The 72089-nt window shown below is 37.8% G+C and overlaps 4 protein-coding genes and 1 pseudogene across 4 annotated transcripts; 4 read left to right on the top strand and 1 right to left on the bottom strand.

Moving 5' to 3' along the window:
* Nucleotides 1-20716: 20716 nt before the first annotated feature.
* Nucleotides 20717-21421, bottom strand: LOC141686142 (uncharacterized). Its single transcript, XM_074491196.1, has one exon. It carries the CDS (start codon nt 21419-21421, stop codon nt 20717-20719), a length of 705 nt encoding a protein of 234 aa, XP_074347297.1.
* A 17842-nt stretch (nt 21422-39263) lies between these two features.
* On the top strand, nt 39264-41144 carry LOC141686141 (uncharacterized; annotated as a pseudogene).
* Nucleotides 41145-62424: 21280 nt separating this feature from the next.
* Nucleotides 62425-63378, top strand: LOC141686140 (uncharacterized). The gene has a single exon (XM_074491195.1). It carries the CDS (start codon nt 62425-62427, stop codon nt 63376-63378), a length of 954 nt encoding a protein of 317 aa, XP_074347296.1.
* A 796-nt stretch (nt 63379-64174) lies between these two features.
* LOC141686139 (uncharacterized) lies at nt 64175-64735 on the top strand. The gene has a single exon (XM_074491193.1). The coding sequence runs from the start codon at nt 64175-64177 to the stop codon at nt 64733-64735; it is 561 nt and encodes a 186-aa protein (XP_074347294.1).
* A 3652-nt stretch (nt 64736-68387) lies between these two features.
* LOC141686138 (uncharacterized) lies at nt 68388-69490 on the top strand. Its single transcript, XM_074491192.1, has 3 exons — nt 68388-68630; nt 68718-68725; nt 68830-69490. The coding sequence occupies exons 1-3, from the start codon at nt 68388-68390 to the stop codon at nt 69488-69490; spliced, it is 912 nt and encodes a 303-aa protein (XP_074347293.1).
* The last annotated feature ends 2599 nt before the right edge of the window (nt 69491-72089 follow it).

Here is a 72089-nt window from a genome sequence, read left to right as displayed (position 1 = left end):
ACCAGCGTCCAAACCCCTTAAAGGCGAGCCCAAAAAACGAGCTGAAGCCCTTCTTAGAGTGGCTACTGACAGGTGAAACTTAAAAACCTTAGTCACTCGAACCAACTTGATGCGAGTAGGAATTCTTTCTGACCAAGTAGGAATGAAATGCAAATATGTAAAATTTAGGAAGGGTGCTCCTGTTTCTCGTGTTATTGACTTAGACAGTGAAGAAGAAGCTGAAGATGAAGAAGAAACAGAGGACGGTTCCTTATAAGGCCAAGATCCTTCAGGTTCATTAACTGTAGAATCTAAAGGCGCGCCCTTTAACTATTTGGCGCGTCCTACTTCTTTTTCGTTAACTTTTTATTGTCATACTGGATAAAAACTTCCGTTTATTTAATCTTTCCATGTCTTCAGGGCGCGCCCTTTTTACTCTAGGTTTAGCATTTTACACATGTTTATCAACGTTGTCTTTATCAATTGCTTTTATTTACTGCTCCGTTCAACATACTTAACTGTCATGCTTAACTAACATGTCTTATGTTTTGTGCAGAAATGGCTCCTCCAAGAATCCCCAAGTCTTTTGGGGCGCGCCCTGGTGACAAGCCTAGGCCCAAGGCAAAGAAGGATGCTCATGCAGCACAGGCGTCCGTTCCAACTTTCGCCCCCATTCCTCAAACAACACCTGCTCCAAAAAGGCCTATAATTGATCTTTCAGAAAAACAGGGCGCGCCGAAGAAGCCTAGAGGAGAAGGCACGCCTTCTATTTCTTCTGCTGCCCTGAACGCTCTTGGCCCTATGGGTTCCCTTCATGTTTCGGATGAAGAAGTGGAACAGTGGAAAGCCATAGATTTGGGAGAGGCTGCTCGTGCTTCTGTAAAGGCATCTTGCCAATTGTTCATCCACTCCACTCGAGTGGTAGACAAGCTATTTGAAGAGGGCGCGCGCCTAGAGAGGCTGCAGGGTGACAATAACATCCTGAGAAACACCCTCAAGGACAAGGACTTTTTGCATGCTAAGGACATCAAGGCCAAGGATTCTGAAATTTCTTTCCTCAATGACGAGGTGGCCAATCTCACTTCTCAGCTAGAGATTGCCAACAAAAAGGCTACCTCTCTCCATGCTGCTGAAATCAAGGCGAGGAGGATAGAACTTGGATTGGAGGAGGAAGAAGATGAGGGCACGCCACAAGAGGAAGTCTCCAAGGACGCGCCTGAAGTTGATCCCACTGTCCCTCTTCAATCTATTCCTCCAACAGACCAGTCTCAAGGCGCGTCTTGATTTATTTTAGCTTAAATTTTAAATACCTCTGAGGAGCCAGCCCTCTTTTGATGCTGTGCAAAGTTGCATGACTTATTTTTTCTGCTACTCTTTTACTCTTGCATGTATGACTCGTCGTTAATTTCATCTTTTCTTGTACTCATAAAAATTTGTTAAGGCACTTTGATTTTTCCCTTGGCTATTATATGTTTCCATGGAATATGTTGCTATAGGGCGCGCCCTTTAACATATTTTCTAGTGTAATTTCTTTTTATGTGATCTCAAAGTTGTCATTGTGTCATTTAGATCTATCGTCTCTTTCTTCGTAGTGTTTAAATATAAGGGCGCGCCATGTTACAAATAATATGTACTTTTCCTTACCAGTAGTACCTTTGCAATATTTTAATTTACTTATCAGTCCAAAGGCACGCCTTAATTTGGGGAGCTTTTGCCTTAGCTTATTTTGTTGGCCATGTGCATTTATTCCTTCCATCCTTGTCTATTTTGATTATGAAGCAGAAGTTATCAGATAGGGCGCGCCTCAACATAGGGCGCGGCATTGATGTTTTTCAATTGAGAATTTTTATGTCAAGTAATTTGGAGTAACTTTTCTCTTTTATTGATAATGCGCTCTAGTGTGTAAATTACACCAGTCCCATGACTACTATGCTCTATGGGGAAATTATTTGAAATTTTTTTCTTCCTTCTGCTAGTTCCAAGGTTCGCAGTCACATGTACTACCCCTTAGGCTAGGTGTAACACCCCCAAATCCGGGGTCGGGGATCCGGGTTGTCACGAGTTCCATTTCCCTTAATAACACCCAATCTTAATAAACAATCAACTACTATGTACTGTGACCCTACAATAAACACACACACCACAAGTTTTAGTCTCAGAGATGAATATCCAAAAATAACACGAGTCATTTTATTCCCCAATTATATGCCATTACACCTTAAAAGGGTTTCTGAATAAATTTACATTTCTTTGCCATTATTACAATTCATAAAGATACATAAGTTTGGTACATCAAGAGTTGAAAGCCTAGCCTATTGGTAGTTCCTACCTCAGCTACAGCGACATCAACGCCTATAGGAAACTGCGGAATGTTTCCTATCCGCTCGTGAATTGGGAGCTTGGTCCTGTTCATCTTGTCTATCTGATATTGTGTGATGAAAGAAGAAAGCAAGGGTGAGCAACAAGCCCACCAAAATAATATGTATAATAACTAATAATATATGAGCATTCTCATAGTACACATGAAAGTCTTGATCAAGAAGAAATGAACCAAGCTGATATCTTAACGCGACCAAGTCACAAAATATTCAGTATATAAATACTTTTCACAATCTTTGAAATCCTCTGACATGTATAATATACACAGAGTTCCCGTTTATAACTGTATAAAATATCGTTGCAAGGTGATCTCATATATCTAACCTTGTCTCAACGTTTTTCCGAAAATCTTTGACATGCACAAGATAATCATTTACTAGATATAAGTTTAAAAGATGAAGTTACAAGATACTCCAATATACTTATATCCGAATACTACTTGAACTACCACCGTTCAAGTTATAATCAGTTTCAAAAGTTCATCACCCAGATGAGACTACAAGATAAGACTTGAATAGATTCAATCCTTGAAATATCATTATAAATTATAAAGTTACGAGATACTTCATTAAGTCCCGATATATATATATACACCTATATATATATACATTTCATAAACTCCTTGAAAACCTCTGTTATGAAAATTATAAACAGAGTTGCAATATCTAATGAATTTGGAAAGGAGAAAACCTTGACATAAACCTGATATCTTGCTGATCAGGCAAAGATACCAATAAGTAACATTTTCTACTAGTAGATGGACGAATTCCCCACTGGTCATCACCCTGGCCGCAATAGGACCTTATGCAGGACTGCCACTCAGCCACTTACGCATTTGATGGACTCCCACTGAGCCACTTACACTTTCATGGACGCCCACTGAGTCCATGTTGCTTATGCCGACTCAATAGATGGACTTACTTCCCGAACGTTGGGTAAGTAATCAATTCATTTACCAATGCAGCAACCTCGTTGCGAATATAAAATACACCACAGAGCCGGATCCCTCAGGTTTTGAGCGAATATTTAAATTCCCTTTAAAAGGAAGATCTTAAATATAAAAATGAGTTTTGGGATCCGCTCTAACTTTTAAAAATCATTTTGAAGACTCGAAAACACTTTAAAGAGTGTTTGGAGTAATGCTGATTTAATGAAATAAATCAGTTCCGATATATTAGAAAATATCCGAATATTATTATTTAAATAATATTCCCATAAAGAATAATCTTTATAAAAATAATTAAAGTAGAAGTTGTAAAACTTATACTTGAAATGAATATTAAATAACCAGAGATATACTTATACGAAAGTAATATCTTTATTTGAATAATCAAAGTGAGTTTGATTATCGACACATTATTCTTTAATAAAATAAAGAATAATAATTAGTAAATAATCGGAGTCATAAATCCTCGAATGAATATTCAATTAATATTTATTAAATAATATAAACTGAGTCATAAGTCCTCGAATGAATATTGAATTAGTATTCATTAAATAATATAAACTGAGTCATAAGTCCTCAAATGAATATTAATTAATATTCATTAAATAATATAAACATAGTCATAAGTCCTCGAATGAATATTCAAAGTAATATTCATTAAATAAATAAGCGGAGTCATAAGTCCTCGAATGAATATTCAAGATAATATTCATTAAATAAAATAAAAGGAGTCTTAAGTCCTCAAATGAATATTCAAAGTAATATTCATTAAATAATATAAAGTTATCGAATAAACCTTATTCGATTAATAGTTTTGAAAACTATATCTATATATATATATATATTATATTCGGGAACATCGACTCCCGGTTTTAGAAAATGTTCCCCTTTGGGTCCCTATACTCAGGGTATACGCAACTACTGCTTATCTCTAGTATAGGTATTATGCAACTAGTAAGCATTTGATTCAACAGATATATATCAAGATTACGAAACAGACATGCATATATACCATATCACATGCTCCAATATATCGCAAGAATTTGCTAATTAACCATCATGCATCTATCACAAGATAATGCATATACATATGTACACATCACAACAACAGTATAACGGGTAGAAAACTTGCCTAAGTGTTCCGGGGTAGACTTAAGCTTAGAGTGGGTCCAATAACCTATGAACAACAACATAAGTCAGAATTAAACCCCAGTCGCTTAAGAAACTAGACTTTAACCAATTGAACCCTAACGTTCGCTTTTGCGCTTAACGATTCACTTAAGTCGCTCGAGTACCCTCGGCTCCACCATTTTTAATAAATTAACCATTAAGGGTTTTAAGGCGATTCTTTCGCGAGTGCCTTACCAACTGCATAATACACTTCACATAAATGTTTCATACTCCAATTAGTCCTTTAAGGTCTTTAACCTATGTTTAAAAGTAAGGCGAGGGGTAATGGTTCGTTCGCGAAATGCCGTTACTTAAAACGGTCGTTTATCCTAAACCGTATATCGGATTCAAACGAACCACATATAAAACGAAGCTCGTAACATGAACTATCTAATCATGGCAATGGTCAAAACCTAACAGTGAGTTCTCGGGTCCTGATGTTAAGAACAAAAACAGTCTAAAGTAAATCGGACATTACGACGGCTATGTTTACGCGATTACCAATTTTTATTCTACTCCAAACCAACCACCAATCAACCAAAATTCATTCATACAACCAAAATCCATCCATACCATACTACAACAGCCCCAACACCTCAAGTTCTCCAATTTATATTATTCTCAAACATGAATTAAAACTATACTTAAGTTCATTAATCAATAATCCAAGATTTACAACTCCAACTCATTACAAAACCAACCACACTCTAAGTCTACAAGAATCATGCTTCTCATGAATCATAACAACAAAACTAAACCTAATATTCAAAGTAAAGTTAGGGTTTGGAGGGGTTATACCTTCCTTGGAGAGCGGAGAATCAATTAACTAGCTTGGAATCACCCTTGAAAGTCCTTATCCAAGCTTAATCTAAACAAAAACTCAAGAACAAAAATTTAAGTTCTTGAAAAACACTATTCACCCTCTTTTTCCATGATTTTTAGGAAGAGATTGTGAATGAAATTGAAGCTTAGATTCATGGGATAGCTATATCTATGTATAAGGAACCTTGGATAATTACCTCATGATTTAACAATGCTTGGATCTTGGATTTTGATTTTTTTTCTCCTTAAAAATGAAGAAAAGCCGAGAGCTTCTTGTTGGATAATGAATTCAACTTTGTGTTTTGTGATTTGTGATTTGTTTTGCTTGGTTGTTTTGTTTTGTTTTGCTTAATTGCCTTTTAACCATGGTAACTTTTGCATGGCCAAGAATCAACCAACAACACACTTCCTTTTTGTCATGTTTATGTCACATTGTTATGTCATCCTCCCACACTTGTCCTCTTCTTATTGGTTTGATGATATCATCCTCACTAACCTCTTTGATTAGCTTCTAATTACTTGGCTAATGACCGCTGATCTGTTATGCGGTTCGCTTAACTTTCGTTTTTGTTTATCGTTTGAGGTATCATACCCGGGATCTTATTACTTAGGTTTCCTTAACCTTTTTCAATACATTATATTCCTTTTATGATCCTCTCTTATAATCCTTGAATTTAAATCCTTTTTATCCTGTTCCCTTATACTCAATTCTTTTGGTATATGGTGGATTTTCGGGAAAAATCAAAGTGTTCGAATTTGGATTTTGACGATCTTTACATACACTTATATCCCATATAAAGTACTAATAAGATCTCAGAATAAAAAAGAAGAACCCCTACATAGTGTGGCATGGGAAGTTTTCTTATTCAGCATAATCAGCAAAACACTATTCATAAGGGTTTCAAAAATTCCAAAAATTGGGGTTATTACAGTCTCCCCTCCTTAAAAGGATTCCGTCCCGGAATCAGGTAGAAAATGAATAGGGATACTCTCTTAGCATTGCACTTTCTAACTATCCAGTAAATTTTCCCACATTGTGGTTCTATCATCAAACTCTGACTAGTTTGATAACCCTTCTCCTAAGCACTTGTTCCCTTTTTTTTATCTATAACCTTTCCTGGTTGCTCCACGTGGGTTACGTCTGGTTGCATGTCTATGCACTCATATGCCCCTATTTGTTTGGCATCCGAATTACACTTCCTTGACATTGATATGTGGAACACGTTATGAACTTGCTACATGTTGGGGGGTAGGGCTAGCTCATATGCTAACTTCCCAATACGTCTTAATATATCCAAGGGTCCAACAAATTGTAGACTTAGCTTTCCTTTCTTTCCGAACCTCATCAATCCTTTCCAAGGGATACCTATAACATTACTAGGTCCCCTATTTCCTACTCTTTGTCCTTTCGAGTCAAATGAGCATACTTCTTATGTCCATCTTGGGTTACTACCAGCCGTCCTCTGATTAGATCTATTATATCCCTGGTCCTTTAGACTACTGCGGGTCCGAGCATCTTGCGCTCTACAACTTCATCCTAACATAAGGGAGATCGACATTGTCTTCCCTCAAAAATCTCATAAGACGACATCTCGATACCTGACATACGATCTATTATCGTGAGAAAACTCAATCCACATTAAGTGATCATTCTAAATTCTTTCAAGTCTATTGTACAGACTCTCATCATAGCTTCTAGCATTAGAGCTTTTGCTTCTCAATACCCATTCTTTTCCAGTTCGTAATTGCTACTACCTTCCGTTCCTAATATTAAACTGGTTATACTTTTGCCCGTTAGCGTTCTATAACCTTTTTAATAACCACGTCCACCTTAGTATCACGAATGTGTTTCCATTCCGAATACCACCATAACTTTACTACTCCTTTTTCAGCTGTTTCTATTTTCCAAAATTTGATCAATCGTATAGAACTAAAGGAATTTATTGAGAGATCATATGATCATGAACACTTGTTCTATTGCATAGTTAGTACAGAAGGTGGCCAGCCTTTAGTACTTGACAAGCAATTAAACAACATGTGGTATCCTACTAGGCTTCTATCACACAGATAGATAGTCATTCGGCAATACCTCCCCTTTTGGAAGGGTTGTTCTTCTCAGCTTACATGAAATGAAAAGAAGAGAAAAGAACGAGCTGAAGAGAATTGTATATACGTAAAAATTTATTGCCATAAAATATCTGGCTTGGAATCTACCTCTGAACTATAGAGGTTTGTCATAGGAGCACAAAACATATATGTATTTATATCAACATCAAGTATTATAGCATCGTATTTTACATGCCTAAATATTTTCGCTATTCCGTCCATCATTCTATGGACCCATGCTCCTCCTCGAGCTTATACACAATCACCTTTGAAACTCCCTCGATATCGAAAATTGAATCTGGGATCTCATTCTAGACATCATTTTTACTAGAATTCTATGCTTGCACCGCAACCTTACTCGTATAATAATACGACTCTCTATTGATAAGAAAGAATAAATATTCAATAGGTAAATAATCGACCTAGTTTTTTTTTATCAAAGATAACTTTTACGTCCATACGACCCGATTAGTGGTACTCAATCTCAACATCCATTCCAATACAACTCTCATGCTTATAATCAGCTCATTACTCGCCGAATCATTGCTGCATTACTATGGTCCACCACTGACCTACTGTCGTCATTCACTTTCCATGAAATCTTAATATCTAACCATACGGAGTCCATACATGTCGTATAGAATTCTTCTAAGGAGTTAACATAATCACCATTCATAATTCATGAAGAACACTCCAAATTCTGACGTACTTTCATGACATGAAGTAGATAAAATTGCAGAAGAGTTTCAATCAAAGCAACGATAGCAGGTTAATACCATTCTTAATCATATGCCTTAAATAGAAGACTTAACTCCAAGGTTCGTCTAGTCCCTTTTTTTTGAAACATGGTCCTGGCTTATCTCAAGATAGTACCTTCTGAGATAGATAGCCCGCTCATGGCGATTACACAAATTAAACCTTTACCAACTACTATTACGGTTGGGTATTGCACAGTCATCAGAAGGAATGTCAATCTTCCAAACCATAATACAACCTTCACAACTTTAACCATCATCACTATATTCCTTTGGCACAAGCGCCTATAATTATCCTCTTACCTTTAAAGTGTCGGCCACCTCTTTGGCCTTTCGTGATAGTAAAATTTCCTTACAGTCAATGTCATTTTAACCACCTCCAAATAAATTTTCTACCTCATTTCAATCACTGCTTATGTGAAGATGTTTTCCTTAAAATCTGATGAGTAAAAAAAAAATATCACCATTTTTCCATAAGTTATTGCCTCAGTCTTTAGAGGTTAATCATTGTCACGACTGACTCTCACTCATACTTAGAACATCTTTTATCTTAGGTCCTAATTGCCCTGAACAATTTCGACCTTTACTGGTTCGATCCATACTTTCTCGTGGTTTAACACGTGCCCCACTTGGCATCATTATAATTACGTCATATTTCCTTTATCAACATTTCTATTCTTGAGAATTTTGAATATTACCTTTCTCCTTGTAAAACCTCTAAGGTTATCCTTGAATCGTTCCTCCTGTAATAACCCCAATTTTTGGAAATTTTTGAAACCCTTATGAATAGTGTTTTTGCTGAATGAGAAAACTTTTCATGCCACACTATGTAGGGGTTCTGTTATGGATATTCTGAGATTTTATTAGTACTCTATATGGTATATAAGTGTATGTAAAGATCGTCAGAATCCAATTCCGAACACTTTGATTTTTCCCGGAAATCCATTAGATACGGAAAGAATTGAGTATAAGGTAACAGGATAAAAAGGATTTAAATTAAAGGATTATAAGAGAGGATCATAAAAGGAATATAATATATTGAGAAAGGTTAAGGGAACCTAAGTAATAAGATCCCGGGTATGATCCCTCAAACGATAAATGAAAACGAAAGTTAAGCGAACCGTATAACAGATCAGCGGTCATTAGGCAAACAATTAGGAAGTTAATCAAAGGGATTAGAGAGGATGATGTCACCCAACCAATGAGAAGAGGACAAGGAGGGGAAGATGACATCATAGCATGACATAAGCATGATATGGGAAGGAATGAGATGTGGTTGAAGTAGAACCACACAAAGTTAAGGCTAAAAAGGTAATTAACCAAAACAAAAACAAAATTACATCCACCAAGCCAAACAAATCATTTCATCAAAACAAAAGAAATCTATTTCTCTTCAACAAAAGCTTGCTCTCGGCTTTTTACAATTTCAAAGGAAAGAATTTTCAAAATCCAAGATCCAAGCATCCTAAATTGGTAAGATAATTCCCTAGTGTTCCTTATGCATAGATATGGCTATATTATGAGTTTAAGCATCCCATTCATTCTCTATCTTCTCCAATAAATCAATGAAGAAGATAATGAATAGTGATTTCAAGGTTTTTAACTTGATTTTTCTTGCTTTTTCCTTTAAGATCCAAGCTTTCCTAAGACTCCTCAAGGCTTCCTAAGGCTTCCTAGCTACTCACACCACTTCAAGGAAGGTATATCATCTCCAAACCCTAGCTTTAATTTGTATATTAGGTTGATTTTGGTTGTTAGGGTAAAGAGTAGTTTTAAACTTGTTTGTTTAAGAGTTTGGGTTGGAATGGTGGTGATTGAATTGTTGAAATCTTAAGATTTGGTTGAAGAATGTAGTATAGTGTAAATTCAAGTTTTAGGATTAAGTAAATTGATTATAATGAGTTGATTTGGGGCTGTTGTAATGTAGTTTGGATGGAGTTTTGATTGGGTTGTGAATTGGGGTTGAATTGTGGTTGTTTTGAATTGGTTTAAATTTGGGAAATCGCGTAAACATAGCCGTCGTAATGTCCGATTTACTTTAGACTACTTTTGTTCATAACATTAGGACCCGAGAACCCCCTGATAGATTTTTACGATTTCCATGTTTAGATAGTGCATGTTACGAGCTTCGTTTTGACATGTAGTTCGTTTGATTCCGATGCACGGTTTAGGAGAAATGACCGTTTTAAGTAACAGCGTTTCGCAAACGAAACTTTTCCCTCGCCTTACTTTGAAACCTAGGTTAAAGACCTTAAATGACTAATTGAAGTATGAAACAATTATGGTAAGTGTGTTAGGCAGTTGGTAAGACACTCGCGAAAGAATCGCCTTAAAACTCGTAATGGTTAATTTATTAAAAATGGTGGAGCCGAGGGTACTCGAGTGACTTAAGAGAATTAGTAAGCGCAAAGCGAGCGTTAGAGTCTAAGTTGGTTAATGTATAGAATTACAAGTGACTTTGGTTTAATTCCAACTTACTTGTTGTTTATAGTTTACTAGACTCGTCCCGAGCCATTTGTAACCCCCAGTCGCTTAGGCAAGTTTTCTACCCGTTATACTGTTGTTGTGATGTATACACTTGTATATGCATTATCTTGTAATAGATGCATGATGGTTATATTAGCAAATTCTTGCGATATATTGTAGCATGTGATATGGTACATATGCATGCCTGTTTCGTATTCTTTCCATATATATCTGTTGGTTCAGTTGATAATACCTATGCTAGAGAATAGCGGTAATTTGCATATACCCTTAGTATAGGGACCCAAAGGTGAAAACATTTTCTAAAACCGGGAGTCGAGGATCCCGAGTAGATTTTTTATATATATATATATATTTATATATATATGGTTATAGTTTTCAAAACTATTAATCGAATAAGGTTTATTCGATAACTTTATTTTATTAATGAATATTATCTTGAATATTCATTCGAGGACTTATGACTCCTTTATATTATTTATTGAATATTACTTGGATATTCATTTGAGGATGTATGACTCCTTTATTTTATTTAATGAATATTATTTATAATATTCATTTGAGGTATTATGACTCCGCTTATTATTTATTAATATTCTTTATTTTATTAAAGAATAATGTTCGATAATCAAACTTACTTTTGATATTCAAATAAAGATATTACTTTCGTATAAGTATATCTTTTATTATTTACTATTCATTTCAAGTATAAGTTTTACAACTTCTACTTCAATTATTTTTATAAAGATTATTCTTTATGGGAATATTATTTAAATAATAATATTAAGATATTTTCTAATATATTGGGACTGATTTATTTTACTAAATCAACATCACTCCGAACATTCTTAAAAATGTTTTGCGAGTCTTCAAAATGATTTTTAAAAGTTAGAGCGGATCCCAAAACTCATTTTTATATTTAAGATCCTCCTTTCGAAGGAGATTTAAATACTCGCTCAAAACCTGAGGGATCCGGCTCTGTGGTGTGTTTTATATTCGCAACAAGGTTGCTGTCTTGATAAAAGAGTTTTTGATTACTTACCCAACACTCGGGAAGTAAAATTCTTGGAACAAGTTAATCCATTAACAGGCATCGCCTGGGAAATATAGGTGAGTTTTCCTTTCCAACTAGATACGACTTCTTGGTGGAGCAGTATCAACAAGTTTCTACTTGGGGAAAGTGGGGACGAGCTTTACGTTTCAGAGTCATGGATTTCATCTGAACTAGGAGTGGCGTAAGTGGTCGAGTAGCGCCGGCCCAGCCTTATTATATTGGCCCAAATGGCCTGGAAGTTCCGCTAAGGCGGTCCATTCCTTAGGAGTTCAGTGTTCGGTTGACAAGTAAATCCGACAGGTTCTCCTCTACATGTAGAAAATGGTGGGGTTGCACTACTACGACTGATCATCGTAAGTTGTCTTCCTGGCACGGCAAACTCCCGTAATGAGTTCATCATCCAATTGGATATTTCTGCAACACTACCAAGAGCACTTCGATAGAAAGGCTACGGTTGGGCGATTGTTGAGTGTTGACAGGGTCAAGTTTTCAAAATGATGTTTGTATCAAATGAAGTATCTCGTAACTTCATTTTATTTTGATGATATTTTAAAAGATTTAATCTATTCAAATCTGGTCTTGTAGTCTCATCTATGTGATGAACTTTTGAAATTAATTATAACTTAAACGGTGGTAGTTCAAGTAGTATTTGGAAAAGATATAAGTATATTGCAGTATCTTGTAACTTCACCGTTTCAAACTTATATCTAGTTAATGGTTGTCTTATGAATGACAGAGACTTTCAGAAAAACGTTGAGACAAGGTTAGATATATGAGATCACCTTGCAACGATATTTTTTTATACAGTTATAAACTGGAACTTTGTGTATATTATGCATGGAAGAGGACTTCCAAGATTTTGAAAAGTAGATATGTATATATACTGAATATTTTGCGACTTCATCGCATTAAGATATCAAACTTGATTAATTTCTTTTGACCAAGACTTTCATGAGTACTATGAGAAGGCTCATATATTGTTAATCATATTATATATTATTTTGGTGGGCTTGTTGCTCACCCTTGCCTTCTTCTTTCATCACACAACATCAGATAGACAAGATGAACAGGACCAAGCTCCCGCTTCGCAAGCGGTTAGAAAACGTTCCGCAGCTTCCTATAGGCATTGATGTCGCTGTAGCTGAGGTAGGAACTACCAATAGGCCAGGCTTCAACTTTTGATGTATCAGATTTATGTATATTTATGAATTGTAATAATGGCAAAGAAAATGTAAATTTATTCAGAAAACCTTTTAAGGTGTATTGGCAGATAATTGTGGAATAAAATGACTTGTGATTATTTTTGGATGTTCATCTCCGAGACTATAACTTGTGGTGTGTGTGTTTATTGTGGGGTCACAGTACAGAGTAGTTGATTAATTATTAAGATTGGGTGTTATTAAGGGAAATGGATCTCGTGACAACCCGGATCCCCGACCCCAGATTTGGGGGTGTTACACCTCCTGTATTCCCTAGATACAGGGCATATCAAGATACCATTTATTAATACCAGAATCATTGTCTACATACTTCTGAAAAATTTCTCCACTGATTCTTAAAGGTTGTTATTACCTTAATCCTTTCCAATTCATATTGTCAAAACTCATACTATCCCTATTAAGGGTGAAATGCCAACCTTTATGCATTCCCTTAGGATTCATTTTAAGTTACCGATGTTCTATCCTTAATTCCACCTTTAAAAAGGTACATGCATCCTTCCATGGATAAATCAAGTCATAAATCCCTGATAAGGGTTTCTTATTCAATCATTCCCACCTCGATAGTATATCGTGTTCATCGTGAACTTCTTCTTAATAATTCCTTATTTACTTTTGTTGTTTATCTCAACAGTCATCTCAATGTTGGGATATCTTTCATACCTGGAGTCTCCCTTTCTGGGTATCAAGCCACCGGTCTTACACTTCATATTCTTGAAGGTCACTTCCTTCATCCAATTTTCCTAATTTCTTACTTTCTCGACTCTTCAGTCCATCCACTTTTCCTTATTAATCAATCGATCTATCTCAAAGTTTCATCGAATACTGTCAACTTCAAGGGAATTAACTATACGTATCGCTTACGCCTTCAACCCTTGAATTTATCTCATGATCAGTCACCATCGTGCTGATGATGACACACTTCTCTCTATTTATTGCAAGGGTTTCTTAGGGTTTCCCATACCTAACTCCCTTATCACTTCTCAACTCTATTTCCTTTATATCCCTTTATATTCCTACCCTTTTCAGTCTTTTATTTTTGTTTCCATTACAACCATTACATGAACCAACACAACATAAGCATTGATTTCAAACATCCCGTCATTCTAGATTCGTGTCCTCAGAACGAATCTTGACAACTTTTACAACTTAAATTCATAATTCATCATACTTGTCCACTTTTTTTCTGGCTTTAAAGTTTTTATACTACCTTCATAACCTTGGGAGTTACTTTCCCGAAAACAATTGACTGAAGGTTAATCAGTTTATTCTAACCTCTGGCTCCGTGCCTTTCTTGGTCTTTCACCAGCGGGTGGCCTCTCTCTTAGGAGGGTAAGTGACAAAATAGTCTTTTGTGATTCATTAATCATTTAGAATCTCAAATGATTCCTATATTTCCTTTAGCCAGGCTCTTGCCTCGACTGGGTTCGCTTGTTCCTTGGAACTCTGAGAGCTTAGTGACTTAAAGGTCCTGAAAGAATTTCCCACCGCACTGTCCCCTCAGGGTGGTGGTTGGGGATAATAGTCTAAGTTCTCTTTAGATAGGTCCATGAATTGCCGTATAAGAGTACCATCTCGGGTCTCCTTTCCTTACTCGACTTCTGTTTTCTCAGTATGAAATGTTTCATCCTTCTCCCATAATTGGGGTTATCTTATACGTTAAAATCCTTGTTTTCCACTTCATTATGTTCTGGGTTCCTTACATCTTGATTGCGACCTCCCTGATTATCACATTCAGGGTTTTCCCTTAATCTTATTCCTCGAACTATGACTTCCATCTAAGATCCCGTCCTTAAGCTCTTGAATGTTTGGAACCAAAATTCTGTAGGAATAACTCATTATTACCTTATCATCTTTCTCGGTATTAATCTCTTCTCCAGTCATTGGCTCTCTGCCTTCATTCATTACTTTTTCTTGGCACAATATAATTTTCTTTTCCCATAATTCGGGCTGCATTATAATCTCAAACAGCCTTTCAGTACCGGCTCCGGTTACCTTCACTTCTATTTCCATTTTCTCAAAATCTCTTATCAACTCTTCCGAAGACATTATCATCTTGAGTGTCTCCTTTTTACTAAGGGCATCAGCCACCGCATTGGTTTTCCCCGAATGATAAAGAATCTCCGAATCATAATTCTTGATTAGCTCTAACCGCCTCCTCTGGCGTATGCTGAGCTCTTTCTACGTAAAAATGTACTAGAGCTCCTATGGTTTGTGTAAATCTCGCACTTCACTCCATACAAGTAGTGCCTCCAATCTTTAGGGTAAAACTATTATCACGAGCCTAAGCTCATGGGCGGGGATATCGAACTTTATATTCCCTTAATTGTCTTGACGCGTACGCGATTACCTTATTGTGTTGTATAAGAAGCACCCTAATTCCTTATGCGAAGCGTCACTACACATCACAAAATCTCCTTTTCCATCTGGCAATGCCATCATAGGGGCCGTCACAAATCTTTGCTTTAGTTCTTGAAAGTTCTTCTCGTATTTCTCCGTCCATTCGAACTTCTCAGTCTTACGAGTAAGCCGCGTTAAAGGGGCTACTATCTTTACGAACTTGAACGAACCTCCGGTAGTAATCGACCAATCCTACCTCTGGTAGTTTCCCTAACCATAGTCATCAATTCCTCAGTGGTCCTTTATTCATTCTTGTCAGGATCCTCCACGGGATTCTTCTCAGCAACAATCCCTTCTAGGACAACATCCTCAACCGCTACATCCTCAATATGAACATCATCCGGTCCCTCGTTAGGACGCTCTATCGGATCCACAATCTGATCTCCAATATGTAATAAAACATCATCACATTGTTGCTCTTTAACCTCAGGGTTCGGAGTCCCGCTACCGTATACGATAACGAACTACGCTTCTATCACGATATTTATAAGGGTTCCCATAAGGGTTTTAACTGTCAGTACTACGTTAGGTAGTCCGACTATGAACTTGGCAAGAGTTCTTATTATCTTAGTGAACTTATTATTTTAACATCATATCATCTCTGAGGTTTATAACACTTGGCTCTGATACCATTTCTGTAACACCCAACTTATTATTTTAACGTCATATCATCTCTGAGGTTTATAACACTTGGCTCTGATACCATTTCTGTAACACCCCCAAATCCGGGGTCGGGGATCCGGGTTGTCACGAGTTCCATTTCCCTTAATAACACCCAATCTTAATAAACAATCAACTACTCTGTACTGTGACCCCACAATAAACACACACACCACAAGTTATAGTCTCAGAGATGAATATCCAAAAATAACACGAGTCATTTTATTCCCCAATTATATGCCATTACACCTTAAAAGGGTTTCTGAATAAATTTACATTTCTTTGCCATTATTAATATTCATAAAGATACATAAGTTTGGTATATCAAAAGTTGAAAGCCTAGTCTATTGGTAGCTCCTACCTCAGCTACAGCGACATCAACGCCTATAGAAAACTGCGGAACGTTTCCTATCCGCTCGTGAATTGGGAGCTTGGTCCTGTTCATCTTGTCTATCTGATGTTGTGTGATGAAAGAAGAAAGCAAGGGTGAGCAACAAGCCCACCAAAATAATATGTATAATAACTAACAATATATGAGCATTCTCATAGTACACATGAAAGTCTTGGTCAAGAAGAAATAAACCAAGCTGATATCTTAACGCGACCAAGTCGCAAAATATTCAGTATATATATATATATATAAATATATATACTTTTCACAATCTTTGAAATCCTCTGACATGTATAATATACACAGAGTTCCCGTTTATAACTGTATAAAATATCGTTGCAAGGTGATCTCATATATCTAACCTTGTCTCAAAGTTTTTCCGAAAATCTTTGACATGCACAAGATAATCATTTACTAGATATAAGTTTAAAAGATGAAGTTACAAGATACTCTAATATACTTATATCCGAATACTACTTGAACTACCACCATTCAAGTTATAATCAGTTTCAAAAGTTCATCACCCAGATGAGACTACAAGATAAGACTTGAATAGATTCAATCCTTGAAATATCATTATAAATAATGAAGTTACGAGATACTTCATTAAGTCCTGATATATATATACACCTATATATATATACATTTCATACACTCCTTGAAAACCTCTATTATGAAAATTATAAACAGAGTTGCAATATCCAATGAATTTGGAAAGGAGAAAACCTTGGCATAAACCTGATATCTTGCTGATCAGGCAAAGATACCAATAAGTAACCTTTTCTACTAGTAGATGGACGAATTCCCCACTGGTCATCACCCTGGCCGTAATAGGACCTTGTGCTGGACTGCCACTCAGCCACTTACGGATTTGATGGACTCCCACTGAGCCACTTACACTTTCATGGACGCCCACTGAGTCCATGTTGCTTATGCCGACTCAATAGATGGACTTACTTCCCGAACGTTGGGTAAATAATCAATTCATTTACCAAAGCAGCAACCTCGTTGCGAATATAAAATACACCACAGAGCCGGATCCCTCAGGTTTTGAGCGAATATTTAAATCCCCTTTAAAAGGAAGATCTTAAATATAAAAATGAGTTTTGGGATCCGCTCTAACTTTTAAAAATCATTTTGAAGACTCGAAAACACTTTAAAGAGTGTTTGGAGTAATGCTGATTTAATGAAATAAATCAGTCCCGATATATTAGAAAATATCCGAATATTATTATTTAAATAATATTTCCATAAAGAATAATCTTTATAAAAATAATTGAAGTAGAAGTTGTAAAACTTATACTTGAAATGAATATTAAATAACCAAAGATATACTTATACGAAAGTAATATCTTTATTTGAATAATCAAAGTGAGTTTGATTATCGACACATTATTCTTTAATAAAATAAAGAATAATAATAAGTAAATAATCGGAGTCATAAGTCCTCGAATGAATATTCATTAAATAATATAAACTGAGTCATAAGTCCTCGAATGAATATTCAATTAGTATTCATTAAAAAATATAAACTGAGTCATAAGTCCTCGAATGAATATTCAATTAATATTCATTAAATAATATAAACAGAGTCATAAGTCCTCGAATGAATATTCAAAGTAATATTCATTAAATAAATAAGCGGAGTCATAAGTCCTCGAATGAATATTCCAGATAATATTCATTAAATAAAATAAAAGGAGTCTTAAGTCCTCAAATGAATATTCAAAGTAATATTCATTAAATAATATAAAGTTATCGAATAAACCTTATTCGATTAATAGTTTTGAAAACTATATATATATATATATATATATTATACTCGGGAACATCGACTCCCGGTTTTAAAAAATATTCTCCTTTGGGTCCCCTATACTCAGGGTATACGCAACTACTGCTTATCTCGAGCATAGGTATTATGCAACTAGTAAGCATTTGATTCAACAGATATATATCAAGATTACGAAACAGACATGCATATATACCATATCACATGCTCCAATATATCGCAAGAATTTGCTAATTAACCATCATGCATCTATCACAAGATAATGCATATACATATGTACACATCACAACAACGGTATAACGGGTAGAAAACTTGCCTGAGTGTTCCGGGGTAGACTTAAGCTTAGAGTGGGTCCGATAACCTATGAACAACAACATAAGTCGGAATTAAACCCCGGTCGCTTAAGAAACTAGACTTTAACCAATTGAACCCTAACGTCCGCTTTTGCGCTTAACGATTCACTTAAGTCGCTCGAGTACCCCCGGCTCCACCATTTTTAATAAATTAACCATTAAGGGTTTTAAGGCGATTCTTTCGCGAGTGCCTTAACAACTTCATAATACACTTCACATAAATGTTTCATACTCCAATTAATCCTTTAAGGTCTTTAACCTATGTTTAAAAGTAAGGCGAGGGATAATGGTTCATTCGCGAAATGCCGTTACTTAAAACGGTCGTTTCTCCTAAACCGTATATCGGATTCAAACGAACCACATATCAAAACGAAGCTCATAACATGAACTATCTAATCATGGAAATGGTCAAAACCTAACAGTGTGTTCTCGGGTCCTGATGTTAAGAACAAAAACAGTCTAAAGTAAATCGGACATTACGACGGCTATGTTTACGCGATTACCAATTTTTATTCTACTCCAAACCAACCACCAATCAACCACAATTCATTCATAAAACCAAAATCCATCCATACCATAATACAACAGCCCCAACACCTCAAGTTCTCCAATTTATATTATTCTCAAACATGAATTAAAACTATACTTAAGTTCATTAATCAATAATCCAAGATTTACAACTCCAACTCATTACAAAACCAACCACACTCTAAGTCTACAAGAATCATACTTCTCATGAATCATAACAACAAAACTAAACCTAATATTCAAAGTAAATTTAGGGTTTGGAGGGGTTATACCTTCCTTGGAGAGTGGCGAATCAATTAACTAGCTTGGAACACCCTTGAAAGTCCTTATCCAAGCTTAATCTAAACAAAAACTCCAGAACAAAAATTTAAGTTCTTGAAAAACACTATTCACCCTCTTCTTCCATGATTTTTAGGAAGAGATTGTGAATTAAATTGAAGCTTAGATTCATGGGATAGCTATATCTATGTAAAAGGAACCTTGGATAATTACCTCATGATTTAACAATGCTTGGATCTTGGATTTTAATTTTTTTTTCTCCTTGAAAATGAAGAAAAGCCGAGAGCTTATTGTTGGATAATGAAGTCAACTTTGTGTTTTGTGATTTGTGATTTGTTTTGCTTGGTTGTTTTGTTTTGTTTTGCTTAATTACCTTTTAACCATGGTAACTTTTGCAAGGCCAAGAATCAACCAACAACACACTTCCTTTTTGTCATGCTTATGTCACCTTGTTATGTCATCCTCCCACACTTGTCCTCTTCTTATTGGTTTGATGACATCATCCTCACTAACCTCTTTGATTAGCTTCTAATTACTTGGCTAATGACCGCTGATCTGTTATGCGGTTCGCTTAACTTTCGTTTTTATTTATCGTTTGAGGGATCATACCCAGGATCTTATTACTTAGGTTTCCTTAACCTTTTTCAATACATTATATTCCTTTTATGATCCTCTCTTATAATCCTTGAATTTAAATCCTTTTTATCCTGTTCCCTTATACTCAATTCTTTCGGTATCTTGTGGATTTTTGGGAAAAATCAAAGTGTTCGAATTTGGATTCTGACGATCTTTACATACACTTATATCCCATATAAAGTACTAATAAGATCTCAAAATAACAAAAGAAGAACCCCTACATAGTGTGGCATAGTGGAATACCAAGCCTGCATACTATGGAATTAAACACAAAATCCCTTATCTTCTTTGCCGTGATCTTGGCTAGTGGCATAGCCTCTGGCCATTTGGTGAAGTAGTCCACAGCCACCACGGCGTATTTCACACCCCCCTTTGCTTTGGGTAACTCTCCAATGAGATCAATTGCCCACATGGCAAAAGGTCAGGGACTTGTAAATGAGGTAATGGTGGATGTCAGGGTGTTGGAATAGTTGGTGAACCGCTGGCAACGATCACAAGCCCGGACAAAATTGAAAGCATCTTCCCTCATAGTCGGCTAGTAGTACCCTTGTCTGAGCACTTTTAATGCCAATGAACCACCCCCGAGTGATTGCCACAAATCCCTTCGTGTACCTCTCTGAGAATATAATTTCCTTCTTCCATATCCACACAACGTAACAGTGGCTGGTTAAATCCTCTCTTGTATAGTACCCCATCATATTCGACATACTTTGCAGCTTGGTACCGAAGGCGTCGAGCCTGCAGTTTATCCTCTGGTACAGCCCCCGTTTAAATATAGTTATGGATGGGGGTCATCCAGCTTTCTTGTGGGAGTTCTTGCATTTGAAACACCTCCACCTCCGGGATACTTGGAATTTCCTGGATTCCCAAAGGGATTTGTCCAAGTTGAACGTTGTCCATTTGTGAACCCATCTTGGCCAAAGCATCCGCATTACTATTCTCTTCTCGCGGGACACTTTCTAGTTTGGCACTTGAAAATTTTCCTAGTAGGCATTTTGCACATCTCATATATAGCTCTGTCCATGGTCCCCGGGCTTGGAATCCTCCGTTGACCTGGTTCACAACTAATTCGGAATCACTCCGAACTATCAAATTCACGGCCCCTACCTCCAGAGCTAATTTCAGACCGTTGATCAAGGCTTCATACTCAGCATCATTGTTGGTAGCATAAAACTTGAAATGGATAGCACTCATCAAGTGGTGCCCCTCCAGAGTGATCAAGACTATCCCGGTACCTGACCCGTTGTTGTTTACGGCCCCGTCCACATGTAATGTCCACCAAGGGTGGGGGAGTTCGTGCTTCTTTTCATCCTGATGACTTTCTTGCGAGGTTGGTTTTGCCAGCACTATGGCCTTATCATCAACTTCTTCATCGAACTCAAGTACGAAATCGACCAGCGCTTGTCCTTTGATTGCCGTGCGAGGACAATATTCCAAATCGAATTGTCCTAGCTCTACGGCCCATTTTAACATTCTTCCTGATGATTCGGGTTTATGTAGAATATGCCGGAGCGGATAAGCGGTGCGAACTTCTATTCAGTGAGCCTGAAAATACGGTCTTAGCTTTCGTGCCGCAAGAATAAGAGCGTACACTAGTTTTTCCATATTGGTATACCTGGTTTTCGCGTCCAACAACCTTTTGCTTACATAGTATACAGGCCACTGGTGGCTTGCTTCTTCCTTTACCAATACGGCACTGACGGAATATTCAGACACCGCCAAGTACAGAATCAATATTTCTCCGTCTTCCGGCTTTGCCAACATCGGAGGATTTCCCAGTTGTTCTTTAATTTTCAGGAAAGCTTCTTCGCAGTTCGGAGTCCACAAAAAATCCTTCCCTCTCCCTTTGATTGCTTTGAAGAATTCTTTGCACCAATCTGACGACTTTGACACAAATCGATTTAGGGTCGCGATCCTTCCTGTCAGACTTTGTACCTGTTTGACACTGATGGGAGATTTCATGTCTATCAGAGCTTTTATTTTCGCTGGGTTAGCCTCAATCCCCTGGTGGTTGACCATGAACCCCAAGAATTTCCCCGACTCCACACCGAACACGCACTTCTGCGGGTTTAGTTTCATCCTATATTTTCTCAGAATATGGAACATTTCAATTAGGTCAGCGATGTTATCTTCCGCCCTTTTCGATTTCACGAGCATGTCATCCATATATACTTCCATAGTCTTCCCAATCTGCTTCTTGAACATTTTGTTTACCAACCTTTGATAAGTGGCACCGGCGTTGATCAGACCAAATGGCATTCCAATATAGCAGTAGAGCCCTCTATCAGTGATGAAAGAGGTGTGCTCCTGGTCAGGCTCGTACATAAGGACCTGGTTATACCCGGAGTATGCGTCCATGAAGCTGAGCAGAGCGTGTCCTGCCGTGGCGTCGACCAGCTGATCAATTCTCGGTAGGGGAAAACTATCTTTCGGGCATGCTTTATTCAGGTCGGTGAAGTCCACGCACGTTCTCCATTTGCCGTTGGGCTTTTTTACCAACACCGGGTTTGCTAGCCATTCTGGGTAGAAAGATTCTCGAATTAGTCCGACGTCTAGGAGCCTCTCTACTTCCTCTGCCAGGGCTATAGCTCTCTCTCCGCTTACGGCCCTTCATTTTTGTCGAACCCCCTTATGCTTGGGGTCGATATTCAATCGGTGGCACATTATTTCTGGATCAATTCCCACCATATCAGAATGGCTCCATGCAAATACATCAAGGTTCGCCAACAGAAATATTGAAAGACCCTCTTTTAACTTTGGTGCCAACTGGGACCCTATTCGCAGAACCTTACTCGGGTCTTTTTCATCAACAGGGATTTCAATCGTATCTTCTGCTGGCCCCATCTTTTCCGTCGGCATTGGTATTCGGGGATCTAAGTCAGGCGAATCAAAGATCTTCTTGTCTTGTAGGTAGGGTGCATCCCCTTTAGAAGGTGTGCCTTGCGTAGTAGAGGCGTCAACTTCTTCAGTATGTTTTGCGGGCAAGGGTGCTCTGTTAGTCCCTTAACAATATAGCAAGAATTACAGAAAGGGGGTTGAATGGAATTCTTGAACCTTTTTCTTGAAATAAAAATGTTCAACTCGATTATAGATATATTTGTTTTGATTAGCATAATGCGGAATGTAAACTTAAATGAATCAAAACATAAGTAATTAAAAACAAGAGTCTTTAAATACTTTCTGGTGGATTTAAACAATTCCACCAGAGATATATATAATATATCGAGAGGACTCTGTGTGCAGAAATGCTCACAGCTGCTTACAAATGGAACTGCTGAGAATACAGGAAATGCTAAAGATTATGCTTACAAAGATTTCTCTGTTTTTGTGTTTCTCAGCTATCTCGGTTATTTTTCTATTTGCTACTCTCTTGGTTTATATAATACCAAGATTACAAAGTTAAAAAGACTGAACAAATATAAAATCTAACAGTCTTAATCTTTGCTGCTTTTCGTCCTCTATTACCCAGTTAATGGGCTTCTACAATGTGTTTGTATACAACTCGACGGCTGTGTGTCAGCTTTCACTGTTCAACTGATGTTTGAATTCTTGATATGATCATCCGTAGACTTTCAGATCATCCGTCGATGACTTAATTGATCATCCGTCGACTGCTATATTAAACATCCGTTGATAGTCATTTGATCATCCGTCGAAGGCTTTGTTAATCATCCGTCGGTAGCTATTTTGGCACTTGACTTCATTTCACTTATACAAACTTACAAGACATTACTTATGTATAATTAATCAACCTATTCTGCATATCTAGTTAAAGTTAACATGACTTATATGCTACTACAGATTCTATACAAAGGTGCATACATTACTGTGCTACAAACTTATTATTACATAAGCTACTCACTCGATGGATAATAAATTAATCATCCGTCGGGACTATAATGAGTTATCCGTCGGGACTATAATTCTTATCCGTCGAGTGCTACATTATTTCACTAAGTAAAATCTACTTAGATGTTTGTTTAAGTGATCATCAAGTACACAACATATTCACAACAATCTCCCCCAATTTATGTCTACTGGAGTTGTAGCCATAAATTAAGAGTTACTTGATGATAACAAAACTTCCTAAACATATATCTTTAAAGATAAGTAGATAAAACTGAAAGTGCTTCAATTAAACAAAATGTACAAGGTTTGGCTCACAGTCAGTTCAAGATGCTCCTCTAGCCTGAGCAGGTTTTTGTAGTTCCTTGAAGGTCTGGATTTTCTTCCAAGCTTTCTATTATTTTCTTCAATTTGATTCTGGAGCTGTCTGTGGAATTCTAGTTCATCAGATTCTGAGAGATCTAGCATTTCTTGCATCTCCAAGAGAGTCTCATTGCTAGAGATACTCAATTGGTCTTCTAGTCTGAAGAATCTTCTCACACCCTTGTCATCCATGAATTCCATCAGCCAGTAGGGCCTTAGATGCACTCTTCTCCCTGTGTATGGGATGATTAGAGTCTCTGGGAGTGCATCTTTAGCTCTAACACTCCTCAGCTCTTCAATCCTCTTCAATACTAGTCTTCTTGCAGTTACATTGAACCCAAAGTTTTTCTTGAAGGATGATCAACACAGCTTGGCTTTCTTGAAGTATCCTGTGAAGAGGCCACTGAATCTCCCTTCCTCCTTTGTACTTGAACACCAACCTTTTAGGTAGGTTTCTGTATGCATCAATTGCCCTTACTTCATCCAGTTCATCCAGATAAAGGTTTAGATCTGAGAATTCCTTGATGTCACACAAGTACAAGTAGTCTCCCCTATTGACCTTGGGTTGAGCTTTAACTACTGACTTGGATTTGAGAGGTGACAACTTCACTTTCTTGACTGCCCTTGATTTTGTCCTTTTTGGCTTGGTAAGGATTGGCAAGTTGAAGTCAGGAATTGGTAATTTATCCCACTCTATTGGCTCATCCTTTGGCACAATAGGCTCTCCATGTATGTTCCTGTAGGGGTCCACCACCCTTATGTCTTCAAATACCACAGTGGGCTTTGATGCTTGAGTTTTAGATGGTGTGGATTCCTTAGGAAATTGATCTTCCAATTCCTTGTCAACAACATCCAGTTTCCTTTTTGTTCTTCTAGCCAATTCTTTCTTTCTTGGGGATTTCTTCTGTTCTTCAATCTTCTTCTTTGATTCAGCAGCTTCAGATGGTTGAGAGGGAATTTGTTGAGAAGAGTTTACAGCCTGTAGCTTGGCCAAGATGACAATATGCTCTTTCTTTTATTTAGATTTATTTGCATCTAGAGCAGCTTGCCTCTTTCCCTTCTTTAATCTTGCTTTCTCTTCTTTCTTTGCTTGAGCAAATTGTGGATGTCTAGCTACCACACAAATTTCCTTTCCATTTCTGAATATCTTAGCAATTCTCCTTTTTGAGGCTGAATCAACTTGGATCTTTATAGAAGGCAATGGATCTTGACAGAAGCTTCTTTTCATCAGGCTTGGGTGTCTCATACACAGTGTCCAAGGGATTCTTCAAAGATGACTTTGGATAATTTGCCCTTGGTTTGAGAATTATTTCAGCCTTTTGTGATTTGATGCAGGAAGATTATCCTTTCTCCAGATAGTTCATGCTCATCTCATTCACACTGATTGGCTTGACATGAGAGTGATGGATGGCTGACTTAACTGGCTCCTTGACTAGTTTAAACTTTCTCTGAATTTCCTCATCAATCTTTTCCCAGTTGATTAAACTCAACTTTCCTTTTTCAGCAACTTTCAAATTTGCTGCTGCTGCTTCAATTAGATCTATACCATCTGCAACTGGTGGCTTGGAGATAGTAATTGAAGGTACAATTACTTTGCTGATTTGTACTTGAAGTTTCTCCCCCTCTGTTGATCCTTTCTCCCCCTTACTTGATTCTCTCTCCCCCTTTTTGTTATCATCAAGTTGAGGAGTTAGGCCTTGTGCTTTAGCCAGTTGCATGAGAAGATTTATCTGAGTCTGTTAATTTTGAAGAAGAATAGCCACTGAATCTTCAATAACTTGAACTCTATTTTCCAGCTTGGATAGCTTCTTTTCAGAGTCTGATTCTCTCCTCAATCTTAGTAGTAGATCTTGCATGGTACCATATGGCATTACTGAATCCAGCTTCTTAGAGTTATAGGTCTTCAAGTCAGCTATATCTCTTTTCAATTCATCCACACTGAGATTCTGTCTTAAGTGCTGGATCTTCATTAGATGTAGAGAGTCTAGGTGAGCTTGAGAACAGCCTTGGTACCAGCATCTGAAGTTTTCTGAAGGGCCTGTTGAATAGCCATTACTTGTTTGACCAAAGACACCTCAAATTGTCCTGGTGTAGATTCCTTTGCCCATGCCCATTCAGGTAAACTTAAAGCAGAACTTGGGCCTTCAGCTCCCCCTAAGTTCATGCTTCCATCCAAAGAACCAGAGTCATCATCATTAGAATTTACTCCAAATTCTTCAGATGGCTCTCCAGCTTGAGAAGGCATCCTGTTAACAGCAGCTTTATCTCTTTGAAGAGATTCTGTGGTGTGCACTAAATTCAAAGTCTGCTCTGCCTCCACATTGCCCTGAGCAGCCAACAATTGATAGGCTGACACATGATGAGTAAAAGTGTCAACATCCAAGAAAATATTATCAATTTCAGCTTTGTAATGTTGCTGAAATTGTCTTCCCTTTTCAGCATCATCCACAATCATTGACTCACTAGCAATGGCTGGATCCACCCTTATTTCTCCTGTACCTGCCTTTCTCTCGTAATCTCTCTTTTGTTGTATCAGGGTCTCACCCTGGCTCCCCACCCTCACACCCTCACCTTCACCTTCTAAGGTGGGACTCCTCTCACACCTTTTGGGAGGATGCAGCTAGAAGTGAGCTTTTATCCAATAACCACATCCTTTTGGGAGGATGCAGCTAGAAGTGAGCTTTTGTCCTTTTTAAGCACTGCAGTTTGTTGGGAAACTGCAGTGTGGCTAGGCTGGGATTCACTCAACTCTCCAACCTTATCCTTGGGGTTTCTTTGATGTTCACCCCTTCCATCACCTAACTGACCCTCCTTCACACTCCTCTCTTTGGCTTTGGTAGATTTTTCAACTGGTACATTTTGAGAGATACCAGAGGGGGTTTTCTTTGACTTGGATTTAGAAATTGTAGTTGATTTGGCAGCTTTGGTAGGCAACTATTTGGTCATTGTCACAGTTGCCATAGCTACTCCTGAACTCAAAGAAATTGAGGAGATTGGAATAGTTGAGGGTATGGATGAACTTACCTCACTTACCTGAGGTGTCTGCATTACAGGAAAATAGAACATTGGCACATCCCTATGATGGTTGGCTCTGTTCAAATCTGTAATGATTCTTCTCTCTTGAACCCAACAAGCTAATTTATTGTTTGGGTTCTCAAGTACAATCTCTTGACAAAGATGGTTAGCCAATATCATGAAAAATCTAGCATAATATACATTCTTTCCCCTTTTGGCTAACTCACCTAGTTTAAAACCTAACTCATACAAGACAAGGTCACTGAAATTGTAAAATTTATCTGTAACTAGCATGTATAGCATGTTAAGCATGAAAATGTTCACAGAATCAAAATTACTGACTTTTCAGAGAAAACTTTAGTCACAACATCACACATGAAACTCCATTCCTTCCTAAGACCTAATCTTCTAATCTCACTTAGCTTATTAGTAGGAAGTGCATAATGCATGGAATTAAGCATATTGATAATATCAGTGTCAGTGTGTGGTGAAGTTACATTATCATCAGGAATTTTGAAACATGCTTTTATCACATCACTATTGATACATAACTCATTACCTTTGATAGTTAGAGTGATGGTTTTGTCAGTAGAGTTATAGTTTGCAGTGGTCCACATCTCTTCAACAACTTCACAGTAAACTGTGGGTGATTCAAGCATGGCATAACTTAACTTGCAGTTCTTCACGAAGTCCATCATCTTGTAATAGTCTTCTGATTGCTGAATACCCTTATTGACCAAAGCAGTGAAGTTGTTCTTCTCATAAATGAACCCAGTCTGAGACATGATCTTTACTATATGTGCCATTGTTAGAGAATGAAAGCTTGAAGAGAAAGAGGATATTTGCTTGAGAGAGAATAAAATAAAAGCAGTTGAATTTGAGAATGATAAAAGAAAATAATTGTAATGAAATAAGCTTTTATACTCCCTCAAAAACAACGGATGAAAATAATAAAGAAAAGTGAATTACCCAATAGAAATTGCCTAAATTAGCCGTTTAAAAATAAACTGTAAAAATTCCACCCATTATCCGTCGTGTAATGCTTACAAACTGTAAGTATACTCGATGGATAATGTTCAGGGAATTAACGGTTAAGATTTAGACACTTCGACGGATGAGGACGAACTGTTATCCGTCGAGTTTTAAAAGATTCCAGAAAAGTAATTGATTTTTTATTTGCACATAGTACATCAACGGATGACTCAACTCGATGGATAATGGTCATCCGTCGAGATGCAAATTTTGACTTAGCCATAATTTCACTCATGACTAAAAATCAGTTAGATTTCTGGCTACATATCAACTTGCAAAATAACTCAGATAGATTCAAGAGTAATTAAGCATACCTAACTCACTTACCAACCTAGAAAAGGTGGATTCATCCAATGGCTTGGTAAAAATATCTGCAAGTTGCTTCTCACTTGGAACAAAATGTAACTCTACAGTACCATTCATTACATGTTCCCTTATGAAATGGTACTTGATGTCTATGTGCTTTGTCCTTGAATGTTGCACTGGATTTTCAGTGATGGCAATTGCACTTGTGTTATCACAGAAAATAGGAATCCTCTCAACTTGCAAACCATAGTCTAGCAATTGATTTTTCATCCATAAAATCTGTGCACAGCAACTGCCAGCAACAATATATTCAGCTTCAGCTGTAGAAGTAGAAACTGAATTTTGCTTTTTACTGAACCAGGACACAAGCTTGTTTCCTAGAAATTGACAAGTTCCTGTTGTGCTTTTTCTGTCAATTCTGCAACCTGTATAATCTGCATCTGAATAACCAGTTAGATCAAAACCAGATTCTCTAGGATACCAAATGCCAAGTTTTGGTGTTCCCTTGAGATATCTGAAAATTCTCTTAATAACTATCAAGTGAGACTCTCTAGGATCAGCCTGAAATCTAGCACATAAACATGTAGCAAACATTATATCTGGCCTACTAGCTGTTAAGTACAGAAGAAAGCCAACCATGCCTCTATAGCTTGAAATATCCACAGACTTTTCAGTAGTGTTTAAGCTTAGTGGCAGTGGCCATGAGAGTTTTTGCAGATGTGCAATTCATTAGATCAAACTTCTTTAAAAGATCAAAAATATATTTAGTTTTACTAATGAATATTCCATTACTAACTTGTTTAACATGTAAACCAAGAAAGTAGGTTAGTTATCCCATCATGCTCATTTCATACTTACTTTGCATCAGTTTGGCAAACTTTTTACAAAGTTTCTCATCTGTAGAGCCAAAAATAATGTCATCTACATAAATTTGGACAAGTATGCTAGAGCCATTAACATTTCTGAAAAATAAAGTTTTATCTACAGTACCTCTTGTGAAGTGATTTTCCAAAAGGAACTTTGATAAAGTGTCATACCAGGCTCTAGGTGCTTGCTTCAGTTCATAAAGTGCTTTCAGTAGATAATAGACATACTCTGGGAAATTTGGATCTTCAAAGCCAGGAGGTTGACTAACATACACTTCTTCCTCTAAATCCCCATTCAGAAAGGCACTTTTGACATCCATTTGATAGACCTTGAAATTGGCATGGCCTGCATAGGCTAAGAAGATTCTGATGGCTTCAAGTCTTGCAACATGAGCAAATGTTTCATCAAAATCTATTCCCTCTTGCTGGCAATAGCCCTTAGCAACCAATCTGGCTTTGTTCCTTACTACTATACCATTTTCATCCATCTTGTTTCTGAATACCCATTTGGTATCTATTGGATTCTTTCCTTTAGGCTTGGGTACCGGCTTCCAGACTTTATTCCTTTCAAATTGGTTTAGCTCCTCCTGCATAGCTAAAATCCAATCAGGATCTAACAGGGCTTCTTCTACCTTCTTTGGTTCTTCCTTTGACAGAAAGCTGCTCTATAGACATTCTTCTTGAGTTGCTCTCCTGGTTTGAACTCTATAAGAAACATCACCAATAATCAGTTCAAAGGGGTGATCTTTTGTCCATTTCCTTGGTTGAGGTAGATTAACTCTAGATGAAGAGACCTCAATGTTGTCTTGATGTGTGATTGAGGTTTGATTGCTAGAAACTCCCCCTGAGTTTGTGGATCTTTGATTTGAGAAAGGGGTACTTTCTATGGGTGATCTGCCTTGACTTCCTGCTTCTTTTGATAACCCGACGGATGGTGAATTATGAGTACCGACGGATGAGGCAGGTTGTCTACCGACGGATAACACAGATTGCCTTCCGACGGATGAAGCATTTTGTAACTCGACGGATGTTGAGTTTTGTGCTTCATTGGTGGTAGATTTGTTTGCATTATCCTTAGACACTGTTTCTTGATCACTCTCATCATCACTTTCATCACTGACCATCTCAACATTGTCGAATTTGAGGCTCTCATGGTAATCTCCATCTTTTAGTCCTTCAATCTTTTTATCATCAAACACAACATGTATAGATTCCACAACAATGTTGGTTCCTAGATTGTAGATTCTATATGCTTTACCAACAGCATATCTAACAAAAATTCCTTCATCTGCTTTAGTATCAAACTTCCCATTTTGATCAGTTTGATTTCTCAGAATATAGCATTTACAGCCAAAGACATGAAGAAAGTTTAGAGTTGGCTTCTTGTTCTTGAACAATTGATAAGGTGTCATGCGTCTTGCTTGATTAATCAGAGAGATGTTCTGAGTGTAGCATGCAGTGTTTACAGCTTCAGCCCATAAATATATTGGTAATTTTGATTCTTCAAGCATTGTCCTTGCAGCTTCAATAAGAAATCTATTCTTTCTTTCCACTACTCCATTCTGTTGTGGATTCCTTGCTGCTGAAAACTCATGCAAGATCCCATTTTCTTCACAAAATGCTCTCATAACATGGTTCTTGAACTCAGTTCCATTGTCACTCCTGATTTTTCTTACTTTGAAATCAGGATGATTGTTAACTTGCCTTATGTGATTGATGATGATTTCACTAGCCTCATCTTTAGACTTTAGGAAATATGTCCAAGAGAACTTTGAGAAATCATCTACAATTACTAGGCAAAATCTTTTCTTTGAAATTGACAATACATTGACTGGTCCAAACAAATTCATGTGAAGCAGTTGCAGAGGCTCTTCAATTGCTGAATCAAGTTTCTTCCTGAATGATGCTTTGATCTGCTTCCCTTTTTGGCAGGCATCACACAGTCCATCCTTTGTAAACTCCACTAGAGGAATGCCTCTAACTAGCTCTTTCTTTACCAGCTCATTCATGGTCTTGAAGTTTAAATGGGATAGCTTCTTGTGCCATAGCCAACTTTCATCTTGACTTGCTTTACTGAGAAGACAAGTTACAGATTCTGCTTTAGTTGAGTTGAAGTCAGCTAGATACACATTTCCTCTTCTCACACCAGTGAGAACCACTTTGTTGTTTTGATTGTTAGTCACAACACAGGCTTCTTTGTTGAAGGTTACTGAGTTGCCTTTGTCACAAAGCTGGCTGATACTCAACAGATTGTGTTTGAGACCATCCACTAAGGCAACCTCTTCAATGATGACATTATCCTTTGAAATCAAGCCATATCCCACAGTATAACCTTTGCTGTCATCTCCAAAAGTAATACTTGGGCCAGCTCTCTCCTTAAACTCTGTGAGCAGGGTAGAATCACCAGTCATGTGTCTTGAACAACCACTATCCAAGTACCAAAGATTCTTTCTGTTTCCCTGCACACATCAAAATCAAATCAAGTTGATTTTGGTACCCAAGTTTCCTTGGGTCCTGCCTTGTTAGCTTTCTTCTTCTGTTTCTTAGGTCTTATCTCATTTGTCTTAGGAATTTCAGATTCTTCCTTAGTGAATTGGGTTGTACCTTTGAAACCACTAAATGCAACAGAATTATCATGCATGTTATGGCTAACAGGAAGTGGCATGCTTGGTGTAAACATGTTATTCCAGTAAGGCATGCTAAATGGCATTTGAGGCATATTGTATGCAGCATAGTATGGATTAGGTGCAAATGGCATATTAGCAAACTGTGCATTCATATTCTGTGTAGGCATAGCATTAACAGGCATGGGAGGCATGGCATTCATGTTAGGAAATTGAGGCTGAACAGACATGGGAGTAGGCATGGTAGATTTACAATTGATAGACAAATGATTTACACTACCACACTTGACACAGATTTTTCTGGGGGCATATTTATCAGGTGTGTAGTTATTGTGTTTGTTAATCCCTACTTTACCATTCCTATTGTTTTTCTTTTTAGTCTCTGTTTTTACCTCTATCTTCTCAAGTCTGTCACTTAACTGTTTGACAGTCATGTGACCAACATTAGCCTTTTTCCCTTTCTTAGCTTGACTTGACTCTCCTGAAATAAAGTTCTTGGAAACAGACCCATACTTTTCATTTAGCTTGATTAATTTGGCTTTGCTAATGGGTTTGCTTACAGCCGACGGATGAGGATTTTTATCATTCGACGGATAACACTTTTTGTTATCCGGCGGATAGTCCTCATCATCCGTCGAGTCTACATCTGTCAGCAACCCATCTACCAAAATAAGTTATAGTTTCTCCTTATTCTTTTTCCAGGCTTCATCACAAAAAGACTCAATTCCTTGAACCTTGGTGATTTGAGCATGAACATCTCTGGATGTTTTCCATGCTTTAATTACCTCTTGTTCACGATCGAGCTGCTTCTTCAAAATTTCTTCCTTTTTCAAGGACTCAGTTAATTCCTCCTTGGCAATCTTACACTCAATTTTTAATTTCTCAAACTCAACATATTGAGACTCAAGCACATTATTCCTCTCACTTAAAAACAAGTTGTTTTCTTTGATTTTAGCATTTTCTTTAGTGAGAGACTTAAGTGTAACACGCAAATGATACAATTCTATAGACATGTCATTTAATGCATCATTACACTCAGCTTTAGTTAAATGTGCAAGGTTTGTAGTGATTACCTGATTGCTTAAGGAACTTGTCTCTGTTTCATCAGACTTGGCCATAAGGGCTAGATTGACATAGCTGACATCTTCATCTTCATCCAAACCATCGGCTGCCCAGTCATTCTCTTGTGTAATAAAAGCCCTTTCCTTTTGTTTCAAAGTATTTTTGCTTGTAATCTATAGACTCAAACCTTTTCTTACTGGAATCTGACTTTCTACACTCATTTGCAAAATGCCCTGCCAAGCCACATTTGAAACATTTGAATTTTGACTTATCCACCATGTTTCTATTTGGCTTGGCTGCTCCAAAGTTCTTTTTGAACTTGAGCTTGGCAAATCTTCTTGAAAGGAATGCTAGGTGCTCATCAATGTCCTCCATGTCATCTTGGCTCAATGAATCTTCACTTTCTGCAGCTAGCCCCTTACCCTTGCTTTCACAGACCTTTGAAGTTGATTCCACAGCTCCATCTTCACTTCTTTCTCCTTTTCCAGATCAGCAACTAGTGTAATGGATCCTCCTTTCTTCTTTCCTCTCTCTATTCTTTCATCCTGCTCTATCTCAAGCTCATAGGTTTTCAGAATGCCATATAGTCTCTCTAAAGTAAACTCCTTATAATCTTGTGAGTTTCTCCATGAGACTGTCATTGGTTTCCATTCCTTTGGAAGAGATCTGAGAAATTTCAGATTGGAGTCTTTAGTCTGATAGACTCTTTCATGCAACTTAAGAGCATTTAGTAGTTTTTGGAATCTACTAAAAATGTCAGTGAGTGACTCACTTTCTTCATTATGAAAATGCTCATATTACTGAATCAGGAGCTGCATTTTATTTTCTCTAACTTGCTCAGTGCCATCACAAATTATCTGTATTGTGTCCCAAACTTCCTTGGCAGTTTTGCAGTTGTTGATGTTATCAAACATGTCTGCATCAACACCATTGAACAGAATGTTCATGGCCTTTTTATCTTTCCTGACTTGTTTAATGTCAGGATCAGACCATTCATGCCTTGGCTTTGGAACAGATGGCTCGTTTCCTGTAGCAGCTCTCATTGGAACATGAGGGCCTCTTTCTATGCAGTCCACATAGGCCTCATCTTGAGAAAGCATACGAAGATGCATCTTTACCTTCCAATAATGGTAATTATCTTTATCAAGAAAAGGAATCTTGACTCCAACATCTTTCTTGTTCATCTTGCTGAATTTTTTGATCTTTAAACTCTTTGTAGATTAAGAGCTTGCTCTGATACCAATTGTTAGTCCCTTAACAATATAGCAAGAATTACAGAAGGGGGGTTGAATGGAATTCTTGAACCTTTTTCTTGAAATAAAAATGTTCAACTCGATTATAGATATATTTGTTTTGATTAGCACAATGCGGAATGTAAACTTAAATGAATTAAAACATAAGTAATTAAAAACATGAGTCTTTAAATACTTTCTGGTGGATTTAAACAATTCCACCAGAGATATATATAATATATTGAGAGGACTCTATGTGCAGAAATGCTCACAGCTGCTTACAAATGGAACTGCTGAGAATACAGGAAATGCTAAAGATTATGCTTACAAAGATTTCTCTGTTTTTGTGTTTCTCAGCTATCTCGGTTATTTTTCTATTTGTTACTCTCTTGGTTTATATAATACCAAGATTACAAAGTCAAAAAGACTGAACAAATATAAAATCTAACAATCTTAATCTTTGCTGCTTTTCGTCCTCTATTACCCAGTTAATGGGCTTCCACAATGTGTTTGTATACAACTCGACGGCTGTGTGTCAGCTTTCACTGTTCAACTGATGTTTGAATTCTTGATATGATCATCCGTAGACTTTCAGATCATCCGTCGATGACTTAATTGATCATCCGTCGACTGCTATGTTAAACATCCGTTGATAGTCATTTGATCATCCGTCGAAGGCTTTGTTAATCATCCGTCGGTAGCTATTTTGGCACTTGACTTCATTTCACTTATACAGAATTACAAGACATTACTTATGTACAATTAATCAACCTATTCTGCATATCTAGTTAAAGTCAACATGACTTATATGCTACTACAGATTCTATACAAAGGTGCATACATCACTGTGCTACAAACTTATTATTACATAAGCTACTCACCCGATGGATAATAAATTAATCATCCGTCGGGACTATAATGAGTTATCCGTCGGGACTATAATTCTAATCCGTCGAGTGCTACATTATTTCACTAAGTAAAATCTACTTAGATGTTTTGTTTAAGTGATCATCAAGTACACAACATATTCACAACATGCTCCTGCAGGGGGAAGGGCATCACCCTGTTCGAGGCTTTGCAAGACATCGAATCTTCCTTCTAAACGTTCCCCATGGAAATCTGTTTGGACTATGGTATCCATCGCCTCCTCTTCTTCTAACATCTCAATTCTGATTGCGTCTTCCAAGTACAACATTGTCGAGGGCAGCTCAAAGGGATGTTCATCTTCTTGCTCAACATAATAGTGGACTCGGATTTCCTCGGTTGGTTGCTCAATGCTTTTCTCCCGATCCACGTCCGGAGTATCTTCGGCATGGGAGTCTTTTCTAAAGCCTTTCATAGCTTACCTGTAGCACTCCCGAGAGTCATACTGGGAACCCTTTATACTTCCCACCCCATTTGGCGTTGGAAATTTGATAGTTAGGTGATGAATTGAAGTGATGACTCTCATCTCCCGCAGAAAAGGTCATCCCAATAACACGTTGTGGGACGATTCCTGATTCAGGACCTTAAATTCAAGCATCTTTGTTACCGATAATGGGCTTTCCCCCAGTGTACATGGCAGCCGAATCGACCCCATGACTCTAACTCCTGCACCTGAAAAACCATAGACCCACGAGTCTTCCCCTGACATATCCTGATCAGGTAATCCCATCTTTTTGAAGGTGCTGTAATAGAGGATGTTTGCTGAGCTTCCATTATTCACGAAGGCTCTATGGACATTCTTTGTTCCGGTTTGGATGGAAATAACCAGCACATCATTGTGGGGATGATGTACCCATCGGGCATCTGCTTCTCTGAAGGTGATATCCATGGACTCACCCTTAAACACTTTGGGTGGCCGAGTTTCCACCCTATGAATATCTGTGAGAGGTCTGAACCGGGCTTCCCTAGCATATTTTGCCAAGGCTCGGTTGCTGCATTCCATTCCGGGATCTCCCCCGTAGATTGTTCGGATACTGCCATCCCTGATAAATTTATTTTCCTCCAGGGTATCATTGTTTGTCCTGCGCGGGGCTCGTCTTTCCTCTTCCCTTGTTCTGTCATCCTTATGCTTCCTTACTTCCTTGACTACCCATTCTCCGAGGTGTCCTTCCTTGATAAGCGCTTCGATTTCATCCTTTAAATGTCGGCACTCATGCGTGTTATGTCCAGATGATTCATGATATTCGCAATATTTTTTCTTGTCTTTGCTTTGCCATGCCGATAAAGCTTCAGGTTTTCTAAATAGCCCTTTATTCTTGTTTACTTCGTAGATATGATCGATAGATACGACCAAAGGTGTGTATCGGCTTGTCCTGTAGTCATAGTTTGAGGGAGGACTCCATCTCCTCCTTGTGCTTGCTGTATTCACCCGGTCCGGGCTCCGACTATCTCTTCGGTACCTCGGGCTTGGTGATTTGTCCCTCTTCCTTCCTTTGCTTCTCTGACTTGATTGTGTAGTCGGTTGCATCTCTGCCATGAATTGTTCTATAGCTTTAAAAGATTCTGCCAAAGCGAAGACGTCTGCTAGAGTAGCCGGGTCTTTCCCTTGCAAATGCTTCCAAAAGTCCGAGCCAACCCTTAATCCTGCGATCAAGAAGCTTTTCAGGGCTTCGTCTGATGCCCCCCTCACGCTGGTAGACTCAGCGTTGAACCTCTTGAAGTACGATGTCAAGCTTTCATTTTCTCTTTGCTTAACATTGGCGCGTACCTCACCGCGGCTTGGAACTTGGTCAAGAACAGAGTTTTCATTTGATCCCATGAGGTGATCACTCCTGGCCCGAGCTTTTGAAACCACTGCTGGGCGCTTTCTCTAAAGGTTGCCGCAAAAAGGCGGCATCGAGCCAGGTCCGGGACTTGGTATACGTCCATCTCTATATTAAAATGACCCAGGAATTCTACCGGATCTGAGTTTCCGTAGAAACGGAGATCGCTAGTGGTGTTGCGATACCCGGTCGGCAATTGTGCCTCTCTTACCGCCATCGAGAATGGGGAAGGGATTTCAGCTGTAGCCGTCACCCTGCCTTCAAGGTGGTGAAGTAGCCTTTTTAGATCTCCCACATTGAAAGTTCCCACGCCAGGAATGGTCTGCATTTGAGGCTGCGGACCTTGGGGTTGCAATGGAGGTATCTCCAATTGATTCCCCCTTGGAGGGGCTTGCTGCTGGTTCGTATTCTGGGCGTCTTCAGGTATTACAATTATTTCAGGATTTCGTTCTTGATTTCTCCCTTGATTCTCTTCCCCACCTTGGCCGCGGCCCCGAGCCGTACCGCGATCATAGTTTTCTATATATCCGTGATCATCATGTTCCGCATAATCATAGCCGTCTGCTTGGTTATTCCAGCGGGAATCAAGGTGACCGCGGTAATTGCCACGATGATATCCCTCTAAATATCTACCTCGGCCTCCACCTCTTCCTCTCCATTGAGGCCTTCTCCAACGATCGTTTCCATACCCACGCCCATATCGATCCAGCGATCTGCGGGGAGAAGCTCTCTCATGATCGCGGTGCCGCTCCCAATTTTCCTGGGAATTCAGGGGCACACGCGTTGGATCGCGGTACCGCTCCCGATTTTCCTAGGAATTCGGGGGCACACGCGTTGGATCGCGGTGCCGCTCCCGATTTTCCTGCGAATTCAGGGGCACACGCGTTGTATCATGGGGCGTCACATCTCCGCGATCAGCTTCTTTCTGCCATTCAAGTAACACCATTCTCAAATCATCATCGTCCAAGCGAATCCCCAAGCGATCTTTCAGAGCTGCGAAGCCCCGTTGCTGATTCTCCGGCCTCGACTCCGCCTGTCGGCGTTCCTCGAGGCTACGTCCAGACCGGTGCGGATGGGTGGCTCCCCAGGTGTCTGTCCGCAGAATTTCTCGTCCATTCGCATCTTCTTCCACTAGCTCGATGGTTGGGGACGTGTCATTAGAATAATCCAGGCGTCGAGGGGTTATCGGCACACGCCCTCCCTCGGTGCGGCCATGGCCGGCTGAGACATCCCTATCAGTCATGGGAGCTTTTCCAGGGGCATGAGTTGCCCGGTTGTGGCGAAGACCTCTTGTGGCCTTGCACCGTTCCACGGTGCTCAACCTTGAATCGAAACCATTTAAAGCATCGCCCATGCGATACAGTTGTTCCAACAAGTTGGCGTTGCTGATGAGCACAGGTGGCTGTCCTCCAACGTCCGGCGTGGGACGATCAGTCATTGGCAGGACGTAGGGTTCATATTCATAGCCATGATCAAAATCTTCTTCAGAACTTCCGTCGTAAAACTTCCATCATGATATTGAGACATCCTTCCTCCCAGATATAGATCTTGATTAGCCCCTCCTTCTAGCGCCAATTTGTTGACGGATGAATTTGGGAACAACAAAACTTGAGGTTAGTAGCCGGAAACAAGATCTGTGATGGCGGTTCTTCGTCAGAAACGTGAACAGTAGTCGGTGGATCCGATGAACAGTATTCGTCGGAAAAGATGAACAGTGTTTGGTGGTGGTGATTATTGGGGGCTGAGATTGCTTAGGGTTAGTGGTGGCTCCTTTGCGCTCTCGCTTCTGATCCCTCACAATGTGCCTACGTACCCCTATTTATAGGGGATCAAGCCCACGTAGTTTTTGGGGAACAAGAAACCTAATGGGCTTCTACTAGCTTTAGGAATGTCCGCCGATGAGGCCCAACCACAAAGGCCCAAGGCTCGTCCGCGACCTCGAGACTTTACGGATGAGGCATCTCCTTGGCCAAGGATAACCCTCCGCTACCAGCTGTTTCTCTAATCCGCGGACGCAGGTATAGCCGTGGTTCACCCCAAATGTTGGACGCATCCTTGTCCCCCGATAAGGAGCCCCTACCAGACTGCAGGACAAGTGATCCCAAGCTTTTGGGTGCAAAGTGCAGGATACTCCAAAGTCTCCCAACGAGGACACCCGTTGACTACAGAGACAGAGCTCCCAAAGCACACACCAGATTTCACCCCACATCCCCAATGAGGACATGGTCTCTGACCATGGACACCGCCTTTCCTGTAGATATGCTACAGGAAGGAGTCCTTCAATAGAGTACCTGAATCAAATAGGTTAGTAATAACATTCTCCATCTTCCTTGAATCTTCCAGAGAGTCCATCCAAGTAGCATATCAAAGTTGCATTTATATCTCAAAGTAGAAGTTAAGGGCGCGCCCTTACATTTCTGCATGTTGGCGCCGCCCTGTGTCATCAGCCTTTGATCTCTTCCTATATAGTTCTATATCGTAGGGCGCGCCCCAAATTTTTCATCGTTAGGGCTCGCCCTAATTCTGTCCAAGCCAGAGTGGGGATTCTGTCAAAGTAATCATGTCCGAGTGATCCGCCCAAGGAGCCTCCCTTACCAAGGGCGCGCCCTAAGGCTCACTACAGGACATACCCCAATCAAGCAATTCCTCTATTTCTTTTCAATAAACGGACGCGCCTCATCATGTTTGAGGGCGCGCCTTTAAAGCATAACAATTACTTGCCACTCAACTATTCAGTCAATGGAGCGCATTCTTAGGGCGCACCTTCTTTTTTATAGAAAGCCAATCTTATCTTTTTCTAAATTTTAGGCTTTTCCCCTTCAATTTTACCTATATTATCAATCTCAATCAGAATATTGTTTATACCAATTTTTGGGATAACAAATAGTAATTTCCCTCTCAAATATGATGACTACATTAGGCTTGAGGAGAGTGTCGGTAACAAGGAGAGGATAAGGGAGGTTTATGAAAGAGCTATTGCTAATATTCCTCCAGCCACATAGAAGCGATATTGGCAGCATTATATATACATCTGGATTAATTATGCTTTGTTCGAGGAACTTGATGCACAGGACATTGAGCGAACCAGACATGTGTATATGGAGTGTCTCAAGTTGATTCCTCACAAAGAGTTTTCCTTTGCAAAAATCTGGTTGGTGGCTGCTCAGTTTGAGATAAGGCTATTGAATCTCATGGGTGCTCGTAGGATTCTTGGACAAGCAATTGGGAAGGCTCCTAAACACAAGATTTTTAGCAAGTATATTAAAATCGAGCTTCAACTTGGTAGCATTGATCGGTGTAGGAAGCTGTATGAAAAATACTTGGAGTGGTCTCCAGAAATTGCTATGCTTGGTGTAAGTATGCTGAGTTGGAAAATTTTTTGAGCGAAAAAGACAGAGCGAGATCCATTTTTGAGCTGGGAGTTGCTCAACCTTAACTGGATATGCCAGAACTTCTATGGAAGGCATACATTGACTTTGAGATATCAGAAGGTGAATTCAACAATACTAGACGTATTTATGAGAGGCTTCTAGAACGCACGAAACACTTGAAGGTGTGGATAAGCCTTGCAAAATTTGAGGCATCTGCTATTCCATAGGAGCAGGAGTCACTTCGTATTCAGTGCCTACAGAATGCCAGAAGAGTTTTTGAGAGTGCCAATAATTACTTCAGAGAATCTACTCCTGGCCTTCGAGAGGAAAGAGCCATGTTGCTGCAAGAATTGTTAAACCTGGAGAAGAGTTTTGCCAAACTTGGGGATGAAAGTTTGGTGCTTGTAAAGATGCCGAAAAAGCTCAGAAAAAGAAAGCTTGTATATTCTGTTGATGGTCGTCCTGCTGGTTATGACGAGTACCTTCCCCGAAGAAACTTAGGCCTCAAATATGAAGATTTTGGAAGCTGCTTACAGGTGGATTAAGCAAAAGACTTGCTGAGAATTTTGTGAATGATTGAAACTAAAAAATGAGTGTATTTTCTCTCTATCTGTATGTTTCTGCACTGTACCTTTATGTTCCAGTATTGCTCTACATTTACGGTTGTCAGTTTTTTCTCAACATAAAATAATTTGTTCTTATTATTTAATAATATCGAATACATTCAAATGTTGTATGAATATGTTATGACAAATCTTTATATACTGAACAATATACGAAATGATAAGGAACATACTTTCATTCTTATTTTTCATAAATAAAAAAGGTGTGCCATTATACTACATGTTTAAGGAATATTTGTAAAATATTACAATCTTTCATAAAACCAGATGAATAATAATGATCTAGTAGCACATTCCTCGAATCAGTGTAATATACTTCTCGACTTGTGGACTTGGACATTTCTCTTCATCATGGCATCTTTGGTCTTGCTGTGCGCATGAAGAAGATTGAGCTTCGACCAAGACACTATTATGCCTTGAGACATTCAGTGTAACATACTTCTCGATTGGTCTTGCTGCGAGTAAATGACATTTTTGTATAAGCATTTTCTTCTTATTCTTATCCATTTCCTTGTATTCTTATTTGTTTCATCATTTGGTAATATATGACACATTCTTGGTCCAATCCTATCAAAATTATTGCACCTTGATTATCATGATTGCTGATGCGCTGCCCTGATGCGCTGCCTTTAATCTATATTTCTTACAGAGAATGAAGGAAAACCTGATAAAGCTGAAAGAGGTGAACTTGAATCTTAATAGAGAGATCAGGTGATTCATTCACTACTAAAATCTCACTAAATCATCTGATCCTTGTCAAATTTTTGGTCAATTACTATGTTTGAATGTAATTTGCATACACTTTAACTTTACATCTTGCACTTTTCTATTTCTATCTGAATCTGTTCAGCAGGCGTAAAATGGGTGAGTATTTGGATGGTATGAACTTTGACGAGTTGTCCAGTCTCGAGGATAAGATGGAAGAGACTTTGATGACCATTCACGAAAAGAAGGTTGGATTTACCTAACCACTGTATGCAAACAGGGTCTATAATTGATTAATTTGTGCATCGTCATAGTTTAGCAATTAAGTTGTGCTAATTATGTTGTTACTTGCCCCTTGGAGTATGTAGACTATGTATGCATCTACTGTACTGTTACAAGTTTGAATGTCATAATTAGTATACATTAATGCATAGGTACCGTATTATAGCTTCATTCTGAACTGATAACATGATTCTGTCTGCAGCCTAACTTAGGGCTGTTAGTAAAGCTAATTAGGGATTTTGCTCAAATGCAAGAGTCCACACATGTTCTAGCTATTTGTTTAGGATTAAATATCAAAGTGGTCACTCAACTGAATACCATATATCAGTTTCATCATCAAACTTAACGGGGTATCATTTGAATCACTAAAGTCATAATAAATATCAAATGAATACCTCAAAATAGGTGCTCGAGAATTAAAAATTATTTTATGGAGTTTTATACATGTTTCTTGAATCCTATTACAACCAAATGAAAAGTTATAAATTCCTATTATTTTAGATGATCTAGTGAGATTTTTAAAAATTTATCTACTAATTATTTTAATTTAAATCAAAAAATATAACTATAAAATTAAAAATAAATAGTAGATCAATTTTTAAAAATCTCACTATATTATCAAAAATATTAGAATTCATACATTTTCATTTGGTTATAATAGAATTCAAGAAAAATATATAGAATTCTATAAAAATAATTTTTAATTCCCGAACACCTATATTGAGGTATCCGTTCGATATTTATTATGACTTTAGTGATTCAAATGATATCCCGATAAATTTAATGATCAAACTGATATATGGCTTTCAGTTAAGTGACCACTTTGATATTTAACCCAATTTGTTTATGTCTAAACATTTAAAGCTTAAGCATTGATGCCAACTTCATGAGACTCGTAAACAAGTTATGCAGCCTATAATTGCAGGTAATAAATGGAAATGTACCTTAATTCCCTAAACTCTGTGTCTGCGATAGCTGAGGCTGATTTATTTTAAAGTCGTATATTAAATACTTCAAAGATTTTTCTCTGCCATATCTCTACTTCTTTTCTATAGCCAACTTGGGTGATGTTAAAATCTAAAGTTGAGGAATACGAATCCTTTAAATACGATGGTATCATAAACAGATATTCTAGTTGCCTCATTTTAGTTTTCTGAAGTAAAGATAGGGTTATAGGCTGCTACATCAACTTCTAGCTGCATATATCTGTAATATATATAAGCATAAATTTTTCACTCCTTATTTTAAGCAAGCGGTTAGTTTCTGCCGATTCAACGCTAGTAGCTAGATCTTGTCGAGAAGATGCAACTAAATCACTAAAGGCCGATTTGAAGCTAAAAAAGAGAGAGAAGGGAAGTGCACCAATGCATCATTTTCATAGTGTGTTAGTTCAGTCTGTTGTAAGATATATATGCAGTAAAACCATTTTCCATATTGTCCATATGTATACACTCTGATTTATGGTCAAGTTTTTGGCATACACCATGCCGTGTTATTCTTGTCTTATATCCTTTTGTTCTTTTTATATAATTTAATGATTAATAGATAAAGATGATCACGAGCCAAACTGAAAATATCAAGAAAAAGGCACTGCTTGCTAATGAACCCTCGCCTTAAAAACTTGAAAATTTTCTTTCTAGGCATTTCCTTTGTACAATCTTATAAGTAATGATCTGAAATCCTCTTTTTTTTCTCCATTCCTTTTCTCAGATAAGGAATTGTGAATATGTACAAAAAAGACTCCAACATGAGTTTGTAAGCATCAGCTATTCCCCACTTAAATTATTATTTCCTTCCCAAGTAACTGTAATATGTTGTTAAAATTAGATGTTAGTATCTAAACACATATTAAAGATATTCGAGAAAACAGAGGAGCAGTAATTTTAATACCAGTACAATCCAAACCTCTCTCTCCATGTCACTGTGAGAGTCTTTAATTCCTTCTCTCCATTTCTTGACCGAACGTGTGAGAGGCTGTGTTAAGCAATGGCAACAATGAATAAAATTGATATCCTGATGTCAGACCTGGACATCTCTAATGAGGAAAATGAGGAATTAGTGTTGGATGTGGAAAGTGAGGAGACTGAGAATAGATTCGAACTCTGTTTGGTTGGTAAATTCTTGATTAAGAAGAACTTGAACGTACGTGCAATGAAGTCTAAAATGGCTGACATCTGGAAGCCAACAATGGGAATAAACATCAAGGTCTTAACACCAGGCCTTTTCTTATTTCAGTTCTATCATAAGGATGATATGAATTGGATGATGAATAATGGTCCTTGGTCATTTGACAATGCGTTACTAGTTACCAACATAATCCCAGTTGGAGGTGATTCCACGAAGGTTTCTCTTAATATTGTCGAATTTTGGATTCAAATCTACGACTTACCTAGTGGTTATATGTCAGAATTGGTTGGTAAACAACTAGGGAATTTTTTTGGATCTTTTGTGTCATATGATCTAAGCAACAGTACCAGTATTTGGCATGAATATATGAGGATTAGAATCATGGTGGATGTTTGCTTGCCATTAAAAAGGAAAAAAAAATATGCAAGAAGAACAAGTCGGAATTCATTGTGAACTGTAAGTACGAGAAACTTGGTGATTTTTGTTTTGTTTGTGAATTATTGACACACACGAAACATTTCTGCAAAAAGAAAATTGGTGGCAAGGTGGAAGGTAGCAGTCGTAAATGAGGACCGTGGCTCAGAGCTCCACCACGAAGACAGGCTGGACAAGAGCGGGGCAAGTGGTTGTGAGATGAGGGGGACGTGAATTGGGGCAAAAAATAGGAAGGGATAACAGTCAGGGATTTGAAAATCAAATACCAACGAAACAAGCGGAATTTCAGCAGCAAAAGGAAAATGAGGTTGTGTTATTTCTAGAGAACTAACAATGAGATTTACAGAAGGGGGGTTGAATGTAAATCTCAAAACTTTTTCAAGTTTTGAGCAGTTTATAAAGACTGTGTGTTCAAGATGAACAAGTGTGTGAATTGCTTTAAGCTGATACAGACAGATATATATTCAAACACAAATGTAAAGAACACAATAAACCTTTAAAAACTTTTCTGGTGGATTTGTTGTTCCACCAGAGATGGTATTTCAGAAATTCTGTGATCTAAGAATTTGATCACAGCTGCATCCTAGTACAAACTAGATAATTTTTCTCTCAAGATTTTTTTAAACAGCTCTGGAAAAATTCTCATCTAATTACTAGCTACTACTTGGTTTATATATTACCAAGTTTACAAGTGAAGACAAGGATATATAAAATAATAAAGTAAGATCTCCACTTGTTTCTTCTCCAGTTCACTCCAATACTTTGTTGACTTAATGTCTCTTTATACTAGAGTAGAACGGCTGCTTTTTCTGATGTTCCTGAAATTAGGCTGCCACATTTCAGTTATCTCTGTTCACCCACGTGCCTCTGTTTGTAGGTACAACTACCACTTATCAACGGTTAATCAACAGAACATCCGTTGAAGCTTTCATCCGTTGATGCACTCATCCGTTGAAGGATGTTATCCGTTGAAGCTTTAGAGACATCCGTTGAAGCTTAGCTTCTCATCCGTTGAAGGTCTTTAAGTCATCCGTTGATACCACTTCATTTATACAAAATTACAAGGCATGAAATATTTACAATTGGCCTTCCTATCTGCATATCTTCTAGTAGTCAACATGACTCATAGTTTCTCTCAACTTCTAAGAATTACATCTTAAATACAGAGACTGAAATATGCTACAACACTAGACTTATTTCTAAGTAAAGCTACACCATCAACGGATAGCCAAAGTGGTCTTATCCGTTGAGGCTACAGACACTGAATTTCTACTTAAGTGTTTTGTTAAACATATCATCAAACTAATGCACATATATTCCTAACAATCTCCCCCTATTTATGTCTATAAGAATTGTAGGCATAAATTCAGGGTTAACTTGATGATAACAAAACACTTAACAGATATATGAATTGAAACTAAGTAGAAATTTGAAAATGCTGCAAAAATGTATGTACTAGGAGGAAATTGAAGATTTACATTATTTCCAAGGATACTCCTTTAGCCTGAGCAAATCATCTTTTTCTTCTTTGTTCCCTGGTTTTCTTTCCTAGCCCTTTGTCATTTTCCTCAATTTGGAGTTGGAGTTGTCTGAAGAATTCAGCTTCATCTTCAACACTGATATCCAACTTAGATTGCATTTCCTTGAGAGTTTCATTGCTGGCAATCTTGAGTTGGTCTTCAAGTCTGAAAAATCTTCTGACTCCTTTATCATCTCTAAATTCCATCAACCAATGAGGTGATTTGTGAATTGTAAATCCCCTTTCTTGAATGAGTAAAGTCCTGGGTAAAGCATTGGGCTCCCTCCAAGTTTTCCTTATATTGGCAATCTTGTTGAGAATTTCAGTCTTGGCAGTTCTGGTAAAGCCAAAATCCTTTTGTATAGCTGAAAAGACTCTAATCAAGGTAGAGTAGCCTTCATTCAGAATCCTGTGGAGAGGCCATGTTCTTTCCCCAGCTCCTTTGTATCTGAACACTAATCTCTCTGGTAGCTGTCTGTAAGCAGCTATTCCTCTTACATCCTCCAGCTCATCCAGATAGAGTTCAATGTCTGAAATTTCGTTTATGTCACAGATGTGAACATAATCATATTTAGAAATGGATGGCTTAGGCTTAGGCTTTTGTTTTTGAGTGAATTTCTTAGAGGTTATGGGAGGTGTAGATTTGGGTTTTCTTTTCTGTTTCTTTGGTAGTGGAAGAGTGGTTAGAAAGGTAGGCAATTTGATGGTGTCCCAATCAATAGGTTCCTCTTTTGGAATGATTGGTTCACCATGGATGTTTATAGTGGGATTAGCAACAAGAGGTTCAGGTATGGAAGGTAGTGGTTTAGATATAGATTTGGTTACTTCAGTATTATCTTCACTCCTTCTATGTGCCTTGGCCTTTCTTCTGTTTCCCTTCTGCCATTCCTCTCTTTCTTCCATACTCTCACCAAATATACTCCCAAAAACCTCATCTAGGTTTGCAATCTTGTCTTCACCCCTGACTTCAATTCCTTTCTCTTCTTCAACTTGACTTGACTTTAGCTGTTGTTCAAGCTTTGCTTGTGCTCTTTTGTCAGCCTTTAGTTGCTTGACTTCTTCCTTCTTGGCTATTGAGAATTTGGGATGTCCTTGCATCACACATATGCTCTTTCCCTCTCTAGAGATAATAGCCCTATTTCTCCTTACAACCTCATCCATGGTCTCTTTGAGATAAGCAATACTTCTACCTAAAAGCTTGTTCTCATCAGCTTTTGGAGGAGGAAAGTCCACTTCTTTTAAAGGATTCTTTGTAGAGTCCTTATTGGATCTTTTATTGGGCTTGAGAATTATAGCTTGTAGTTCTTTGGAAGAAGCTTCTCCATCCTTATGTCTCCCTACTGGCTTGAGCTCCATGTTGATTGGTTCAATCTTTGTGCTATATTTCACAGATGTTGATTTATCTTGTGTAGAGCCAAACAACAGTTGCAACCTTTCATCAATTCTCCTCCTTTGCTCTTTCACTTGAATTTCAGCTGCTGCTAGCTGAATCAAATCAATTCCATCAGGCTTTCCTTTGATTTGAATGATTGGAGAAGTAGTGATGGCAGGAACTAGCACTTTAGATATTTTGATTTTTGTAGATGGCTCTCCTTCCCCTTCCCTTTTACTCTCCCCCTTTTTGTTATCATCAAGGAGAGGGGTCAAGCCTTGTGCTTTTGCCAGCTGCATTAGGAGACTGGTTTGAGATTGTTGGTTGTGAAGAATGGTGGCCACAGAATCTTCAATAACTTGAACTCTGTCTTCCAACTTGGCCAGCCTTTTCTCAGTAACTGATTCCTTTTTCAATCTCAATACCAAGTCCTGCAATGTACCATAGGGCATGACTGAATCCAATTTTTCAGAACTGTAGGATTTCAAGTCAGCAATATCCTTCCTGAGATCATCCATACTCAGATTCTGCTTTACTTGCTGCAACTTCATGAGATGCAGTGAGTCCAGGTGAGCTTGAAGGATAGCCTTGATACTTGCATGTGAAGTGTTCTGAATGGCCTGTTAAATAGTGTTGATTTGTTTGACTAAGGAGACATTGAATTCCCCTGATCTATACTCCTTTGTCAAAGCCCATTCAGGTAGATTTGGAATTGAACTAGGGCCTTCATCTCCCCCTAAGTTCATGCTTCCATCAAAAGAAACAGAGTCATCATCATCAGAATTTACTCCAAATTCCTCAGATGGCTCACCAGCTGTAGAAGGCATCTTGTTAATAGCAGCTTTATCCCTTTGAAGAGATTCTGTTGTGTGTACTAGATGTAGTGTCTTTTCTGCCTCCTCATTGCCCTGAGCAGCCAACATTTGATAGGCTGACACAGGATGAGTAAAAGTGTCAGCATCCAAGGAAATGTTATCAATTACAGCTTTGTAATGTTGCTGAAATTGTCTTTCCTTTTCAGCATCATCCACAATCATTGACTCACTAGCAATGGCTGGTTCCACCCTTATATCTACTGTACCTGCCTTTCTCTCTTTTTCTCTATTTTCTTGCATCAGGGGCTCCCCCTGGCTCACACAACTCACTCCCTCACCTTCACCTACTAAGGTGGTACTCCTCTCACTTACTTTTGCCATGCTGGAAGAAATAGCATGCATTTTTGAGCTCTCAATCTCTCCTTTTGCCTGGGAGCAACCCAGCCTCTCACTCAAATTTTCACTCCCTTCCCTCAATCCTAAGAGTGATTGCACAGTATTCATGTCTTCTACACTTGGAATTGATTCAGTTATGTGTGGAGAGACTATCAACGGATGTGGAATATCCGTTGAAGGTGAAACTGATGTTATCAACGGATAACTGCTGTTAAGCTTATCCGTTGAAGAGCAACCACTTGTCAACGGATGAGTGATATCCGTTGAAGAAGGAAAAGAAGTTGAAATTGAAAGTGATATAACTGTTGAATCTGTGTAGATTGATTTGAGATGTGGTGACACAGATCCTTCAATTATATCTGAAAGAATTTGCGGGTGATCCAACAAATCATCTAAGAGATGATGATCACCTGTATTTGAGTGGGGCTCCTCCCTGAGTTGTAAAGAGGGAGAATCAGGAATTGATAGGAATAACATATCCACATCCAGAGATGGTGATGAAGTGTTTGGTGATTGATGTGTGATTATTGTGAGAGAATGGGGCTGTGACTCCACATTTATTGGAGCCACATCAAACTGAGTTTGAGAAGGCATAGATACAGATGGATGTATCTGTGCAGTGTGTGCACCCTGTGTAGAAGATTGGGTTCTAGCCTTCTTTCTTCTAATAAAAGCTTTTGTTGGTGAGTGTTTGGCTTCAGTGTCCCTCCCTCGTTTGTTCTGTGTTCCTGGTTGGGAACTATTTTCAATAGTAACATCCTTTTGGGAGGATGCAACTAGGGATGTGCTAGATACCTTTTCAACCACCACAGCTTTTTGAGAAACTATGGCTTGGCTAGCTTGGGAAGCACTTAACTCTCCTTCCTTATCCTGGGGGTTTCTTTGATGTTCACCCCTCCCCTCACCACTCACACCCTGTTCACTCCCCTCAGGGTTAATGGTTGGTGTTACAACTGTTGTCTTTTGAGAAACAACAGAGGTGGTTTTCTTTGTCTTTGATTTTGAAAGTTTAGTTTTGGTGACCTTGGTAGAAATCTGTTGGGGCATTGTCACAGATTTCATGGCCACTGTAACACCCCCAGATCCGGGGTCGGGGATCCGGGTTGTCACGAGTTCCATTTCCCTTATTAACACCCAATCTTAATAATTTCTCAACTACTCTGTACTGTGACCCCACAATAAACACACACACCACACGTTATAGTCTCAGAGATGAACATCCAAAAATAATCACAAGTCGTTTTATTCCACAATTATATGTCAATACACCTTAAAAAGGTTCTAAATAAATTTACATTTCATTGCCATTATTACAATTCATAAATATACATAAATCTGGTACATCAAAAGTTGAAGCCTAGTCTATTGGTAGTTCCCTACCTCAGCTACAGTGACTTCAATGCCTATAGGAAGCTGCGAAACGCTTCCTATCCGATCGCGAATTGGGAGCTTGGTCCTGTTCATCTTATCTATCTGATGTTGTGTGATGAAAGAAGAAAGCAAGGGTGAGCAGCAAGCCCACCAAAATAATATGTATAATGATTAATAGTATATGAGTCTACTCATAATACTCATGAAAATCTTGGTCAAAAGAAATGAACCAAGTTTGATATCTTAATGCGATGAAGTCGCAAAATATTCAGTATATATACATATATACTTTTCAAAGTAATGGAAGTCCTCTTCCATGCATAATATACACAAAGTCCCATTGTATAACTGTATAAAAATATCGTTGCAAGGTGATCTCATATATCTAACCTTGTCTCAACGTTTTTCTGAAAATCTTTGTCATTCATAAGACAATTATTAATTAGATATAAGTTTAAAAGATGAAGTTACCAAATACTTCACTACACTTATATCATTCCCAAATACTACTTGAACTACCACCGTTCAAGTTATAATCAATTTCAAAAGTTCATCCCACTGATGAGACCACAAGATAAGACTTGAATAGATTCAATCTTTGAAATATTATTGAATGAAAAAGTTATGAGATACTTTATTTAGCCCCGATATATATATGTATCCACATATATATATCCCTTTAAACATTTCCTGGAACCTCTGTTATGCAAAGTATGAACAGAGTTTGAAACATCCAATGAATTTTGGAAAGGAAAAGAATTTTGGCATAAACCCGATATCTTGCTGATCAGGCAAAGATACCAATAAGTAACCTTTTCTACTGTAGATGGATGAATTCCTCACCGGTCATCACCCTGGCCGCATTAGGACCTCGCGCTCGACCGTACCCCGGCCCCTCACGCGTTGATGGACTGCCACCCAGCCACTTACACAATAATAGACCGTACCCCGGCCTGTCGCTTATGCCGACTCAATTAGATGGGCTTACTTCCCGAACATTGGGCAAGTAATCAATTCATTTACCAAAACTGCAACCTCGTTGCGAATATAAAATACACCACAGAGCCGGATTCCCCAGGTTTTGAGCGAGTATTTAAATCCCCTTAAAAAAAGGAAGATCTTAAATATAAAAATGAGTTTTGGGATCCGCTCTGACTTTTAAAAATCATTTTGAAGACTCGAAAACACTTTAAAGAGTGTTTGGAGTAAGGCTGATTTAATGAAGTAAATCAGTCCCCAGAATATTAGAAAATATCTGAATATTATTAATTAAATAATATTCCCATAAAGAATAGTCTTTATAAAAATAATTGAAGTAGAAGTATTAAAATTTATACTTGAAACGAGTATTAATTAACCAAAGCTATACTTATATGAAAGTATTATCTTTATTTGAATAATCGAAAATAAGTTTGATTATTGACATCTTATTCTTTAATAAAATAAAGAATATATCTCAGCAAATAATCGGAGTCATAGATCCTCAAATGAATATTCAAATAATACTCAATAAATAATATAAAAGAGTCATAAGCCCTCGAATGAATATTCAAATAATATTCAATAAATAATATAAAAGGAGTCATAAGTCCTCGAATGAATATTCAAATAATATTCAATAAATAATATAAAAGGAGTCATAAGTCCTCGAATAATATTCGAAATAATGTTCAATAATAAAATAAAGTTTAAAGTTATCGAATAAACCTTATTCGATTAATAGTTTGGAAAACTATAACCATATATATATATATATATATATCCATATCCATATATACAAGATTACTCGGGATCCTCGACTCCCGGTTTTAGAAAATATTTTCACCTTTTGGGTCCCTATACTAAGGGTATATGCAAGTTACCGCTATCCTCTAGCATAGGTATTATCAACTGAACCAACAGATATATATTTCAAGAATATGAAACAGGCATGCATATATACCATATCACATGCTACAATATATCGCAAGAATTTGCTAAATAACCAACATGCATCTATCGCAAGATAATGCATATACAAGTGTATTCATCACAACAACAGTATAACGGATAGAATACTTGCCTGAGCGACTGGGGGTTACGAATGGCTCGGGACGAGTCTGGTAACCTATAAACAACAAGTAAGTTGGAATTAAACCAAAATCACTTGTAATTCTATACTTTAACTAACTTAGACTCTAACGCTTGTTTTGCGCTCACTGATTTGCTTAAGTCGCTCGGGTACCCTCGGCTCCACCATTTTTAATAATTTAACCTTTACGAGTTTTAAAGCGATTTCTTCGCGAGTGTCTTACCAACTGCCTAACACACTTACCATAAATGTTTCATACATTAATTAACCCTTTTTGGTCTTTAACCTATGTTTCAAAGTAAGGCGAGGGGAAAAGTTTCGTTCGCGAAACGCCGTTACTTGAAACGGTCGTTTCTCCTAAACCGTGCATCGGAATCGAACGAACTACATATCAAAACGAAGCTCGTAACATGAGCTATCTAAACATGGCAGTGGTCATAATCTAGCAGGGGGTTCTCGGGTCCTAATGTTATGCACAAAAACAGTCCAAAGAAAATCGGACGTTACGACGGCTATGTTTACGCGATTACCAATGATTAAACTACTCCAATTAACCACCAACCAACTCATAACCATCAATACAACAAAAATTCACCTAAACCATACCACATCAGTCCATAATCTCCGAGGTTTTCAACTCAAACAACCACAATCAAGACCTATGAACTATAATCAATCTTCAATTACCAAAACACTTCCAAATAAAACCAAACTACTAATAATCACAATCCATGCTTCTCATTTCACAACACCAACCATTAAACTTACTAACAAATAAAGTAAAGGCTAGGGTTTGAAGTTTATACCTTCCTTGGGAGGTGTTAAGTTGCTAGGAAGCCTTAGGGAGCCTCCTACAAGCTTGATCTTTCCAAAGAAATCAAGAACACAAAGTTAGGCTTTGAAGTTTCTAAAAGTCCGATTTAAAGAACTGTAAAAATGAGGGTCGTACCATGATTATTTGGACGAGACTTGTGAACAAGAGTTGTAGGCCATCTCAATACCTTTCCAATGAGCTATAGAACACAATATTTGAGTGAGAAATGAAGGAGATACAGCAGTTTTAGTGTTCTGATTCTGTTTTGGCCGAGAGCATGAAGAACAATGCCTTGGTTTCTTTTTGATTTTGATGAAAAATGATTTGCTTGGCTTGGTTGCTTGGTTTTTGTGCTTGCTTTAGTCAATTACCTTCTTGCCCTTGAATTTGTGTGGTTACAAAGCCACCACACCTCCTTACTTCCCATGTCATGCTTATGTCACCTTGCACATGTCATAATGCTCCCACTTGTCCACACCTTGTGGTTTGATGATGTCACAATCCCTGGCTTCTTGTACAAGCTTGTCTCTTGGTCACTTATTTGTTTTACGGTTCGCTTATCTTTCGTTCTCGTTTATCGTTTGAGGGATCATACCCGGGATCTTATTACTTAGGTTCCCTTAACCTTTCTCAATATATTATATTCCTTTTATGATCCTCTCCTATAATCCTTTAATTTAAATCCTTTTTATCCTGTTACCTTATACTCAATTCTCTCCGTATCTTGTGAATTTCCGGGAAAAATCAAAGTGTTCGGATTTGGATTCTGACGATCTTTACATACACTTATATCCCATATAAAGTACTAATAAAATCTCAGAATATCCATATCAGAACCCCTACATAGTGTGGCATGAAAAGTTTTCTCATTCAGCAAAAACACTATTCATAAGGGTTTCAAAAATTTCCCAAAAATTGGGGTTATTACAGCCACACTAGAAGATAAAGAAATAGAGGGGTTGGAAGAAGTAGGAGTTGTAGAAGCAATTACCTCACCTACCTGAGGTGCATTCATGATTGGTAAATATACCAATGGCACACTGCTGTTGAGATCCATTCTCAATAAATCTGCAAGAACTCTTTTCTCTTGTGCCCAGCACTTGAGTTTATTATTCTCATTGATTATGACCAAACCTTCAGCAACATGGTTAGCCAATAACATAAAGAATCTAGCATAATAGATGTTATTAGGTCTATTAGCTTTGTTACCTAATCTAGTACCCAATTCTAGCATCACATAGTTGCTAAGGTTAAAATACCTATCAGAAACAAGCATATAGAGCATATTAACAAGAGATGAAGTTATGGCATCAAAATTACTAATTTTCCCAGAGAAAACCTTTATAAAGGCATCCCCAAGAAAACTCCATTCTTTCCTAAGGCCTTTTCTTCTAATACTCCCTAAACTAGCAGAGTTAAGAGAATAACCTATAGAATCTAACATGCTGGATACATCATTATCAGTGTGTGGTGTCATGGCATTGTTCTCAGGTAATTTAAAACATGCTTGTAAATCATCACAGTTAATACAGTGATTTTTACCTTTGAGAGTGAAGGAGATAGTCATATCTATGGAGTTGAACTCAGCAGTTGTCCAAATCTCCTCAACTACTTCACAGTAAATCGTTGGGGCTTCCAGCATTGCATAGCTAAGTTTACAGTTTTTGATGAAGTCCATCATTTTGTGATAGTCTGAATGGGCTTCATTCTTTTCTACCAAAGCTATGAAATTGTTCTTCTCATAGATGAACCCAGATTGAGACATAATTTTCACGACTGGTGCCATTGTTGTGAGTAGAAATTGCAGAGAATAACTTGAAGGTTTTGCAGAGAGAAAATGGTAAATGCTTGAAATTTTAAGAAAGCGTAAAGTAAAAATGAAAAATCAGAAGGGCTTATATGCTTTCAAAAAAAAAATTAGTAAAAGATTAATCAATAAGTATATGTTAGTGAATTTCAGCCGTTTAAGAATAAACTGTAAGTATTCTAACAACTACCTTTAAAACCAATACATACAGATGTATGTATGAGTATCAACGGTTAAGAAATTAGAATCAACGGCTGTGAAACACCTGAATCGACTGATGTGACATTTCAACGGATAAGGCAAATTGTCATCCGTTGAAAGGTACTTCAGTTTTATCCGTTGACGGATAAAAATTCCAGAAATGTATTTGTCTTTCAACGGATAATGAATATCCGTTGATAGAGAAATTTTGACTTTCAACGGATAGGAAACATCCGTTGATGGTATAAACTTTGTTAAAAGTCAAATTTGTTCTAGCAACTAATATATTTCAGGCTTCAATTCAAATTGCAATAAGGACATGAATTTTAAGAGTAATTAAGCATACCTAGCTCACTTACTAATCTTGTGAATGTTGATTCATCAAGTGGCTTGGTAAATATGTCTGCAATTTGTTGTTCACTTGGAACAAAATGTAGTTCCACTGTACCATTCATGACATGCTCCCTAATGACGTGGTACTTGATATCAATGTGCTTGGTTCTTGAGTGCTGTACAGGATTCTCTGTTATGGCTATGGCACTTGTGTTGTCACAAAAGATAGGAATTCTATCAACATGAAGTCCATAGTCAAGGAGTTGATTTCTCATCCATAACACTTGAGAGCAGCAACTTCCAGCAGCAATGTATTCAGCCTCAGCTGTAGAAGTAGAGACTGAATTTTGCTTTTTGCTAAACCATGATACAAGCTTGTTTCCCAGGAATTGGCAGGAGCCTGTTGTACTTTTCCTGTCTATTTTGCAACCTGCATAGTCTGCATCTGAATAACCAATTAGATCAAAGCCAGATTCTCTAGGATACCAAATACCTAAATTTGGTGTACCCTTGAGATATCTGAAAATCCTTTTGATAGCTATTAAGTGAGACTCCCTAGGATCAGCTTGAAATCTAGCACACAGACATGTAGCAAACATTATATCTAGTCTGCTAGCAGTTAAATATAAAAGTGAACCAACCATGCCTCTATAACTTGTAATGTCCACAGACCTTTCAGTCTTATTTAATTCAAGTTTGGTGGCAGTGGCCATGGGAGTTTTTGCAGATGAACATTCCATTAAGTCAAACTTCTTTAAAAGATCATGAACATATTTAGTTTGACTAATGAAAATTCCATTACTAACTTGTTTAATTTGTAAACCAAGAAAATAGGTTAGTTCTCCCATAAGGCTCATTTCATAATTACTTTGCATTAGCTTAGCAAACTTTTTACAAAGTTTATCATCTTTAGAACCAAATATTATGTCGTCTACATAAATTTGAACAAGTATACTAGAGCCATTAACATTCCTAAAGAAGAGAGTTTTATCAACAGTACCTCTAGTGAAGTGATTCTCCAAAAGAAATTTTGATAAGGTTTCATACCAGGCTCTAGGTGCTTGCTTCAGTCCATAGAGTGCTTTCAACAGATAATATACATAGTCTGGAAAATTTGGATCTTCAAATCCTGAAGGTTGACTTATATAGACTTCTTCCTCTAATTTCCCATTTAGAAATGCACTCTTGACATCCATTTGATAGACTTTGAAATTGGCATGAGCTGCATAGGCTAGAAAAATTCTGATGGCTTCAAGTCTTACAACAGGAGCATATGTCTCATCAAAATCTATTCCCTCTTGCTGAGAATAGCCTTTAGTAACCAATCTGGCTTTATTCCTTATGATAATGCCATTTTCATCCATCTTGTTTCTGAATACCCATTTTGTGTCAATAGGACTCTTGTTCTTTGGTTTGGGTACCAGCTTCCAAACTTTGTTTCTCTCAAATTGGTTTAGCTCTTCCTGCATAGCTAATATCCAATCTGGATCCAATAAGGCTTCTTCCACTTTCTTAGGTTCCTCCTGAGATAGAAAACTACTATACAGACATTCATCTTGAGTAGCTCTTCTTGTTTGCACTTTAGATGATGCATCACCAATGATCAGTTCAAAGGGATGATTCTTGGTCCATTTCCTTTGAAGTGGAAGATGTGCTCTAGATGAGGTGGCCTCAGTATTGTCATGATGTGAGACAAAGTGTTGACTAGTTGAAACTCCCCCTGAGTTGTTGGTCCTTTGCAGGGAACTTGGAGTTCTATCAACTGATGATGTAAATCGATTATCCGTTGATAAACTATGATCAACGGATGCTTCATTTAGTACTTCAACGGATGATACACCATGTCTTTCAACGGATACTGCATTGCCTCTATCAACGGATGCAGAATTCTGACTTTCAACGGATGCAGTATTTTGTGCATTATCCAAGGGCATGTTTTGAATCCCTTTTGAAGTGTTATCTCCATCAGTCTCCTCTTCACTATCATCACAATATATCTCAATGTTGTCAAATTTGAGTCTCTCATATTGTCCCTCATCTGTTAGTCCATCAATCTTTTTATCATCAAACACAACATGCACAGATTCCATAACAATGTTGGTTCTTAGATTGTAGACCCTATAAGATTTTCCAGCTGAATAACCAACAAATATCCCTTCATCAGCCTTTGCATCAAACTTCCCTTTATGGTCAGATTGATTCCTTAGTATAAAGCATTTACATCCAAAGACATGAAGAAAGTTTAGAGTTGGTTTTCTTCTCTTGAACAACTGATAAGGAGTCATGCCTTTAGCTTGATTGATCAAAGAGATATTTTGAGTGAAACAGGCACAATTAACAGCTTCAGCCCAGAAATATGTTGGTAACTTTGATTCTTCAAGCATTGTTCTGGCAGCCTCAATTAAAGATCTGTTCTTTCTTTCAACTACCCCATTTTGCTGAGGTGTTCTTGGAGCTGAGAACTCATGCATGATTCCATTTTCTTCATAGAACAGCCTCATTGATAAATTCTTGAACTCAGTTCCATTGTCACTCCTGATATTCCTAACCTTCAGGTCAGGATGATTATTGACTTGCCTGATGTGATTGATAATGATTTCACTTGCTTCATTCTTTGATCCAAGAAAATAGACCCATGAAAACTTTGAGAAATCATCTACAATCACTAAGCAATATCTTTTTCTTGCAATTGACAATACATTGACTGGTCCAAACAAATCCATATGTAGCAGCTGTAATGGTTCATCAATTGTTGTTTCAAGCTTCTTTTTGAATGATGCTTTCCTTTGTTTGCCTTTCTGACAAGCATCACACAAACCATCCCTTGAGAATTCAACAAGAGGAATTCCTCTTACTAGGTCCTTTTTGACTAGATCATTCATTGTCTTGAAATTCAAATGGGATAGCTTCTTGTGCCATAGCCAACTCTCAACTGAACTTGCTTTGCTGAAGAGACAAGTAATAGATTCTGCATTTGCAGAGTTGAAGTCAGCTAAGTACACATTTCCTTTTCTAACTCCAGTTAGAACCACTTTGTTGTCTTTCTTACTAGTGACAACACAGGCTTCAGAATTGAAGGAAACTGTATTCCCTTTATCACATAGTTGACTGATGCTCAGTAAGTTATGTTTGAGACCATCAACTAATGCAACTTCATCAATGATGACATTCCTTGTTGAAATCAAGCCATATCCCATAGTAAACCCTTTGCTGTCATCTCCAAAGGTTATGCTAGGGCCAGCTCTTTCCTTAAACTCTGTGAGCAGGGAGAAATCTCCTGTCATGTGTCTTGAACAGCCACTGTCCAAGTACCATAGATTTCTTCTATTTCCCTGCACACCATAAAATCAATCAATTTGATTTTGGTACCCAAGTTTCCTTGGGTCCATTCTTGTTAGCCTTTCTCCTAGACTTCATTCCTCCTGCATCTCTAGACTTAGGTAACTTTGAGTCAACCTTGGTCTTGGATGTAGTTGGTTGAGGTGTAGGGTTAGTCACAGAATCATTTAGCACATTTGGAATATGATAAGGCATGGATTGTGCATACATGTTATTCCACATAGGCATATTGTATGGCATTTGAGGCATACTAAATGCAGCAAGATAAGGATTGTTAAAATATGGCATGTTTGCAAAATGTGCATAAGGATTCTGTTGAGACATAGTAGGCATAGCATGTAGAGATGATGCAGACATGTTAGGCATGGAAGAGGGTACAGTTATGGGGGTTTTCTTAATAGATTTGCAATTAGCAGATAGATGATTAACACTACTACAATGCACACAGCTTTTTCTAGGAGCATACCTATCAGGTGTGTAATTGTTATGTTTGTTAACACCTACCTTCCCATTTCTGTTAGATTTTCTTTTAGTTTCCTTTTTATCCTCAACCATCTTGAGCCTATTATTTAACTGTTCTAAGGTCATGTGCCCTATATTCACCTTACTGACATCTTTGGATGTGCTTGCTTCTTCTTTAACAAAGTTCTTGGAAGTTGAACCAAACTTTTTGTTGAGTTTCTTTAGATTTTCACTATTAGAAACATCTGCCTGTTTTAATTGAGGAACCTTCAACGGATGCTCATTTTCTTCCTTCAACGGATAACCTTCATCATCCGTTGATTCCACATCCGTTGACAGCCCATCAATTAATTCCAGTTTCTTTTTGTTTTTATCCCAGGCAGTTTCACAGAATGATTCAATTCCTTGGACCTTGGCAATTTGAGCACTAACATCCCTAGATGTTTTCCAGGCTTTAATCACCTCTTGCTCTCTCTTTAATTGATTAGAAAGTATTTCTACTTTCTTAATAGATTCAGCTAGTTCATTCTCAACAGATATACAATGCAGCTTGGTTTTCTCTAGGTCAATCAACTTATCTTCTAACATAGCATTTCTATTACTTAAAAACAGATTGTTCTCTTTAATCCTACTATTTTCTTTAGCAAGAGATTTAAGAGACACACGCAAATGATACAATTCAATAGACATGTCATTAAAAGCATCATTGCACTCTTCTTTAGTAAGTTGTGTTACATCAGTAGTGATTACCTGAGTTGTTACCTGATTGCTTGATGAACTAACTTCATTTTCCTCAGAATCAGCCATGAGAGCTAAGTTGACATACTCCACATCTTCATTCTCTTCCTCTCCATCAGCTGCCCAATCTTTTTCTTGAGTAATGAAAGCCCTTTCCTTTTGCTTGAGCAGATCAAAATATTTCTTCTTGTAATCTACTTGGTCAAATTTCTTCTTTTCAGAAGTTGGCTTTCTGCACTCACTTGCAAAGTGTCCACTTATACCACAATTGAAACACTTGAACATTGATTTGTCCACCATGTTCTTATGAGGTTTAGTGGCTCTAGTGTTTTTCTTAAACTTCATCTTTGCAAATCTCCTGGACAGAAATGTAAGATGCTCATCAACACTATCAGAGTCATCTTGACTGGAGTTGTCTTCATTCTCAGCAACTTGCTCTTTTCCTTTGCTTGATTCCTGATATCTTGTACCATCTTTGGAGTTTGATGTAGATCTCACAGTTTCTTGTCTGCATTCCCTCTCATTTTCAGCTACCAATGCAACTGAACTTCCTTTCTTTCTCCCCTTCTCCAATACCTCATCCTGTTCCAACTCTAGTTCATAAGTCTTCAAGATTCCATATAATCTTTCAAGAGTGAAGTCCTTATAATCCTGAGAGTTTCTTAAGGAGACAGTCATGGGTTTCCATTCCTTTGGCAAGGATCTTAAGAATTTAAGATTTGAATCCTTCACCTGGTACACTCTACCATACAGCTTCAATCCATTCAACAGCTTTTGGAATCTGTTAAATGTGTCATTTAAAGATTCATTTTCTTCAAAATGAAAATACTCATACTGTTGAATGAGAAGCTGCATCTTGTTCTCTTTTACTTGTTCTGTACCTTCACACAGCAGCTGAACTGTGTCCCAAACCTCTTTGGCAGTTGAGCAATTTATCACATTATCAAACATATCCTTGTCAAGACCATTAAACAAAATGTTCATAGCCTTCTTATCCTTGTGGACTTCTTCTGTGTCTTCCATTGTCCATTCTGCTCTAGGTTTTGGAATGGATTGACTAACAACAATTGTGGCCGTAGCAACTGTGGCTACTTTGTGGGGAATGTGAGGACCATTCTCAATACAGTTTACATAACCTTCATCTTGGGAGAGTAGATGAAGGTGCATTTTCACCTTCCAGTGGTGATAACTGTCTCTGTCAAGAACTGGGATTTTTACTCCAATATCCTTCTTACTCATCTTTGTTAGATTCCAAGATCTTTAAACTCTTTGTTTGTCAAGAGCCTGCTCTGATACCAATTGTTATTTCTAGAGAACTAACAATGAGATTTACAGAAGGGGGGTTGAATGTAAATCTCAAAACTTTTTCAAGTTTTGAGCAGTTTATAAAGACTGTGTGTTCAAGATGAACAAGTGTGTGAATTGCTTTAAGCTGATACAGACAGATATATATTCAAACACAAATGTAAAGAACACAATAAACCTTTAAAAACTTTTCTGGTGGATTTGTTGTTCCACCAGAGATGGTATTTCAGAAATTCTGTGATCTAAGAATTTGATCACAGCTGCATCCTAGTACAAACTAGATAATTTTTCTCTCAAGATTTTTTTAAACAGCTCTGGAAAAATTCTCATCTAATTACTAGCTACTACTTGGTTTATATATTACCAAGTTTATAAGTGAAGACAAGGATATATAAAATAATAAAGTAAGATCTCCACTTATTTCTTCTCCAGTTCACTCCAGTACTTTGTTGACTTAATGTCTCTTTATACTAGAGTAGAACGGCTGCTTTTTCTGATGTTCCTGAAATTAGGCTGCCACATTTCAGTTATCTCTGTTCACCCACGTGCCTCTGTTTGTAGGTACAACTACCACTTATCAACGGTTAATCAACAGAACATCCGTTGAAGCTTTCATCCGTTGATGCACTCATCCGTTGAAGGATGTTATCCGTTGAAGCTTTAGAGACATCCGTTGAAGCTTAGCTTCTCATCCGTTGAAGGTCTTTAAGTCATCCGTTGATACCACTTCATTTATACAAAATTACAAGGCATGAAATATTTACAATTGGCCTTCCTATCTGCATATCTTCTAGTAGTCAACATGACTCATAGTTTCTCTCAACTTCTAAGAATTACATCTTAAATACAGAGAGTGAAATATGCTACAACACTAGACTTATTTCTAAGTAAAGCTACACCATCAACGGATAGCCAAAGTGGTCTTATCCGTTGAGGCTACAGACACTGAATTTCTACTTAAGTGTTTTGTTAAACATATCATCAAACTAATGCACATATATTCCTAACAGGTTGTTATGAGGGAGAGAAATAAGGATATCATAATTCAAGAAATGGATTTTATTGTTGGGTCAGAGGGAATTTCGATTTCAAAAAATAATATTGGGCCTGTGGATGAGGAATTAGATGGGCTGGATATCGAAGAAAGAAAACATATGAGAATTGGGCCAAGTGAAAGTTTGGACGTTATGCGAGGTTCATTCAAAACTAAACCAGACTCTAGGCTTTCTATAGTGGATTACACAGACTCTTCTCCTAATCTAATGGCTACGTTTACAAAGCAAGCTAGCCAGTTCTAATGAATTTCTTAGGATGGAACTATCGAGGGTTGGAGAACTCTCGCACAGTTCGAGCTCTAAATGATCTTGTAAGAGATCGAAATCCCGACATTTTATTTTTAAGTGAAACTATTTCAGTAGCGAATATAATTGAGAAGCTTCGAGTAAAGTTCAAGTATGTTCAATGCTTTTCAATTGATAGAGTAGGAAGAAGCGGTGTCCTGACTGTCTTTTGGCGTAGTATAGTTGATGTGTTTATTGATAGTTATTCACAAAATCACATTGATTTAGTGTTTAATGAAAATGGTGCTACGAGTTGGAGTCTGACTTTGTATTACGGTTTTTTGGAGCGTACAAGACGTAGAGAAGCTTGGGATATGATTTGTAGGCTATCTAAAGCATCAAGCTTGCCTTGGTGCATTCTGGGTGATTTTAACGATTTATTGTATAGCAGTGACAATCAAGGAATTCATCCACATCCTGGATCGCTTATTGAGGGTTTTAGGAAGGCTTTGGAGGAGAGTATGTTATCTGAGATTGATTTAGAAGGTGGTCTATTTACTTGGGAGGAAGGGAAGGGGTCGAATGACTGGGTACAAGAGAGGTTGGACAGAGTGTTTGCAACTAGAGAATGGTGGTTAAAGTTTCCGTTGTGTAAATTATCGGTTATCACGGATCCGGTGTCTGATCACGAGCCAATCTTTATGGAATTTACGGAGACAACAATCACAAAGAGAAAGTTCAGATTTAAATTCGAAAATACTTGGCTTAAAGAACCAAGTTTTATTCGAGATGTCACGGACCAATGGGAAAAGGTTCACTGCTCAAACCTTATTCCTAAACTGATTTCGGTGTCTAAGTACATGGGAAAATGGGGAAGGAATTTCTTCAATAAATTTAAGGAGAAAGTGCGTAGGCAAAAGGAAATTTTGGATGATTTGAAAAATAAAAGTTATGATAATAGTGTGAGATAGTTCATGATTGAAAAGAACAGGATGAATGACATTTTGCTTCATGAGGAGTTGTATTGGAAGCAGCGTGCTAAACTCTTTTGGCTCAAAGAGGGGGACGATAATACAATTTTTTTTCATGCTTTTGCTTCAACTAGGAGGAAGAATAATAGGATAAATTTTCTCATGATAGATGAGGGTATTTGAGTTGAGAAAGATGAGGATATGCGAGCTGTTGTGTTGAATTACTTCAGGGATATTTTCACTACTGTCAGTTCTGGTGATTTAGATACGGTTGCGAGAAGCCCCAGAGTTGTCTCTCACGAACAGAACATAGAGTTAGTTGCTGAGATGACAGTGGAAGAATTTACTGATGCTATTAATCAGATGCATCTTAACAAAGCTAATGGCCCCGACGGTTTGAATCCTGTTTTTTTTCAAAATTTCTGGAAATTGATGGGTGGAGAGGTGTTCAATTGTTGCAGGAGATGGATCAATGGAAACCTTCATACAGGTGATTTTAACCATACGAATGTGGTGTTGATTCCGAAAAAAGATAATGCGTGTCACATGAAGGACCTACGTCCTATAGATTTATGTAACATCTTATATATGATAGTTGCAAAGGTTTTAGCGAATAGACTTAAACGAATTCTTCCAAATCTGATATCGGAAAAACAATCAGCTTTTGTGCCAAATCGGAACATTACAGATAATGTGGTTGTTTCTTCTGAGGTAGTCCATCATATGCGAAGGAGAAGAGGAGGCATAGAAGGGGAGGTTACTCTTAAGCTTGATATTAATACAAATTGAACCTAAAATGGCTGACATATGGAAGCCAGCAATGGGAATAAACATCAAGGTCTTAACACCAGGCCTTTTCTTATTTCAGTTCTATCATAAGGATGATATGAATTGGATGATGAATAATGGTCCTTGGTCATTTGACAATGCGTTACTAGTTACCAATATAATCCCAGTTGGAGGTGATCCCATGAAGGTTTCTCTTAATATTGTCGAATTTTGGATTCAAATGTACGACTTACCTAGTGGTTATATGTCAGAATTGGTTGGTAAACAACTAGGGAATTTTTTTGAATCTTTTGTGTCATATGATCTAAGCAACAATACCAGTATTTGGCGTGAATATATGAGGATTAGAATCATGGTGGATGTTTGCTTGCCATTAAAAAGGAAAAAGAAAATATGCAAGAAAAACAAGTCGGAATTCATTGTGAACTGTAAGTACGAGAAACTTGGTGATTTTTGTTTTGTTTGTGGATTATTGACACACACAAAACATTTCTGCAAAAAGAAAATTGGTGGCGAGGTGGAAGGTAGCGGTCTTGAATGGGGACCGTGGCTAAGAGCTCCACCATGAAGACAGGCTGGACAAGGGCGGGGCAAGTGGTTGCGAGATGTGGGGCAAAAAATAGGAAGGGATAAAAGTCAGGGATTTGAAAATTAAATGATGTTCTACATTAGTTAGAAACGAAAGAATGAAAGAGGTATCGACAAAGATAATGTTAATAAAGCTAATTAGGGATTTTGCTCAAATGCAAGAGTCCACACATGTTCTAGATATCTGTTTATGCCTAAAAATTTAAAGCTTAAGCATTGATGCCAACTTCATGAGACTCGCAAACAAGTTATGCAGCCTATAATTGCAGGTAATAAATGGAAGTGTACCTTAATTCCCTAAACTCTGTGTCTGCAGTAGCTGACGCTGATTTGTTTTAATGTCGTATATTAAATGCTTCAAAGATTTTTCTCTACCATATCTCTACTTCTTTTCTATAGCCAACTAGGGTGATGTTAAAATCTAAAGTTGAGGAATATGGATCCATTAAATACGAGGGCATCATAAACAGGTATTCTAGTTATCTCATTTTAGTTTTCTGAAGTAAAGATAGGGTTATAGGCTGCTATATCAACTTCTAGCTGCATATATCTGTAATATATAGAAGCATAAATTTTTCACTCCCTATTTTAGGCAAGCGGTTAGTTTCTACCGATTCAACACTAGTAGCCAGATCTTCTCGAGAAGATGCAACTAAATCACTAAATGCCGATTTGAAGCTAAAAAAGAGAGAGAAGGGAAGTGCACCAATGCATCATTTTCATAGTGTGTTAGTTCAGTCTGTTGTAAGATATATATGCAGTAAAACCATTTTCCATATTGTCCATATATATACACTCTGATTTATGGTCAAGTTTTTGGCATAAACCATGTCGTGTTATTCTTGTCTTATATCCTTTTGTTCTTTTTCTATAATTTAATGATTAATTGATAAAGATGATCACGAGCCAAACTGAAAATATCAAGAAAAAGGCACTCCTTCCTAATGAACCCTCGCCTTAAAAACTTGAAAATTTTCTATCTAGGCATTTCCTTTGTACAATCTTATAAGTAACGATCTGAAATCCTCTTTTTTTTTCTCCATTCCTTTTCTCAGATAAGGAATTGTGAATATGTACAAAAAAGACTCCAACATGAGTTTGTAAGCATCAGCTATTCCCTACTTAAATTATGATTTCCTTCCCAAGTAACTGTAATATGTTGTTAAAATTAGATGTTAGTATCTAAACACATATTAAAGATATTCGAGAAAACAGAGGATCAGTAATTTTAATACCAGTACAATCCAAGCCTCTCTCTCCATGTCACTGTGAGAGTCTTTAATTCCTTCTCTCCATTTCTTGACAGAACGTGTGAGAGGCTGTGTTAAGCAATGGCAACGGTGAATAAAATTGATAGCCTGATGTCAGACCTGGACATCTCTAATGAGGAAAATGAGGAATTAGTGTTGGATGTGGAAAGTGAGGAGACTGAAAATAGATTCAAACTCTGTTTGGTTGGTAAATTCTTGATTGAGAAACTTGAACGTACGTGCAATAAAGTCTAAAATGGCTGACATCTAAAAGCCAGCAATGGGAATAAACATCAAGGTCTTAACACCAGGGCTTTTCTTATTTCAGTTCTATTATAAAGATGATATGAATTGGATGATGAATAATGGTCCTTGGTCATTTGACAATGCGTTACTAGTTACCAACATAATCCCAGTTGGAGGTGATCTCACAAAGGTTTCTCATAATATTGTCAAATTTTGGATTCAAATCTACGACTTACCTAGTGGTTATATGTCAGAATTGGTTGGTAAACAATTAGGGAATTTTTTTGGATCTTTTGTGTCATATGATCTAAGCAACAATACCGGTATTTGGCATGAATATATGAAGATTAGAATCATGGTGGATGTTTGCTTTCCATTAAAAAGGAAAAAGAAAATATGCAAGAAGAACAAGTCGGAATTCATTGTGAACTGTAAGTACGAGAAACTTGGTGATTTTTGTTTTGTTTGTGGATTATTGACACACACGAAAAATTTCTGCAAAAAGAAAATTGGTGGCGAGGTGGAAAGTAGTCGTCGTGAATGGGGACCGTGGCTCAGAGCTCCACCACGAAGACAGGATGGACAAGGGCGGGGAAAGTGGTTGCTAGATGAGGGGGACGTGAATTGGGGCAAACAATAGGAAGGGATAACAGTCGGGGATTTGAAAATTAAATGATGTTCTACATTAGTTAGAAATGAAAGAATGAAAGAGGTATCGACAAAGATAATGTTAATAAGCTAATTAGGGATTTTGCTCAAATGCAAGAGTCCACACATACTCTAGATATCTGTTTATGCCTAAACATTTAAAGCTTAAGCATTAATGCCAACTTCATGAGTCTCGCAAACAAGTTATGCAGCCTATAATTGCAGGTAATAAATGGAAATGTACCTTAATTCCCTAAACTCTGTGTCTTCAGTAGCTGACACTGATTTGTTTTAAAGTCGTATATTAAATGCTTCAAAGATTTTTCTCTGCCATATCTCTACTTCTTTTCAATAGCCAACTTGGGTGATGTTAAAATCTAAAGTTCAGTAATACGAATCCTTTAAATACGAGGGCATCATAAACAGATATTCTAGTTGTCTCATTTTTGTTCTCTGAAGTAAAGATAGGGTTATAAGCTGCTACATCAACTTCTAGCTGCATATATCTGTAATATATAGAAGCATAAATTTTTCACTCCCTATTTTAGGCAAGTGGTTAGTTTCTGCCCATTCAACGCTAGTAGCTAGATCTTGTCGAGAAGATGTAACTAAATCACTAAATGCCGATTTGAATCTAAAAAAAGAGAGAAGGGAAGTGTACCATTTTCGTCAGTTTTGAAGCTAAGATATATATATATATATATATAGTAAAACCATTTTCCATATTGTCCATATGTATACACTCTGATTTATGGTCAAGTTTTTGGCGTGTACCATGCAGTGTTATTCTTGTCTTATATCCTTTTGTTCTTTTTTTTGTAATTTAATGATTAATAGATGAAGAAGATCACGAGCCAAACTGAAAATATCAAGAAAAAGGTACTCCTTGCTAATGAACCCTCGCCTTGAAGCTTGAAAATTTTATTTCTAGGCATTTTCTTTGTACAATATTATAAGTAACGATCTGAAATCCTCCTTTTTTTTTCTCCATTACTTTTCGCAGATAAGGAATTGTAAATATGTATACAAAAGACTCCAACATGAGTTTGTAAGTGTTGAGTAACCAGCTCATCTAAAATCTTAAGGTGTTAGATGAAGGCCACAATATGATGATATATTTAACGCTCCCCGTCACTCGAAAGCCCATATTATGGGTCAAAGGGTGGAACACATTAAATTATGAGAATGTTGGGGGTAGCTGGGAATCGAACCTTAGTCCTCCCGCCATCCTAAGTTCTGATACCATATTCCCTTTGTAGCTAGCTATTAAAATGGGATGTGTATGCCCCATTACCAACAACTTTGTATTGAGATATTTTCCATTTTTCTCCTGATAAGCATTACTGCATTATCATTCTCTCTACATTCATCTGGTGTGTGTGAGTGTTGTTTCTTATAAGTCATTATGGTATCAGAGCTTCACATACAACATTAGTTAAATCATTTTTTTCTTGAGAGTTATTTGTGGAATATACAAGTTCATATTTAATGGCGACTGGAGGCAGGTATACGTTTGCTGATATGCAGAAAACCTTGTTCCTTCATCCCTCAGATGGTCCTCTGTCCGTAAGTATTCCGAAGCTCCAAGGATTTGGTGATTATCGTTCTTGGAAGAGATCATTCGAGATCCAGCTCTCTTCTAAGCGTAAACTTGGCTTTGTCAATGGAACAGTTGCTCGAAGCACAACGAGTGAAGCTGAAGCTACACAATGGGATACATGTAATAATCTGGTAATTTCCTGGCTTCATAACAATCTATCTGAAATTATTAAGCAATCTGTGTTATTTGTCAACTCTGCTCATGATATTTGGTGTCAGTTAGAAAGGCATTTTTCTATAACGGATCTAGAAAATACAAGTTAACTTAGGACTTGTTTTCCTTGAAATAAAGTAACTTGTCTATTTCTGAGTATTATACTGCCTTGAGTAGCCTATGGGAAGAAATTGAATCCATGAATAGCTTGCCTACACTTACTACTATCACCCCTGAGATTGCTAATTTTTTAGCTGCTATTAATACCATGAAAGAGGAAGCAAAATTGTTTCAATTTCTAAATGGCCTTGACGATAAGTACGGGGCTCAACGTAGTCAATTGTTGATGATGAATCCCCTTCCAACTGTTGAAATGGCATGTTTATCTATTCAACAAGAGGAGGCCCAAAAGGATGTTTCACGTAACACTGATAATTATGCTGTTGAAGCTTCTGCTATGTATAGCAGTATATCTGGAGATAGATTTGTTGATAAAGGAGTGTGCACGGTGTGTGGAGCAAAGGGTCATTCTGGAGAAAGATGTTGGACTATTATGGGCTACCCCAAGTGGCACCACAAGCACAAAAAATTAGCTGCTAAAGGGACATCAAAACCCAATGCTCATAGAACCAACTCTGCACGGATGAGTAACAATGCTCAGAGCTCGTTTGGGAGAGATGATGTTCACATCACTTCACAGCAATTAGAGCAGCTATTAAAATTGCTACCTGGAAAATATAGTGAATCTGGAAGAGGGTCGGAAACTGATGAAGAATTGGAGTGTGGATTTTCTGGCATGGTGTTAAGTTGTATGCTGGAGAAAGGGTGTGGATATTAGTTCATGGATTCTGGAGCAAGTGATCATATGATAGCTGATCTGAGTCAACTGATCAATGTCAATCCAGCACCACCTCATTACATAATTAACTTGCCTACAGGAGCAGCCACAGTCATTTCACATGTTGGTGATTTGCAGTTGTCAAATGGCTTGAAGTTGTTGAATGTCCTATATGTTCCTCAGTTTCAACACAATCTTATGTCTATACACAAGCTGGCTAAGGATAACAACTGCGAAGTACTATTTTATCATGCCACATGTACTATCCAAGATGCTATCACAAAGAAGCCTTGAGCCCTTGGACATGTCATATATGGTTTGTATTATCTGGTGACCGTGCCTACATCCCATACAGTTACGACTCCAACCCTGTAACTTCTTATTGCCTTGTTGCTGATTCAACTAAAACCAAAGGTTACAATCTCTGGAATCAAAGATTGGGGCATGCTTCAGTGTCTACTCTGCAAAGGATAAATCATATTAAACCCCTCACTGTTGGTGCTACCGAGATATGTGTAACTTGTCCTCTGTCAAAATTCACAAAATTGCCCTATCCTGTTAGTAGTTCTCATGCTAGCAATGTGTTTGATCTGATATACATAGACACTTGGGGTCCCTATAAAGTCTATACTAGGTCCAAATATAAGTATTTTTTGACTATAGTAGATGACCATAGCAGAATGACTTGGTTGTTTCTTATGATACTTAAGTCTGACTTTCTGGAAACATTTGAGAAGTTCTGTATTCATGTCTATAACCAATTCAGCAAGGTTGTTAAGATTTTAAGAACATATAATGCACCAGAATTTGCTAACAGCAAGTGCAGGAAATTCTATGACACAAAGGGCATTGTCCAACAAAACCTCATGTGTACACAGGCCTCAACAGAATGCCCGAGTGGAGAGAAGGTACATACAAATATTGGAAATTGCAAGAGCCTTAAGATTTCAAGCAGGGCTTGAGGTCTCTTATTGGGGAGATTATGTCATGATAGCAGCTCATATCATGAATAGACTGCCTTGCTCTGCAATTAATTTCAAAACACCATATGAAGTGATGTTTGACAAAGAAACGCCATATGAACATCTCAAAGTGTTTGGATGTTTGGCCTTTGTTGCAAATGAGTCAGCTGCTTCTGATAAATTTGTTGTAAAAGGTGTGCAATGTGTGTTTCTGGGTTATCCCCCATCACAGAAAGGCTATAAGTTTTTAAACTTGCTGAATAAACAAGAATTTACTTTAAGAGATGCAGTCTTCCATGAAGAAATATTTCCTCTGAACAACAGCTCCTCTAAACCTTATATGCAGCCGTTGCCAGTGCCTTTACCACACACATTAGTCTCGGCTGTTGACTTAGATGAGTTTATTGATCATGATATGGACTCTCGTGATAATAAATATGATTCTACACAGACTGATGCTGATGAAACCTCACACTTACTTAGACGAAGCTCCAGGACTAAGAAATCACCAGTATGGTTGGCCAACTATGCTCATCTTGCTTCTACTTCTTTAATTTACCCTGTGACTTCATATGCAGTCTCTCCTACCTTCAACTATTTTCAAGCTTCTCTAGCTAACACTAAAGATCCATTCAACTTCAGTCAAGCTGTCCTGCATAAGCACTGGATTGATGCTATGAATATAGAATTAGATGCACTTGAAAGGAACAACACTTGGGAGATAATTGAACTTCCTCCAGGAAAAAAGGCAATTGGTTCAAAATGGTTGTACAAAACTAAATACAAACCAGATGGTTCACTTGACAGATATAAGTCCAGATTTGTTATTCTTGGTTGCAGACAAATCTATGGTGAGGATTTTACTGAAACATTTGCACCTGTGTGTAAAATGACAACAATTAGGGCCATGTTGGCCATTGCTGCTATGCATAATTGGATGATAGTGCAGATGGATGTCACCAATGCATTCCTACATGGTGACCTCCATGAAGAAATATACATGAAATTCCCACTGGGTTACACAGGACTTGGTAGTAGAATCATACCTGCGTCTGTAGCCTGTGCTTCTGGTAATTTGGTCTGCAAACTCAAGAAGTCGTTGTACAGTCTCAGACAAGCACCTCAGTTATGGTTTCACAAGTTGTTTGTCACTCTAAAATCGCTTGATTATGTCCAGTCCAAAGCTGATTACAGCTTGTTTACTCTTCAGGATACATCGAACATCACACTGATACTGGTGTACGTAGATGATCTTCTCATATGTGGTAACAATCAGGCAATCATAGATTAACTAAAGGTGTTATTGTCTCAGTCTTTCCACAAGAAGGATCTTGGTCCGGTAAGCTACTTTCTGGGTCTTGAAATAGAAAGATCTCCTGCTGGCTTTTTTGTATCTCAGAAAAAGTATGTCTTGGATCTTCTCGCCGAGTTTCACATGATGAAATCGTCTCCTTTGAAGCTGCCCCTTGATTCTCATGTCAGATTACTATCAGATTCTGGTGATGTTGCCGAACCCACAGAGTTATCAAAGGTTGCTAGGGAAATTCATTTACCTTACCGTGACAAGGCCAGACATCAACTTTGTTGTTCATACACTCAATCAATTCATGCAAAAACCAACTACGACTCATATGCAA

This window comes from Apium graveolens, chromosome 9, assembly GCF_009905375.1.
Source record: "Apium graveolens cultivar Ventura chromosome 9, ASM990537v1, whole genome shotgun sequence".
NCBI classification, from domain to species: Eukaryota; Viridiplantae; Streptophyta; class Magnoliopsida; order Apiales; family Apiaceae; genus Apium; species Apium graveolens.
The sequence above is the reverse complement of the archived record's forward strand: the minus strand, read 5'-3'. Positions and strand labels throughout refer to the sequence as shown.

Coding starts and splice junctions, on each gene's coding strand:
- LOC141686142 (XM_074491196.1), bottom strand. CDS start 21,421: ATGTTAAAATGGGCCGTAGAGCTAGGACAATTCGATTTGGAATATTGT.
- LOC141686140 (XM_074491195.1), top strand. CDS start 62,425: ATGAATTTCTTAGGATGGAACTATCGAGGGTTGGAGAACTCTCGCACA.
- LOC141686139 (XM_074491193.1), top strand. CDS start 64,175: ATGGCTGACATATGGAAGCCAGCAATGGGAATAAACATCAAGGTCTTA.
- LOC141686138 (XM_074491192.1), top strand. CDS start 68,388: ATGGCGACTGGAGGCAGGTATACGTTTGCTGATATGCAGAAAACCTTG.